Source organism: Nothobranchius furzeri, chromosome 3 (genome assembly GCF_043380555.1).
Source record: "Nothobranchius furzeri strain GRZ-AD chromosome 3, NfurGRZ-RIMD1, whole genome shotgun sequence".
NCBI lineage: Eukaryota > Metazoa > Chordata > Actinopteri > Cyprinodontiformes > Nothobranchiidae > Nothobranchius > Nothobranchius furzeri.
This window is the reverse complement of record NC_091743.1, coordinates 56946405-57018493: the sequence shown is the minus strand read 5'-3', so window position 1 is coordinate 57018493 and position 72089 is coordinate 56946405. Positions and strand designations below refer to the sequence as shown.

Here is a 72089-nt window from a genome sequence, read left to right as displayed (position 1 = left end):
CAAGTCCCAAATTGTACGAAGAATCGTGGAGAGTCTGTCAGCCCCAGCAGCGAGCATCGTTAAAGCTCTTAGTCCAAAATCCGACCCGGAAACGTACCTTGAACATCTCGATTCAGCTTACGCAGCTGTCGAAGACGGCGACGAGCTCTTTGCTCGCTTCTTAAACACAAACCAGGACAGTGGTGAAAAACCTTCCGATTACTTTCAGAGGTTATACACCTTGTTAAACCTAGTTATTCAGAGGAATGGAATTTCCTCCAGTGACGCCGACCAGCAGCTGCTCAAGCAGTTTTGCAGAGGCTGTTGGGACAGCTCGCTGATTTCAAACCTGCAACTCGAACAAAAGAAAGACAACCCGCCTCATTTTACAGCACTTCTCCTCAAACTGCGCACTGAAGAAGACAAACAGGCTACTAAAGCAGCACGCATGAAACAACACTTAGGGGCACAACGAACTAGAGTGTATTCAAATGTGCAAACAACATGCTCTCAGAGTAAAAACACTTGTGAACTGGAAATAGATGATAACTGTGATGACTTATGCAAACAAATCGCTGAGCTCAGGAGCCAAATTGCACAGCTTAAGGTTAACAACACAGATAAAAAGGCAAAGAAAACTCAAAAAGAGTCAAAACCCCGTGTGGGGACTAAAATTCCAGATGAGCCCAAACAGATTCAGCAGATAACAGCAGTGGTGCCCAGACCAAAGCCTGGATACTGTTTTAAGTGCGGAGAAGATGGGCACATAGCTTCTAGCTGTAGCAACGAGCCAAATCCAGCACTAGTTGCAACTAAAAGACTTGCTCTTAGACAGAAGCAGCGCGAGTGGGAGATGTCAAAGCCAATTGCTCAGTCTCCTCCTTTAAACCGGTAGAAGCTCCTATCGTGGGACAGATAGGTGCTAAAGTAGAACCAAGTCCCTCTAAGGAAAGGACAGAGAGACTTTTTTGCAAGCCAGTTCATGCTCATTCAGTGCCAAAACTTCCCAAAAGATTAGTGGGTGGGCGATGCACAGCTACAGTCTCAGTTAACAGTGTTGAATGTAATTGTTTACTGGATTCAGGGTCCCAGGTAACCACCATTGCCAATTCTTTTTACCAAGAACACTTACCTGACCTCTCAATTAAACCCATCAGTAATCTGTTAGAAGTCGAGGGCGCAAACGGTCAAGCAGTTCCTTATTTAGGATACATAGAGATAAGTGTCACATTTCCAAAAGAGCTCGATCAGTCTGGACTTGAGTTACCTACCCTTGCGTTAGTGGTTCCGGATATAAGCTCAAACTCTGATACACCACTACTCATTGGCACAAACACACTCGATCCTTTGTATGAGCAATTGTCTGCCAATAACTTACCTGATTCCAAGGCACTCTCTTATGGGTACCAACACGTGCTAAAAGCCTTAGCAGTCAGAAAAAAACAAAGCAAAGATGGACGAGTTGGTGTGGTGAAGCTTCGAGGGAGAACCCAAGAAGTTCTCCCTGCAAATAAAAAACTGTTACTAGAAGGGTTTATGCAACCCAGCCAAAACAAGCATGAGCCTTATGCACTCATTGAACAACCCACCAATGGTTCTCTACCAGGGGGTATAATTGTAGACTGTTGCCTCATTTCCTTACCTTCACATGGTCCATACAAAGTACCTGTTGTACTAAGAAACGAAACTAACCATGACATCACATTACCCACTAACTGTGTGATCGCTGAGTTAGTTAAAGCCGATCGTGTTATGCCATATCCAGAACCTGACAAAAGTGATCAGAAAGTACTTGCGGCGTGTAGTTCGCAGCAACAGACTTCACCTTCAAACCCTCCTCTCAGTTTTGACTTCGGTACTTCGCCCTTGTCCGAAGAATGGAAAGGGAGGATCACCAACAAACTTAACACTTACTCCGATGTGTTTTCGCACCACGATCTTGATTTTGGTCATACACAACAGATAAGACATCACATCAACTTAAAAGACGAGACCCCATTCAAACAGAAATCTCGGCCGATCCATCCACATGATTATGAAGCCGTGAGAAAACATTTGGAAGCCCTCTTGGAAACCGGTATAATAAGAGAGTCGGAGTCTCCATTTGCCTCACCAATAGTGGTAGTTCGGAAAAAGAATGGTGAGGTACGTCTATGTATAGACTATAGAAAGCTTAATCTGCAAACCATTCGCGACGCATATGCCCTGCCTAACTTGGAGGAGTCCTTTTCTGCTCTCGCTGGATCACAGTGGTTTTCTGTGATGGACCTCAAGTCAGGTTACTATCAAATAGAGATGTGTGAAAAGGATAAACCTAAAACTGCTTTTGTTTGCCCGTTTGGGTTTTATGAATTTAACCGTATGCCACAAGGAATAACAAATGCTCCAAGCACTTTCCAACGGGTTATGGAAAAGTGTATGAAGGACATTAATCTGAAGGAAGTGTTAGTTTTCCTAGACGACTTGATCGTCTTTTCCAACTCCTTGGAAGAACACGAAACCAGACTTTCTCACGTTCTTGAACGGCTTAGAGAATACGGACTCAAGCTATCACCAGATAAGTGTCGTTTTTTCCAGACATCTGTGCGTTATCTTGGACATATAGTATCTCGAGATGGCATAAAAACCGATCCAGATAAGGTGGAAGCACTCAAAACATGGCCGAAGCCTCAGACTTTGAAGGAACTCCAATCTTTCTTAGGATTTACCGGTTATTACCGACGCTTCGTTAAAGATTACTCAAATATTGTCAAGCCACTAACATCTCTCACGGCTGGTTATCCACCCAAACGGAAAAACTTTAAAACACCACCATGTAGATCAAAGTACTTGAACCCCAAAGAACCCTTTGGGAATCGTTGGAGCCAAGACTGTGAGAAGTCCTTTCAAACTATTATTGAAAAACTTACCACTTCGCCAGTTCTTGGCTACGCTGACGCAAAACTCCCATATCTAGTACACACAGATGCTAGTACGACCGGACTCGGTGCAGCGCTATACCAAGTGCAAAACGGTGTCACACAGGTAATCGCTTATGCAAGTCGCGGTTTAAGCTCTAGTGAAACTAGGTACCCTGCGCACAAGTTGGAGTTTCTAGCCTTAAAGTGGGCCATAACAGATAAGTTTCATGACTATTTGTATGGGAACACATTCACTGTCATTACTGATAATAATCCGTTAACTTACCTCTTAACAACGGCAAAACTCGATGCAACGAGCTATCGTTGGCTAGCTGCGTTGTCCACCTATAATTTTGACATCAGATACCGTGCAGGTACACAGAACGTTGACGCGGATGGCCTGTCTAGGAGGCTGCATGATAAACCTGAAGACAACTCAAAATTCACTGAGGAATGCCAACGACTAGATGAGTTCCGATCTCATCTTTTATCCTCTGTCAAAGAAGTCGAGCTTCAACTTCAAGCCGAAGCAGTGAAGGCAACATGCCAAAAGCACATGGTCTTGGATGAGACTGATTCTCCTTGTGGTTTAGTTCAGTCACTTGCCATGTCTGCAGCGGCCATTCCAGACCTATTCCAGTTGGAAGACAATAGTGACAGTTTCTTTGCTGTGCCCAAGTATAACCATGCTGACCTTGTCTCCTTGCAGAGGAAAGATCCAACCATTGGCCGAGTCATTCAGCTGCTTATGACTGACAATAAACCGCCAACTGATACTATTGCAGAACCCCCGGTGGTTCTTAACCTTTTGAGAGAGTGGAAACGGTTTGAGTTTCAAAATGATTTACTGTACCGGAGACGCCAATTAGGACCAGAGACATCATTGCAGTTAGTCTTGCCTGATTCATTACGTTCAACAGTCATGCAAAGCCTACATGATGATATGGGGCATCTTGGGGTTGAACGTACGACAGATCTCATTCGGTCCCGTTTTTACTGGCCAAGAATGGCTAGTGATATCGAAATCAAAGTTAAAACTTGCGAAAGATGTATCCGTCGGAAGGCCCTCCCTGACAAAGCTGCTCCAATGGTGAGTATTACCACCACCAGACCTATGGAGTTAGTTTGCATGGATTTTCTCTCCATAGAACCAGACAGTAAGAACACTAAAGATGTCTTAGTGATTACAGACCATTTTACAAAGTATGCAGTGTCCATCCCAACCAAAGATCAGAAAGCCACCACCGTCGCGAAGAACCTGTGGGAACATTTTTTAGTCCACTACGGGTTTCCTGAGCGTCTTCATAGTGATCAGGGACGGGATTTCGAATCACGTACAATCAAGGAACTTTGTTCTTTACTTGGTATCCGTAAAGTCAGAACGAGCCCTTATCACCCTCGTGGCAACCCCGTTGAACGGTACAATCGTACATTACTCAGCATGTTGGGAACTTTACAAGCCACTGAGAAACATCACTGGCGCGATTTTGTAAAACCACTTACTCACTCGTACAATTGTACAAAAAATGACGTGACGGGATACTCTCCCTACGAGCTAATGTTCGGTAGGCAGCCTCGGTTGCCTATAGATATTGCCTTTGGGTTACCGCATTTGAACAAGCCCTCTATAACTCATTCTCAGTATGTTAAAGAACTGAAGAGTCATCTGGAACAGAGTTATGACATTGTCATAAAAAACTCTCAAAAAACAGCGAGGAAGAACAAAGAACGGTTCGACAGAAACATTCGTGAGTCCACACTAGGTGTGGGAGATCGTGTTTTAGTCCGAAATCTTCGCTTAAGAGAAAAGCATAAATTAGCAGACAAATGGGAGCAAACAGTGTATATAGTTCTCAAACAGATGGAAAACTTGCCAGTATACACTGTAAAACCAGAGAACGGAGAAGGACCCAACAGAACACTCCACAGAGATCTTTTACTGCCTTGTGGTTTTCTCTCTTCATTAGAAAACGAAACAGAACGCGTTACGAAACCTAGCAGACCTCATACAAGACAGAGTTCAGCCTTAGAACCTGACCCAGATGAGCCACTTGACGAAGAGGTAGATGAGTTTTATTACTCTGATCTTCCACAAGTGCTAAACCGACCATCCTATCAAATAGCGGTCACCTTGCCAAATAGGGAACTCATAGCAGATTCAGGACCGGTAAATAATATTCAACAACAAAACACACTATCCTTACACACAGGGGATCGCAAGGAACCAACCTTAGCTGGTAATGAAAATGCTGAATTGTCCTTACTTGACAAAGGCATCAACACCGAAACATTCTTACCTGACAGAATGAGTGAAACTGCGACATTCTTACCTGAAAGAGTGAAAGAAGCAGCAACATACTTACCTGAAAAAACGAAAAAAAACGAAGTATACTTACCTGACGTAGAAACGGGGGATGAAACTAACACAAACCTACCTCAATTGGATGGTGTCCTAAAGTCGCAGCAATGTGATGTAAGTTTTGAACCCATCATACACGATCAGACACATACATCTGAAAAGACCAAAGTCTTAGAGAATAGCTCATCAGCTCTGTCGGAAACAGAGAGCTCACTTCGTCCTGTCTCAGTTGAGAATCAAACCGAAACGGATGAGCATGATACTGTGCAACCAGAGATGTATGTCAGGAGATCTGAACGAAGTAGTCAGCCTCCTCAAAGACTAACTTACTCTCAATTGGGCAATCCACTAGTGACCGTAGTTAGGTCCCTTTTCCAAGGACTTAATAAAGCTTTTATTGACTCTCTTACTCAAGAAGTTGTGTACCCCGTAGAAACAATGCACAGGGACGTGCATGATATTTAATGGGGGACCCAGAAGCTAGAACCTTAATGAGGTATTAACTAATTGGCTTACTAATATGATCCATCCTCAATTTAGATAAAATATAAAATATAAATTAAGGAAATTAACAATACTAATTAATAGATATCTAATTAACTAATAGATAATTTCATAATGAATTATTGGAAGGGTGAATAACTAAAATAACGAGTTTAATATTAAACATCGGTTAAAACAAGAATCTTGAACATCACTAACAGAAACAGAAGAGGAAAGCTGTATACTATTGGTCCAGGTGGGAATCTGAAATTTCATTGGCTGAGAGAAATAAGTCCCGCCTCCGCGAAATAAAACCGTGCGACGCAGCTGAGCGAGAGGAGAGACAAACGGCTGTGCAGCATGCAGATACAGAAAGCAAAGACTGAGCGGTTAGAGAGAGAGAGAGAGAAAAAAAAACAACGGTCGAGGCCGTGAAGAACCCTGATTTGGGTGCCGCATAGATAGAGGGAGAGGCGGACTTGACTCCTTCTAATAAGAGCTAGGAACTTGGAACCAACGCGGTGAGTAAAGAAAAAAGAAGAGAAAAAGCTAACGATGCAACTTAAAAAAAAAAAAGGAAACTTAAATAGCTTATCAAATTAATTCCATTCTTATAGATTTGTGTGGAGACGACAGAGTGAACCAATCCTCTGTAGGAGGGAACCGTTGGAGCGCGTTGGTGAGTGAATGAGATTAAATTCAGTAAATTATTAAATTCAAAAAGCTAATTACAGCAACCGAGGTGACAGCAGTGGGCTGCTAGACGTTAGATCCCAGGAGTTAACATCTCAAACTACCAGTTAACGGTGGTAGGGCATATAGGAGTTAACGGCTCAAACCGCCAGTTAACGGCGGTAGGGCATATGGGATTCCCAGGAGTTAACGGCTCAAACCGCCAGTTAATGGTGGTACGGCCTAGATGTACAAGGTCCTCAGGGGCGTTATAGCTAACGCCATAGAATTAGCAATGCGTCCCTTAACCAAACATTTAATAATAAAAAAAATAGATAAATAAAAATAAATAAAAGCTAACTGATTAGGGAGGAATTATTTTACAAAGGTGGACCAAAGGACCAGAATTTATATTTTGTTGAATTTTGTTATAGAACATTTTATTTATTTATTTATTTATTTATTTATTTATTTATTTATTTATTTATTTATTTATTGTGTTACAGATATACAAGGTGTCACAATGCTGTATAGAAACACAACTAAATGTATCCTTGTTGTCATGAATGTATTTCTTGTTGAATAGTGTAGAGTAATAGAATCTAACTGAGCCTATTGAGCTGAACAATTGTTGTCATATGTAATTATATTTCCAGAGCTACTGAGAATTATTTTAATAGACAATCAAATTGATGTTATGTTAGTTGAACTGTGAACCCAAACATGATTGGCTATGCCAATAGAGTGAAGCATTTGTTTAAGTCTGTAAGACTTTATGCTGTGATGTGACGAGAAGGGTCGATGCCAACTCGCTAACAGTCCTGTTGTTTACAGGCTGGGTTTTTTTTTTTCCTTGGGTTTGATCCCGACTCCTATGATCACTCACTTGGAACGAGAACTGGATTTCTTCCTGACGAGGGAGATGGCGAGCCTTAACCACTGAACAAACCAGGACATCTCAAGTAACTGAAGAGCAGACTGCTCTCTTCTGTGAACAATCTCAACGGTGCGGTAGGAAAAAATCGCACCACCGGACTCTGACTTTCACCCCAAGCGTGGGGATTTGACTTGACGCCGGCTGACTTGTGACTCATATGATCAAATCTCATACCGAGCATTTTACTATTGTCGATTGTTTTCATCTGTTTTTGTGTGTTATCTTTATGTGTTATATTTCCCATTATTATTAAAATTTAGTATATAAACCGTTTCATGCTATACCCGTGACTCCAGTCATTCTTAAACAACCTCCAATTCTCCCCGAACCTAATTATTGGCCCATTTGTTTATTTTTTCTTTTAATTATCTTATTGTATCCTGTAATCCGGTTACACCTCCAAATCTGAGACCATGGTTCTCGACCGGAAAAGGGTGGCTTGCCACCTCCGGGTCGGGGGAGAGGTCCTACCTCAAGTGGAGGAGTTTAAGTATCTCGGGGTCTTGTTCACGAGTGAGGGTAGGAGGGATCGGGAGATCGACAGGCGGATTGGTTCGGCATCTGCAGTGATGCGGACGCTGAGCCGATCTGTTGTGGGGAAGAGGGAGCTGAGCCAGAAAGCCAGGCTCTTGATTTACCGGTCGATCTACGTCCCAATCCTCACCTATGGTCATGAGCTTTGGGTAATGACCGAAAGAACGAGATCGCGGATACAAGCGGCCGAAATGAGCTTCCTCCGTAGGGTGGCCGGGCTCAGCCTTAGAGATAGGGTGAGGAGCTCGGACATTCGGGAGGGACTCGGAGTAGAACCGCTGCTCCTCCGGATCGAAAGGAGCCAGTTGAGGTGGTTTGGGCATCTGGTCAGGATGCCTCCTGGACGCATCCCCGGGGAGGTGTTTCGGGCATGTCCTGCCGGCAGAAGGCCCCCGGGTCGACCCAGGACACGTTGGAGAGGTTACATCTCCAATCTGGTCCGGGAACGCCTTGGGGTCCTGCCGGAGGAGCTGGTGGACAAGGCCGGGGAGAGGACGGCCTGGAGCTCCCTAATTGGGATGCTGCCCCCGCGACCCGGACCCGGATAAGCGGAGGAAGACGAAGACGAAGACAAAGACGAAGACCTCACCTGATTCCTGGACTCTTTCACTGAACATCAAGTACTAATAGTTGTTTACTGTCCCTTTGTGTTACTGGGTGACAAAATTTGATAACACTTTTAATAGGACAATAGGAGACACAATATGGGTGGAAGAAGGAATGATAGGGATGCACCGATATGAATTATTTAGGCCGATACCGATATCTGATATTAATATTAGTGTTATGGTCAATAACCAATATCGATTTACACTTCTGAAATCAGGAAATTTTGTATAGACTGGAATTATGCGAGGTGAATTTTTGAATGTTTAGCTTAATTTCTATAAAGTTGAATTTGCATTATGTTATATACACACACACACACATCACACACAATTACATTTCTGAGATGATTATCCTCACTGTCATAGGACTATAAAATCCCCCCCCCCCCCCCCCCCCCCCCACACACACACACACACACACACCTGAAACAGATACACAAACGGAAACAAGATGGAAAAAATATCGGCCTCTGTCAGTGCACCCCAGGGCAGCTATGGCTACACAGTAGCTCATCACCATCAGTGTGTGAATGGATGAATGATACACTGTAGTGTGAAGCGCTTTGGAGTCCTTACTCTGAGAGGCGCTATACAAGTGCAGGTCATTTATCATTATCATATCGGCACAGTTTTTCTTATCGGACCGATATCGATATTGATGCCGATATATTGTGCATCCCTGAGGAATAAGTAGAATAAAATGAAATTTTTATAGTTTATGTAGAAGAAGTGAAAGTCTTACCTTGAAATGAGCGCCACAGGTGGAATGAAAATAACAATAAAAAAAAGAAGATATTTAACTATAAATAAAAAAAATTAACCTAACAACTGGCACTTGTTTATTTTGTCTACCCATGTGGTCTACAGCAGCAGCATGTCAGTTTATTGTTCCTAACCATGGGACAAACTTTCAGCCTTTCTCAACTCTAGAAATCTAATTTTGATTTTCCAGCATAGAGCTGTTAATGTGAAATATTTTTAGAAAAGAACGTCCATATGTGGACATGTCTCCACCGGCCAAGCTCAGCAGCTGTAGAGATGCCAGCAGAAGTGATGACTTAATTCTTGTCCTGTTTCATCATGATTACGCCTAAAAGAACACACACACTCACTTCCACTGAGGCCAAGGCATTATGCTCCCCTTCGCTCCAGATTTCAGGCAGGTGCTGCTGTTGTTTGTCGGAGCTTTTGGCAGCACAGCTCTTGGACTGGAGCATCGTGCTGCATCTGAATCTGTTTGGTACTAGCAGTTACGTGCTCCTAGTGGTATGCTGCAAGGCTGACTCACAGAGCCAAACTGTTCCACTGGAAGATTTCTCAATCTGAAGATGTTTTATAACTCCTACGGAAAAGCTGCTCACACACGGCAGCACTGTATTCTGAATGCATTCAGTTTGTGGGTGTGTTGGCTTGGTTACACATCTGGATGATGTGGCTGTTGATGGGATTAAACCACAACACCTGACAATTTGGCTTTGGAGTTTGATACACTCAAATTTTAATATAAACAACTACACTAAAGAGAATAATTGAAATAAAAAGCAGACATCAGGAAAAATTGGAAATAAGCATTACAGTGGGAATGGAGAATTTAATTAATTGGTCTTGTCTGTTAAACCTGCTAACCACATAGGCATGAAAACCTAATACTGACATATATCGGCATACATGATACATCTTATTTTTTCAGCTAACAACCGAGAGTTAATGCAAAGGTTAAGTGCTGTGTTCAGACTATTGCAACACGCAAAGGCGATGTAATCTGCAACGAGGTGGTTAGATGGTGGATTTTCGTGTCTAACAAAACAATCGTATTCAAGTCGAGCTTGCTTGGACACAGCTCTTAAATGGATACAGTTCAAGAATAAAATTTCAAAATAAAAGCCTTCAGATTACAACATTTACTGCGTTAGCATTTTTGTTTTCTTCATATTCAAACCATATATCATATATCATATTCAAACCATAACCACAGGCTGGAGACGAGGTAGAAGACAGGTGAGGGTCGTGGTGGCAGGCAGAGTTCAAGGCAGGGGTCAGGCGTGAAAACGAGGCCCGGAGGCTGAGATCAGGCAAGGTGAAAGGCTGGAAGATTTACTTGCAAAGAGCGTTCAATAATCTGGCATTGGTTGGAGAGCAGGCTGGGAGTTAAATAGCAGAGGGAGCAGGTGTGTGGGATGAGCTGATGACAGGAACAGGTGAGATGAATGAAGTTGATTAGGTGCAGGCTGAGGTTGTTGTGGAAACAGGTCATGGCAGCAGAGGCAGAAGAGGGTGAAAGACAGGGTGTCATGACAACATTAAATATATTTGGGACAATATCAGCATGAGCAAGCATCTATTTCAATTAATGTCTTTTACAAAAAATTTAAAGGAGAACTAGGAAGTTTTGGCTTGCTTTTAGCACTAGCTAGTGTCCATTTGTTGAACCAAAAGCAAATCGTATCTCCTCTTTGTGCATTTGTCTTTTTAACACCTTAATCTAACCGCTGAAACATCTTCCCAGCCTTCCTTAGTGTCTACAGGAGTGAGTCATCACTAAATTAAACAAATCAGCTTTGTTCATGATCTAAAACATGTCAGCTCTATTTTTTCTAAGTCCAACAGGTGGCAGCCGCCAGTCTGAAGTTGCAAGTGGAATATTCTGGCCACAGGGGGCGATAGAGGGGTGGCCTTTTATTAACCCTGTAAAATGTTATTTTAGCACATACTGGATCAAGAAAATGATTTAAAAATATGAAAAAAGATTGAAAGTAAACATTCAAACATTTACATATAACAGGTAGTTAGGTAAAAACAACTCATTTCAGTTACTTGTTTGTAAAACAGCCCTTGTGGTTATGCTCCTTGCAAAATTGCAGATAATTGTACTTGGTATTATGAAAGTGTAGAAGTAAACGCCTGTGTGTGTGTGTGTGTGTGTGTGTGTGTGTGTGTGTGTGTGTGTGTGTGTGTGTGTGTGTGTGTGTGTGTGTGTGTGTGTGTGTGTGTGTGTGTGTGTGTGTGTGTGTGTTCTACAGTACAATGAAGTTTTGTGTTTACCGTGCTGAAAATGTTTGAAGAGTGCAGCCTCGTTCAGTCTCACAATAACCCAACAAATTGTTGATGCATTCAGGTGTCCAAACAGCGAGCCATGACAAATGACTGCACATTGTGCGAGGATGTGTGGAATAAGAGCGGCTAAGTTGGAGCTCAGGTGGATGGAGTCCCAGGTGTTAAACAGTTAAGCGCTTTAGCTGCTTCGGGGAAAAGATGTTATTGAACCAGAAAGGAGTCTCAAACAGCCTATCTCTGCAGGGCAACTCAAAGCCCAGGGGTCAGAGGTCACTGTGAGCAGCAGTGGAAGCCATTTGTTTGGTTTTCAGGGATCAACAGGTGAGCTCTGGATGTGGGGGACCTGGCTACTCAAAACATTTCACCCCTCAAGACATAAAATAAAATTAAAAGCACCACCGGCACAGACTCAGGAATGTCCACCTCACACATTCACTCACTCACCACACACATCACAACAACCTGTGTTTACTGTTATTCCAGTGGGGCTCACACTACTCTGTTTGCTTTGTAGCTCTGTAAGAAAATGCAGAATTAGAGAGAAAAATACTGGCCACCATCACGGCACAGCTCAGTGTTTGTTTTTGTTTGCATGACACGGGGTCAGGGTTTTTTTTCTTCCCTTCCCCTCTCCTTCCTGAGGTAGTCAGTGGAGCTGCACCTGTGATACAAGAGCCTCCAAACTGGGAGCTCCGGCTCATGGTTTGTTTGGGATTCAGAGTTCACTCCACAGCAGACTGAGCTTCACACACAACCTGTTGCCTCACACATTCCTCCTCGATTTGGTCTACTGAATAAACTGTGTGGTATTTTCTATAGAAGCGCTACATCGTGTTGATTCAGCCTTTGGGTGACTTCCACGTCTTCACAATAAAGCCTGATTGCTTATTGGCTGCAAGCTATTTGGAGCGCATTGGGAATTGTGTCATATTTATGGAGGAAGGCAGGAAAAAATGCTAATGTTCAATTAGTATACACATTTGGTTGTGATTGGAAAACCAAATGACACAAAGTCCCCTGACTTATGTATAAGTTTCAATTGTTAAAAAAAAAACAACCAAAAAACTAGTGAATAGTTTGGAAAAAAGATTGGTTCAAAATCCAAGCAAATCAGGTCATGGTGTTTGGTTTTGGTTGTCATGTTTGTTATTTTCTTATCAGTCTTTTCCTGCTTTTGCATTTTTTTTTTTTTACTTTTCTTACTTTGTCATTGTAACACAGTTCACTGGTTCCCCAGCAACTCGATCCATCACCTTTTATTCAGATTATTATCTCATTAAGTAATCGCCCTCCCAGAATAAATAGTCCTCAGTTTCTTCTTTCCTTTTCATCATAAAAACACTGAAAAAAGTCTCTGTGTCTTCTTATATGGTCAGAAGTGAGGGTTTGGTGCAACAATTCACATACGGTTCAGTAAAACCTTCCTTACAACATGGATGAGACATTGGACTCTTTTGAGTTTATTTCACTTTAGAAATGTCATTTTATTTCTACATGCTGCACCTTTAACTATAGGCACAAGAATGAACCCAAGCATTTTTTTTCACTTAAACTGCTAAAGAAATAATCTAAATAAATTTGCCTTTTTTGTTTATTTTCTGGAACTGTTCCATCAGACTCCCTGTTTCACCACATTTCACCAGCTGGTATGGAGAAGAAAAGACCTCGTCATTAGAGCTCGTCGACAGGGAACTCAAAGCCTGTTCTGTCTGACGGCAGATCAGTCTAACAACAAGCATGAAGTTATGGTCCAAAGCTGAACACGACAGAGCCTTAGATGAATTATCAGAGGGGGCCGTGACTGTTTCAAAGCTGTAAAAACATGGCAGTACACATGAAAACATCTGTTGTGTGTGTTTGAGGGAAAAATACAGCAATTTTAGACCAAGAAAAATACTTGGAACATCATCGTCTCAATTTTCCAGCAGTCTCTGGACTTAGCAGCACATGTGAAAATAGACACACACACACACACACACACACACACACACACACACACACACACACACAATGATGAACTTTGCTGTCCCATCTTGATGTGCTTTGCAATAGAGATAATTATGTCTAAATGCACATGTTTAAAGATAAATGAGCTACTGCGAGTAATGATGGCTTATTTGCCTTTTGCATTGCGTGAAGCTTTGTGAATGAACATCAATGTTCTGGAGATCTTAGAAAATGAGTTTCACACTCTAACACAAAGATGCACAAACACAAGCTTGTGAAGACATTGTGCATTACAAAACTCTGATCTCGACTTTAATTTCTGATATTAGCCTCATTGACCTGTAAAGCAGATAATGGGAGAAGGAAAGGTGTTTAAATGTTTGAAGGTTGATAGACACCTAATTATTGGCATGATTGGTTTTGGGTGAGTGAAAAAGCATCTGATAACACAAAAATCCTCTACACGCTTTAGAAGAAATTTTAGAGAATTCTACAAGAACTGGGGATAAAACTGGAAATAAAATCTTTGCAACATCATCTTTAGTTTCTGCCTTTTTTTCTTACTCCTCCTTGCTGTCACTTTTATGCTCCCCAAGTCTGAACGCTCACAGGTGTACACACAAGCCAAACATGTCTGGGGCATACAGGTGTGAAGGTTGTGAAAGCAACATTTTCCAGGTGCAGATGAACTGTTTCTGCTATGACAAATGCTGAATTGCACTGTCACATTCCAACGGTCATTACCCCTCTGTTTCATTCTGGCTGCACTGAGAATCAAGGCTTCAAATTGCAGGTTTATAATCGTAACTTGATTGAAATTTTACTGGATTAAAATATTTCATTTTTTTAAAGATGTTTTGCTCAAGTGAGAGTGATCTCACGTGTGACTGGCAGCTCTTCCTCTCACATCACAGTCCAAGCATGAACAAGGTGGGTATACTGACCTATTGTACTGACCTATTGTCGTCTGACATTGGCATCAAAATGTAAGGTCAGAAATTATCGGGATCTGATTTTAAGCTTTTGATGATGAAACTTGTATAAAATATCTGAGATACAATTTTTGAGGCATTTTTCTTCGTTTGTCACTACTTTGGCCTAACTTGAATGGAGGTTATTTGCAATAATGTTACAAGTTCAGGTATGCATGATAGGAGGTATGACGTTAGTTACCTAACTATATATATATATATATATATATATATATATATATATTAACATAGGAGTAAACAAAATGTTGCTTAACAGAAGTCGCCAGGTCCACACGTCTTTTGTTGTCCGTGACTTCGAATGGTGTTTTTCTTTTTGCGACTCTGTTAGTTTGTCCTGAAGTAGAAGTGGTAGCTGCCAGCTGTTACTCCTTCTTCGATGTAATTGAGCTGAGAACCTGTTACACCAGTGGTGTTCTGTTTCTGAATACACAAGTGTGTAATGAATGCAGGACACAGAGAAGTGCAGCGGTTCGGCGTGACCGACTAGCCGGATGGTCCAATCATTGCTTTCAGTCCAAAACGTATTGATGGTTGAGCTTTTTAGACAAATGAGAGAACCGCTATATTATTTTTTTTTAATCTCCAAAAGTTTGGACACACCTTCTTATTCAATGTGTTTTCTTTATTTTCATGACCGTAACCGTTTACAAAGGGACCAACAAGTGCTAAAGACCTCTGGGAACTCCTTCAAGACTGTTGGACAACCATTTCAGGTGACTTCTTCTTAAAGCTCATCAAGAGAATGCCAAGAGTGTGCAAAGCAGTAATCAGAGCAAAGGGATGCTATTTTGAAGGAAACAAAACATAAAACATGTTTTTAGTTATTTCACCTTTTTTGGTTAACAACTCCACATGGGTTCATTCATAGTTTTGACGCCTTCAGTGAGAATCTGTCATGAAAATAAAGAAAACACATTGAATGAGACAGGTGTGTCATAACGTTTGGTCTGTACTGTATTTATAGCTATACTATGTTAGATTGTTGTTAGGAGGCATGAAAAAAAATTCTGTTTTAAGCTCAGGCAGCCCAGGGAGCCCTCTCCTTGGGCTGGCACCTTACCGGGGTGGAGGGGTTTGAGTGTCTCAATGGTCCTAGGAGCTAAGTTGTCTGAGGCTTTCTGCCTCTGGTAGGGTCACCCATGGCAAACAGGTCCTAGGTGAGGGATCAGACAAAGAGTAGCCCGAAGACCTCTTATGATGAATTATATAAATGGAAACCGTGTTCCCTCGCCCGGATGTGGGTCACCGGGGCCCCCCTCTGGAGCCAGGCCTGGAGGCGGGGCACATTGGCGAGCGCCTGATGGCAGGGCTTTCACCCATGGAGCCCGGCCGGGCACAGCCCGAAGAGGAAACGTGGGTCCCCCTTCCCATGGGCTCACCACTCGTGGGAGGGGCCAAAGGGGTCGGGTGCAGTGTGTGACGGGTGGTAGTCGAGGGGACGGTGTGCTGCTGACCTCTACTCAGGACGTTGTGGATCAGTGGGCAGAATACTTCGAAGACCTCCTCAATCCCACTGACACATCTTCCAGTGAGGAAGCAGAGTCTGGGGACTTTGGGTTGGCCTCTCAAATCTCTGGTGCTGAGGTCACTGAGGTGGTTAAAAAGCTCCTCTGTGGCAAGGCTCCAGGGGTGGATGAGATCCGCCCGGAGTTCCTTAAGGCTCTGGATGTTGTGGGGCTGTGTTGGCTGATGCAGCTCTGCAATATAACGTGGACATCGGGGGCAGTCCCACTGGACTGGCAGACTGGGGTGGTGGTCCCCTTATTTAAAAAGGGGGACTGCAGGGTGTGTTCCAACTACAGGGGGATCACACTCCTGAGCCTTCCTGTAAGGACTATTCAGGGGTTCTGGAGAGGAGGGTCCGTTGGATTGTTGAACCTCAGATTCAGGAGGAGCAATGTGGTTTTCGTCCTGGCAGTGGAACACTGGACCAGCTCTATACCCTTAGGGGGATCCTGGAGGGTGCGTGGGAATTTGCCCAACCAGTCTACATGTGTTTTGTGGATTTGGAGAAGGTGTTTGACCGCGTCCCTTGGGGGGCCCTGTGGGGGGTACTCCGGGAGTATGGGTACCAGGCCCTCTGATACGGGCTGTCAAGTCCCTGTATGACCAGTGTCAGAGCTTGGTCCTCATTGCCAGCAGTAAGTCGGGCTCGTTCCCAGTGAGCGTGGGACTCCGCCAAGGCTGCCCTTTGCCACCGATACTGTTCATAACCTTTATGGACAGGATTTCTAGGCGCAGCCAAGGTGTGGAGGGCATCCGTTTTGGTGGCCTGAGGATCAGGTATCTGCTTTTTGCAGATGATGTGGTCCTGTTGGCTTCATCAGAACGTGATCTTCAGCTTTAGCTGGAGCAGTTCGCAGCCGAGTGTGAAGCAGCTGGGATGAGAATCAGCTCCTCTAAATCTGAGACCATGGCCTTGATTCGGAAAAGGGTAGAATGCCTTCTCCGGGTCAGAGATGAGGTCCTGCCCCAAGTGGAGGAGTTTAAGTATCTCGGGGTCTTGTTCACGAGTGAGGGAAAGCTGGAGGGTGAGATCGATAGGCGGATTGGTGCTGCATCTGATGCGGGCGTTGTACTGGTCTGTCGTGGTGAAGAGAGAGCTGAGTCAGAGGGCGACGCTCTCGATTTACCGGTCGACCTACGCTCCCACCCTCACCTATGGTCATGAGCTTTGGGTAGTGACCGAAAGAAAGAGATTGCGGATACAAGCGGCCGAAATGAGTTTTCTCCGAAAAGTGGCTGGGCTCTCCCTTAGAGATAGGGTGAGAAATTCGGTCATTCAGGAGGGGCTCAGAGTAGACCCGCTGCTCCTCCACATCGAGAGGAGCCAGTTGAGGTGGCTCGGGCATCTGGTCAGGATGCCTCCTGGACGCCTCCCTGGTGAGGCTTTCCGGGCACGTCCAACCGGGAGGAGACCTAAAGGTAGACCCAGGACACGGTGGAGGGACTATGTCTCTCACCTGGCCAGGGAACGCCTTGGGATTCCCCTGGAGGAGCTGGCCCAAGTGGCTAGGGAGAGGAAAGTCTGGGCCTCTCGCCTTAGGCTACTGCCCCCGCGACCCAACTCCGGATAAGCGGATGAAAATGGATGGACAAATGATAAATGACCAGCACTTGTATAGCACCTTTCAGAGTAAGGACTCCAAAGCGCTTTACACTGCAGTGTATCATTCATCCATTCACACACTGATGGTGATGAGCTACAATGTAGCCACAGCTGCCCTTGGGCGCACTGACGGAGGCGAGGCTGCCGAGCACAGGCGTCACTGGTCCCTCCGACCACCACCAGCAGGCAAGGTGGGTTAAGTGTCTTGCCCAAGGACACAACAGCAGAATTCTCTGTCCAGAGCCGGGATCGAACCTGCAACCTTCCGATTACTGGACAGCCAATTTCTGCTGCCCCCAAATGGTGGATGGATGGCTCATTTGTTTTCCAAATTTGACAGCTTTAAATAACTTCCAAGGTGAAATCATTGGGGTTTTTTTTTCTGAGCTCTTAAAAATGCAAAAACATGACTTCAACCTCCAAAGTCTAAAAGGAACTGAAACCTGAGAACTTGTGTTTTATTTTCAGCTACTATTTTCATCCTGACCAGTGTCGTCAAATGTACACAGAGAGTCAGTAAAACAGAAATATTGTGAGGTTTTAAATGGAAAAACTCAACGTCAACACTTGAGTAAATGTCTAAAAATGTTTTAAAAGTAATTCATTAGAGTTTAGACCATCTAGAAAGCGGCCAGATTGTGTGGAAGAATATTTAAAATTTTAAATTTGTTATTGTCACAGGTTTCTGACATATTTTTTTTAGTAATTCCTTCTGTTTGCTAAAAAAAAGTAAAGATAAAAATATCTGTGTGAAAACTCTGCTGATGGCCTTTTACTTGTCTTCAGGCACGCACATGCGCATTATCACACCTACAAACGGTCAGTAACACGAAGATGAAATGTTCTTTCGCATGCCTGCATGTAGACGTTCATGCAAGCTGACACATACACATGCATAACAGGCAGAGTGTGTGGAGAAACATAATACAGCAAACATGCAAGTTTATAAAAACCTGAGCAACCCCAGACAAGAATGTACTGTACGATGTCGGGGATACTCTCTTAACAGTACGCTGATAATGAAGTACTTTGTGCACAAAGATGAATTACATTTTTCAAGTGTTTTTTAATGTTTAACCATAAAGAAACAGCAGAGTCGGTGTGAAATGAACAAAGAGACAGAGAGAAATGGCGTGTGTCTGGTTGGCGTTAGACATGCGGGAGCTGCTGAGCGCCTCGTCACGCTTTCAAACGCATGCTAAATAAGCACAACAAATTCAGGAAGGGGGGAAGTATGTGCAGGTGTGCATGTAGGAAGAGAAAAGGGGAGCATCCGGCCCCTTTGACACACGGGAGTAGAAACAGATCAGCTCATCATGTCTGGAGTGCAAAGGTTCAGATTGATCAGCGGGAGTGCAGATGCATGAAAAAAGGGAAAAGGTCCAGAGAAGTGGCAATCCATCGCTGTCAGAGGCTGCAATGAACTAACGGGGATTAAAGGGAACTTCCTGCATGAGCTCAGCGGTGAAATAAAACGGTGTTTACAGCAGATGTCCACATTTCATTACTAAAGAGAATTTAATGACTCAACTCCTTTCCTGACATCTGCAGAGAGTTTGTATTCACAGTGCTCGTTCAGCAACCCACAAATGTATAATCCTGTAGGTGGTGGATAATTTCATTTAAAAAATACTGAAAAGATCCTGTGTGTAAAAGGTGTTAAATTATCAGATTTGATCTGAAAAATAGGTTTTCAAACGTTTTTTTTTTATACCAAGGTGTTGATTTGCACTTGGATGTTTCTTATTTGAAGGCAGTTTCATAATTTACAGCACTGGATTTGCCAGTGGAATTTCAGATATTTGGTGAGCTGCATTCAGTGTCTGGGTGTGTCAGTGCATGTTGGGATGATAGTGTGCTCATTCACCCATATGTGAGTTCAGGCTGCTGAACCTTTGCATTGTTCCAGCAGTGTAGGTGTAAGAGTTCAAAGGGTGAAAATTTGCATGTACGGGGAAAACTATTTGCATTGATATTTAATTTAACCAAATGAATGCAGAAACTTTTTCCTTTGACTTTGGTAACACATTACTATAAGAATCCCTTTAATAATGTCACTTATTCTAATATTAAGCATTATTGAACAGAGGGTCCCTTTATTAACATTACCATTATTGTGTTCTTAAGGCTAGGACAAAGGGCCATGGGGCATAGTACTACATTACATAATATGGTTAAGCTGTCGGTAATACTTTATTTAATTTGTTTATTTATTCAAATTCAAATTCAAAGATACTTTATTAATCCCAGAGGGAAATTAGTACACTCAATTCTGAGATCAGACATACATACATAGACACGTGACAAGAATTGGTGACTGTGGTCATTCACAACCCGAGTTGTGCTACCTTAATAGAGATCAGAGGGTTTACATGAGGATTGGGTCAGGTGGAGGAAATAAAAAGGCACTTCAGAGTTACCCTCCAGAGGGAGGGCAGCTTTGCTATGCAAAAAACACCTCAGACAGAAATGCAACAGACTTCAGGCATCACACAACATAAGTGTCCACTAGGTGGGAAGGTAGGGTTGGGGAATCTCCTCACATTAGTGCATGCAGCTGCAATTGAATTCAAGTTTATTTATATAACGCCAAATCATGACAAGAGTCATCTCAAGGCACTTCAAATGGTAAACACAGTGTTACTATGTAGCCTAGAAATCTAGACAGACTGTAGTAGCAAAAGGTTTAGCTCTGAAGGTCTGGCTAGCTACGCTCCATTGTAGCGGCCTGATCTTTTGTTAGGGCTTTCACACCTGGGCCAGTACGGACCGTTTCAGGAAGCAAATTCAATTTCACTTCTGGGTCATATGTGTGTTTTCCATTCTGAGGTGATTTGTTTTTTAGACCTCTTCCTCGGAGGTCTGGCTGGGACCGAGGTGACACTATGGACTGATTGGCTGGCTGAAATTCACGCCTACTGCCTCTAATTGGAGAGAAGAAGGAGCCAGAGGGGCCTTCCCGCATGTTCATTTTCATTCTGGTTGCTGTCGAGTAAACAGCTCTGTCTGTATAGCATGGAGCTCCTGCTCCAGCGCGGTGGCAGACAGACATCAGCTTCAGGGAGACGAACAGATAAACGCTGGAAAAAAAAAACATAACCTTCTCAGCCAGCACACATAGGTGGGTCCCATATGGATTATTTATGGGCAGTCCATATGGGTCCCACCAGCGTATGTCCACGGTTTCCACGGTGGCTCCACAGGGGTTTGCCCACATACATTTTTGCCCACATAGATTTTAACAAGGATTTCCTGAGGCTTTGACTCAAACACCGGCCCATTAAAATCTTTTTGGGAAACCCCTGTGGGGTCACCGTGGAAACCAGGGATATACCCTGGTGGGACCCATACGGCTTGCTCATATGGGCCCACCTATGTGCTGGCTTCATGAAACATCAGAAAGCATTCCATCATATTAAGAAATTAGTTTATCTCATGATCTTCTTCTTCAGGGACTGTGGAGGCAGCTTCATGCAATATTATGATTAGGACTTCCCAAAGGAAATAATTGACAATTTGACGTATTTCTCTTTTGTCTTTGTATTTTATGTATCGAAGATAATACAAGACTTTCAGGTTTTGAAACAGTCAGCACAAAGCTTGGATGCCTGCAGGACAATCCAAAATCCCTCCCTCCATCCATCCATCATCCATCCATCCATCCATCCATCCATCCATTCATCCAACCATCCATCCATCCATCCATCATTTATTTATAAAGCATATTTAAAACACAGTGTTTCAGCTGCATGCCCAAAGTGCTGTACAGGAGGTTCAAGGGCCAAAACACAGCGGTGGGCCACTCTACAAAATAGACAAGCGAGGTGGAAGTGTATGACAAGTTGGAAATAAAAAGGGCCCAATTTGTACAAATCACAAAAAAGAGAAAACTGTAACATAACAATAGCTAATACATCTAAAGCAAAAACTGTAGACATATTAACAAAACAGTATAAAATTTTCATTCAAATTCTAATTCTAATTCAAAGCAGAGGGTGCTTGAGACCCTGCCCCTTTTGTCCCATGTGCCCAAAGTGCCCTTTTTGAGGTTTAATGATTTATATATATATATATATATATATATATATATATATATATATATATATATATATATAAAATAATTTTCTGTTTGTGCCCCCTCAACCATAACAAAAATAATAATTACTAAAATTTCTGTTTAATAAAGTTATATAGCTGGTGTGAGTCATGTGACCATACAGTCTCTTCCTCACGCCAGAGTGCACAGCCGGTTACACCAAGCTGCGAGCACCCACATTTTCTTCATGGCCGAGCGAGCGGTGCAGAGCTTTTAGGACATACATATTGATTGGGAGAAACGGACTAACATGGGTAAGTAGGATGCACACTACTATACACAGTTATTAGATAATTTTGTACATTATTACCGTAAATCCTCTAATACAGGCCCGGGCCTGTATTTGACTCAAGCTCATCAAGCTCCAGGCCTTTATTGGAAGGAGGGCCAGTATTAGAGGCAGGCCTCTATTTCTATTTGAGCAAAATGAACTAATGGTTCGCTGGAGTTTTTGACAATTAAAATTGCGCCCACATTTTCAAAGTTAAACACATTTCTTTTAACAACGGTAGTTTCTGCTTCAGCCATCTCCCCCCTCCCCCTGCGCAGCCGCCGCAAACTCACTGATGCGCCTGCAGCCTCTCGGAGTTCCTGCTGCTCTAAACATTAAAATAATTATTTCATTTTCTGTTCCTCACTTCTGATTACCTTCAGTCTGGGACGTAATTTTGGGGGGGGGACGGGTGGGACATGTCCCCCCCACTTTTTCAAAAGGCAGTTTCGGTCCCCTTCACTTTTTTCCGTCCAAAAACAATGTTACGCTCCATTAAATGGATTTGATTGAGCACTAGGACCGAAACGGAAACCGGTTTCCTATTAGACCCACCCAAAAGCTAATCTATTGGCTCTGCTGATACTTGCTAACGTATTATTGGCTGTTGCTGCTGTCACTCCAAGTAGTAAACAGAACGTGCTCACGTTGTTTTGCTAGTTTGGAGCCGCTAGGGAACACCGGTACTGAGTCACATCGTCAACTAGACGCTGTGTAATATCAGAGCTCAGCTCAGCTTCCATTATATAACATTTGAATAAGTGTTCATTTGTGAGTGTTTGGTAGTTATGCACAGCCAGGCGGCAGCATGTCAAGAAACGAAAGTGGATATAAGAGACTTCTTTCAAAGTCAAAACGTAAGTTGGAACATGTGACACCCCTGCATTAAGCTCAGACTCACCTCCTCCTTCACAAACATACTCAAAACTAACTTTTACAAACTAATCTCCTCCACATAACTGACTCCTCAGACACAATTTATTCGTATTATTATAATTATTATGTTTTTATTATTACTATTATCATCATAATTATTATTACTAGTAGTAGTAGTAGTAGAAGTGTAACTTCAAAACTTTTATCATTTAACTTTATTGTAAACTTATCTATTGCAATGCATATTTTCACATTAAAAAGCTCTGAAAAATGAACAGTATCATCATCGTCAACAGATTTTTTTAAGCTTAATGTCAAAGATGTACACTTTTCATTAGATTTATCTTATTTTTTCCATTTATTTTTTGTGTGTTGAAATGCAACAACTGTTTAAACACTTTTAAGGGAAAAAACATATTTAATATGTTTTTATACACTCAAATTGGTAATGAATAATTTACACATTATATTAATAATAATTGTGAATCATACTAGAACCATCCTGTAAATATTTCTGTTTGTTCCATTCCAAAATCTCCCACTGTTTATAGTTCATGCATCTTTTTTTCAGGTGACTGACAGAGATGCAGGAGGAGAGACCGGTGAAGGTACAGCAGGAGAGGCTGTAGGAGATGGAGGACGAGAGCCTGGAGGAGATGGAGCAGAGGCTGGAGGCTCACAGGTGAGGTTGAAATAATGAAGATACGATAGACATAAAATTGATCATTTTGACAAATGTTAGGGTGATGATCATGTGTAAAACATTAGTTCAGCATGTCCTCTAACACAGCAAATGAAATAACGGCCAGATCTCAGGAGGGACCGTTTATGTATAAATACTTTTTATACTTTTGACTAGGCCTGGGAAAGTAACAAATTTTGCTGGATGATATTTTGTCCAAAAAAATTGTTGATGATAAACAATATCATTGTCAACATTATCTAGACCAAAATAACCACTAATATAATGTTAATATGTCATAATAATGCAAGTACACCCTTTAAAATGCAACAAATAAACCTTCATTTAACATTGAAATGTCCAGAACCAGAACTTCTAAATGAATAAAAATAACAAACAAAAATTAAATAAAAAAAAGAATCTCACTCCCTGTTAGAAAATGTTGCACCAAAAACAATAAAAAAAGACCCAAAACAATAAATACAATGGCCTATCCATTGTCAACAGCCAAAACTGCACTTCAATAATGATAATAAATATTAATGATAATAGAGTTGTACATTTTTTAACTTTGATATATATATATATATATATATATATATATATATATATATATATATATATATATATATTGAGGATGGAAAAATTATTGAGATGGGCATGTGACGTGTCAAAGGGTCTTTACATAACACCCCCACCCCAAATCCGCACAAGCCTGGTGTGTCCCCCCCACTTCTGAAATCAAAATTTCGTCCCTGCCTTCAGTGGTGTCTGTTTGTTGCAACCACCAGGTACAAAAACTAACTTGTTTTTATTTGACTATTTTTCTGTCCTGCCTGTTTATTATCTTCCTGCATCTCCTCTCAATCCTAAAGAAAAACTGCTACCTGGGTTCATATATATTCACCTTATGAGTTACCTTTGAACTGCAGTTCTAAAAGATCTGCCGACCGCAAAAACAGCAGAGTGCTCGCTGCTTGCCGGCCACATCAGTGATCGGTGCGTCACCGGATGGCAAGGTGATGCGCCCCGCTCCACAGTGAAACACATCAGGCGCAAATAAAAGACAGAAAACATTAAAGGAAATGAACCAACATGAACGATCGCGTGTTAAATTAGTTTTTGAGGTGGCGACACCTGATTTGATAATGTTACTGTAGCCGTGCTCAGGACGCAGATCTACCGACCGCAAAAACAGCAGAGTGCTCGCTACTTGGCGGCCGCATCAGTGATCGGTGCGTCACCGGATGGCAAGGTGATGCGCCCCGCTCCACAGCGAAACGCATCAGGCGCAAATAAAAGACAGAAAACATTAAAGGAAATGAACCGACATGAACGATCGCGTGTCAGTACCGACGCTTTGGCACAGAGCATTGCCCCCCAGAGCGCAGGAGCTTGTCACCTGCTGATAGCAGGCTGCTGTCTTTTCCGAGGGCTGCATCTTGCCGGTAATTATCACGTGACAGCGACTAGTCGATGACAGGCATAAAAAGTCACTATAGTGAAGTCGACTAGTTCATACAACCCCTGCTATTGCTCCCCAGTGTTCTGCAGTGCACGTTCTGTTTGAACTTGGTATCAAATTTTCGTCTCCTCTTCGTCTCCGCACGGTTAAAGTTACCCTCGCGGTCTATCACTCGCAAATCAAAAGTGAGACGATGACACAACCGCCCCCCGTACTTGCTTGTTACCACATTCCACCCGGCCACAATAAGAGACCGGCCATTATTCACCTCCGCCGACTCCGACACCGGCCAAAATATGAGACCCGGCCATTATTTGAATACAGGCCTGTATTAGAGGATTTACGGTATCTTACATTAATTTTGTAATTGACTAACATTTCTCCTCTGTTCATTTTACCACCCACAGTCTGAGATCAACACAGCCTTGCCCTCCAGCATCATCAGCAGCAGCAAGAGGAGCAACCCTGCAACAGCTACATTGTACCCCTTCATCAGGTAAAATAGGACAGCAATAGATCAGGAGGTGGAGCATGTTGTCCAGTAATCGGAAGGTTGCAGGTTTGATCCTGACTTTAATCAGAGATTGATGCTGTTGTGTCCTTGGACAGGACACTTAACCTGCTTTGCCTGCTGGTGGTGGTCGGAGGGACTGGTGGCGCCTGTGTTCAGCAGCTTCACCTCTGTCAGTGTGCTCCAGAGCAGCTATGGCTACATCATAGCTCATCACTATCAGTGTGTTAATGTGTGTGTGTGTGTGTGAATGACTGACTGTGTTGTAATGTGCCTTGGGGGGTTGTAGAACCCTAAGAAGGCATTATACAAATACAGACCAAAACAAGTTACTTTTGCTTTACATTGTCCTTATGTGGTAAGGGTGTATATAATGATTTGCTTCCATTTTGAATTTCTAATAAATATGATTTGTTATTCAGCCGGGAATACTGTGGTTATGTCATGGTGTTTGAAAATATTATTCTGTGTGCCCCTTTTTAAATTTGAGCACCCGCCTCTTCAAAGGTCTCTGCACAGCCCTGGTAGCGAGTGATGTGGAGAGCAGTGGCGTGTCCAGATCTTTTAAAATGGGGTGGCCCAGGTGAGGCACAACTTTGTGCATGGGTGGCACCAATGGTTATGCTTTTTTTGTTTTACCCCCAAGCCTTTTGTGGACAATGAAAAGCCTATTTGAAGGTAAATTAGTGTGTTGGCACCTGGGGTGGCCAATCAGATTCCAAGGGTGGCATGTGCTACCCCAGGCCACTCCCTGGACATACCCCTGGTGGAGAGTTTGTTTCAGGGTCATGCACAGAAAGCTTTGTTGAAGTAAAAATTTTTCAAGTGTGAGCTGGTCAACCAGCGACTCGACAGCTCTAATGTGAGGTGGTAAGGGGGTAAAAGACCTGTTCACCACGTGATTTGTACAATGTTTTTAGAACGACCAGGACCTTTTGGGCAGCGGAACGTAGGGGCCGCGGCAGAGTGTATTGAGTCAACAGATCACGGATGTATGATGGCTCTGAACTGCTGAGTGCATTAAAGGTTAATGTTAAGATCTTGAACGTAATACGAAAGTGTACAGGGATCCAGTGTAGCCAGGCCAGAATAGGAGTGAAATGATTAAACCCAGTTAGAAAACCCTATTAAAAACGAGATGAACATTAAAACCAGCACACGTCTGTTAGGGAAGTTAAAGGTGCTTTCAAAACGTCTAAATTTCAAGAAAAACTCAAAAGAGCCTTTTGCTGCTGTCTGCACAGTTTTCGAAAACACACCAAGAATAAAAAGGAGCTTTTCCCAATGATTGATAAATTATTCTCTAATTCAAATTTACTATCTAAAACCTAAAAGTCTGATTTTCTAAACTTTTCTTCTGAGGAGAATCTCTTCAAATGACTTTCCTCTGCAATGCTTCGGAAGTTATTTTACATATTTTTAAACACAGGCAGCTTTCCCCAGGGCCCGACAGGGAACACACACATATTCACACAACTCACACAGAGCCCTCAGCGCTGCTCTGTGGGTTTTAAGTGTGCATAACACGGCAGTCATTATCCTATTAGTGGCAGCATAGGCCTGAGGTAAAGCAAAGGGGGAAAGAAGTGAAAAACTGAAGGAACTGGAGTTACAATCAACTAAAGCAACAGCCTACTGGTAGAGAGCTGTTTCAACTTGATTTGAATAGGAAAAGATTGAAATATACAACCAGAACAGTGTTGAAAATCTCCACCCAACCTGGATGAAAGCGTGGGGGTCATGTTGAGTGAAGCCCTGCTGTACCAAACTTGCATTTGAAAGGCCTTTTAGGCACCTTTTCTCCCTCTTTCAGCTCCACCAGAGGTCTTGCTAAGCTTGATTTGACCAGCATCTGCATACCTCCGCTCCAAAGCCAACCTTCCTTTTGAACTACTCAAATAATGGACTTCTCCCACCGCTTCAATTCAACATGCTAATTGTGATTATGACGGATTAATCTGAGGTGCTCTTCGTCTAAGACTTGGAGCTCAGTGGGGAACGATCTCCCAACTCCCTCTTCCAATTACTCTCCCACCCCCTCACTCACCTAAGTTTCTCCCTCCCATCTCTCCCCAACTTCCATTCCTCACTCTCTTTCACCGTATTCAGCCATATCCAAGCTCCTTTCATAATGTCTCCATTGAACTCCAGGGTAAAAAGGCTCAGCAGCAGCAGCTGGCCACTCTTTTCTCCCGGGCAGGTATAGAGGGGCCGGGAGCTCTCTGCATGAGTGACCCCCGCTCCTCCAGCTCCATTCAGTCCTGCTTCGTTCTCTGCTATTCACCGGGGCTCTACTTTGTCAGGAGCACGGAAGCACGGAGGAAGAAAAAGGAGGGATCAGCCTTTTCTCCCTTTGTACTTCACATAGCCATACAGGCATTCCTAAAGCCCTCGCTAATGACTTGGCCTCGGTGCTGTGAATGGAGAGAGGAGCAGGTTGATAAAAGGAGAAAAAGGTTTGATTTATATGGGTGCAATCTCTTCATCCATGGAATGCTGTTCTCGTGCTCATTAGCCTACTGGGTGGCTTTGCTTTCTACGAACATTTGTATTGTATACACCTGCCTTATAATGTGTAGATGGAAAGCTCAGCAAATAAAACTGCGGTTCAACTAAAATGCTAATTTGTGTGGCTCGGAGGTTGTTTTTACTGTTTCCTTCTTTTCCACTTGCTGGTAAACACACACACACACACACGCACGCACGCACGCACACACACACACACACACACACACACACACAGTGGCATCAGTAAAGGCTTTACCTAATTGCCATTTCTCCACAGCTAATGATACACTTAAGCTAAAGTAATGGTGAATGAATTGCTCGTAAACTTATACAACACACACCAAATGGGGGTAGGGGGGTGGGATGGATCACCAGTAAATTTGTATCCAGTTACCTCAAATAAATTCAATTTTCCACCTCTGGCTTGTAGTTTCATTGTGTGTTTGGAAATCTAATTGAATTTAGACTGGTGGACCAGTCTGATTTAGCCAATCTGTGGATGCTGCAACACTGGGCCTAAGTGCAATCAGTCGGAAAATGTGACCAGTCAAGGGTAGGTTTACTGATTTAAAATTTAATGGGTTAGAAAATGGAAGGTTTTAAAAAAGTTAAGGGGGGGAAAGGAGGTGGGGATTTTTTTCTCTAAATTTTAACAAAAGCAGGGATTGTTGAATTATGTAAAAATAAATAAAAAACTGATGTAGCACGGTGCACCTACACCTACTTCTTTTAGTCCAAACTGAGGCCAAAGTATCCCATTTACAAGGGCTGGCATGTGTTTTTGGAACCAGTCTGCCCATGGTGTCGTTGTGGTCTAAACCATCCAGACATAGAAGAAAGTTTATGTTTGAGACCATTATAACAATACATTTTTTTAATTAGAAAATGCATTTACCTGCAAACATGCACACAGAACATTTGCAGTTAAATTTGTGGGAAAGACATGAGTGACTCTCATCAATAGAGGGCATTTTTTGTTAGTTTGCCAAATAAAGAAAAAGTAGCTAATGGAGTCACAGCCTTGCATCACTTCAAGTGACAATGTGTATTTTCATGGCGAAAGGTGCGCAGTACATACCTAAATCATTGCAGGCAAGTGGTATTTTTATGTTCGAGTAAGACCTTACCAACCGATGGCCATTAGGGTCAAAAATCCCTGGGAGCGCTACCTCCGGTAAACTGACAAGCACATCAGACTCCCTTTAATCACTGGCGTCACCCAGAGACTTAAACCCGCTCCCGAGTATTTTAGACACAATTTTATGGTTATATGTTTCGACTAAGCCACTAACATTTTTCAACAACTGGGCATCATTTTATGTTTTTTAACAACATTTTGATGGATATTTCCAGAGATTAATGGTAAAATCTACACATTGTCTTTTTATATGTCTTTCACATTCTTAAAAAAACAAAGAAAGTGTGTTGCTCTTCAAACAGAAACCAATCAAGGCTGTTGCTTTCTCCCCCCAACATATTATATTGCTATGGCATATGCAAACGAACCACAGGCAAACACACAAGGGTCCCCTTTCTCCACCCTGCCTGTCAAAAAAAGGTGAAGCGTAACAAGCTGTGACTTCATTCTGTCCCAGCAGGGTAAGGTTGTGAGCGATGTAGACACAAGTAAACACCTGTTGAAAAGACGTGGAAACTAACCACCATGTTGGCCCTGTGTTCAACAATGCATACCTTCATTTCTGCTGACACAGTGGCTTGAAGAATAAGCACAAACAGATACAGAGAAGTCCTCTGGCCGTGCCTACACCTCGTGATGGAACAAGTTAGGGAGGTGGTGTGGGTTGTCTCTCAGCGCTTGCTGTTGGGCCGACAAGCAGCCAGTCTTTCCTGCTGACAGAAAGTTGGCACGGCGCAGCCTGACTCACTCTTCGTGCTCAACAAACACTGATGAGAACTGTAAATGTTAGCACTCTTTCAGTAAAGATAGAAATAAAAACAGAGGGAAGATTTGCAGGAGCTGTGGTGTTTAGACACCTGCAGATCAGGAGAACACAAACAACCACACTGGAACTGTTTAGGCATCTTTATTAGAACAATTTCTCAAATGTTGGTTATCTCTCTTTTACCTCTTAAATTCTGCAACCCAGTTAAATCAAATGTGTTCACTTCAGCACTAAATAGATATTTTTCTGCAAAACCCAAAACTATCATTGAATTAAATCCATGAAAATTGTAAAATCAATTACTTATTTTTTTACTTTGTTACTGCAGCCTTAATTTAAATGTTGGCTCAACATCAAGACTTTACATGAAGAATTCTATGTCATGACTAAACATGTTAACACCTCAAACAAAGTCTGATCGCCGTTTAAAAAAATAAGGTTATTCAACAGCAGATAACCGTTGCAAAGCAAACACATGGCAGGCTTCACAAAATTCTTTGTGACAGATGACCCAGTGCTTTTATTTTGAATAATAACTACCCCTAACCGACTTTTTTTTTTTTTTACTGAAAACACCTGCTAACACTAAGCTGATGTCCTGAGAATTATACTCAAGCATCTTTATCGACCCATAAATCATACCAAGGAGTTTTAATTTGCTCAAAAGATGGAATTCAAAAGCCAGGAATGATGCCACACCCAAGCTGATTGCATTCTAGTAGTAAGTCGACAAACCAGTGGGATTGACTTGTTGACCAGACTGGAGCTATTATTAGCAATATACATTAAGAGCAACACATTGTGCTGTACTTTGTATGCATACAAAATATACTATTGCCAGTGAAAGTGTCAGAACATTTCTGTGTGTGACAGATTTTTTAACACAAACTCTTAAAAAGTGCCATAAAACAAATTATTACTGCAGATATCACCACTGTTTTAATGGACAAGGCAGCCATGTTGGATGTTGAGGTTCTTTAAGGCCTGATTCACACGGCAGGAAAATTGTGCCGATTTTTGACCCAGTTCACCCCTTGCAAAGATTTTAAAGACACGCCTGATTACCGTAATAGCTCTAATTATTAGATTTTCCTGCTATGTGTGGTCTGTTAAGAGTGATTTGACCTCCTGAATGTCAGGAGCGCTCCAGTCGTAAATCCAGGTTTTCAAACATTTTGGATTGTCTCCGTTTGATTTTCTAGGACAAGTTTCTGCCTGTTGACTGTTTAGCCGGTCAGAAAATAAGAAGAAAGGAATGTACTGCACACTCCTCCTCCGCCATTTTACTCCACAGTCACATTTGATATTAAAAGATTACCCATCTGACAAAGGACCATAAAGTCTAATTAATACTTCTCCGTCTGCGTTGGGACAGAGACCTGCAATGCCATTGTGCGTCAATGCAACAGCCCTCCATCTGGCTCACAGAGGCTGACAGAGACATGCCCCAATTTTTAAGTATCCGCCAACAGAGACAGAGACCGCAAGTTTGTGATTGGTCAGGACGCTGCTTCCTGTAAATGTGCCAACAGCATCGTCTTTGTTGCTTCAAAAAATAACAAGATATTTAGCAGCAGACATGGAACAGATTGAAGAATGCATCGCGGGAAAAGTATGAAAATATGAATGTTTATTCACCCGTGACTGAAGGTGTACAGAAATATGCAGCAAGTGTTTTATTCGTGGGCAAAAAAGACATGAGTTTAGAGGAGCCGATCGCATGAAGAGTTGGAAGGGAATGAGGGACAAAATTGTCCATGGTAAAAAGTCTCAGAAATGCATTAAGATAATGAAAACACATTAAATACACTATCGTGAACTGGACTGTAGTGGTGGCAGGATACCTCAGAATAGCACTCTATCCTGGCGGGGAATTGTTTTGCAACACTCCCCAGCTGACGGAGAAGTCTGAAAGCAAAACATCTCCGTCAGTGCATGTGCGTCTCTCCCTCACAGAGCTAACGGAGAAGTATAAATTAGGCTTTAGTGTGTGAAATCTGTTTCTGTGTACTTTTTGCCATGTGGCCACACACCACACACTGTAAGACCAAAACTGGAACGGGGAGCCTAAGTCTCCTCCCTTTCCAGTCATCAGATGGGTTCCCTGAATGAAAACAATGAATGTAAGTGGATGGATTTTTTTGTTCCGCTTTGCCTTACGCGTAGCCAGGCAAGCTATCCGATATATGTGTATATTTAGTCTGGGCACAATGCATAGGGAGAGCTCAGTTCCCATACTCATGTGATGTACTCACCGCTATGGTTATCAGTCAACAGGGCACTTTTCCATACACTGTTGAAGATGACGCAAATACATCCTTTTTCTAAATATCCATCCATCCATTTTCTTCCGCTTATCCAGAGTCGGGTCACGGGGGCAGCAGCCTACGTCAAGAGGCCCATACTTCCCTCTCCCCAGCCACTTGGGCCAGCTCTTCCAGGGGAATCCTAAGGCGTTCCCTGTCCAGGTGCGAGAAATAGTCCCTCCAACGTGTCCTGGGTCTCCTTTTAGGCCTCCTCCCGGTTGGACATGCCTGGAAAACCTCACCAAGGAGGCATCCAGGAGGCATCCTGACCAGATGCCCGAGCCACCTCAACTGGCTACTCTTGATGTGGAGGAGCAACGGCTCTACTCCGAGCCCCTCCCGGATGACCAAGCTTCTCACACTATCTTTAAGGGAAAGTTCAGCCACTCTGTGGAGAAAACTCATTTTGGCTGCTTGTATCCGCAATCTTGTTCTTTCGGTCACTACCCAAAGCTCATGACCATAGGTGAGGGTAGGAACATAGATTGTCTGGTAAATCAAGAGCTTCGCCTTTTGGCTCAGCTCTCTCTTCACCACAACAGACCGGTACAAAGCCTGCATCACTGCAGACACAGCACCAATCCGCTGATCAATATCGCGCTCCAACTGTCCCTGACTCGTGAACAAGACCCCTTTTTCTAAATAATGGACTTAAATACCTTTATCTGCTCTTGGCTCAAAGAAAAGCACAAGTCTAAATAGTCCAATGTTGATGCCAGAGCTGTTTCAAACGAGCTGTCGCTGTCTTAGTTGTTCCACTTCATTACTTTATCCCGCCCACCAAACCAATAGAGCGCTGTGATTGACATAACACAACACTGCTCAGGCCAAGGGTAGACCTGCTGAGACTCCTATGGAGTGTAACTACAGGTGCTGGCCAGTAAATTAGAATATCATCAAAAGGTTGAAAATATTTCAGTAATTCCATTCAAAACGTGAAACTTGTACATTATATTCATGCAATGCACACAGACCAATGTATTTCCGATGTTTATTACGTTTAATTTTGATATTTATAGGTGACAACCAATGAAAACATCAAATCTGGTATCTCAGACAATTAGAATATTCTAAAGGCCAATGAAAAAATGTTTGTTTCTCTAATGTTGGCCAACTGAAAAGAATGAACATGAAAAGAATGTGCATGTATAGCACTCAATACTTAGTCGGGGCTCCTTTTGCCTCAATAACTGCAGTAATGCGGCGTGGCATGGACTCGATCAGTCTGTGGCACTGCTCAGGTGTTATGAGAGCCCAGGTTGCTCTGATAGTTGTCTTCAGCTCCTCTGCATTGTTGGGTCTAGCGTATTGCATCCTCCGCTTCACAATACCCCATAGATTTTCTATGGGGTTAAGGTCAGGCGAGTTTGCTGGCCAATCAAGGACAGGGATACCATGGTCCTTGAACCAGGTGCTGGTGGTTTTGGCACTGTGTGCAGGTGCCAAGTCCTGTTGAAAGGTGAAGTCTGCATCCCCATAAAGTTGGTCAGCAGCAGGAAGCATGAAGTGCTCTAAAACTTCCTGGTAGACGGCTGCATTGACCCTGGACCTCAGGAAACAGAGTGGGCCAACACCGGCAGATGACATGGCACCCCACACCATCACTGACGGTGGAAACTTTACACTGGACCTCATGCAACGTGGATTCTGTGCTTCTCCGCTCTTCCTCCAGACTCTGGGTCCTTGATTTCCAAAGGAAATGCAGAACTTGCTTTCATCAGAAAACATAACTTTGGACCACTCAGCATCAGTCCAGTCCTTTTTGTCCTTGGCCCAGGCGAGACGCTTCTTGCGCTGTTTCTTGTTCAAGAGTGGCTTGACACACGGAATGCGACACCTGAATCCCATGTCTTTCATGAGTCTCCTCGTGGTGGTTCTTGAAGCGCTGACTCCAGCTGCAGTCCACTCTTTGTGGATCTCCCCCACATTTTTGAATGGGTTTGTCGTCACAATTCTCTGCAGGGTGCGGTTATCCCTAGAGCTTGTATACTTTTTTCTACCACATTTTTTCCGTCCCTTCGCCTGTCTGTTAATGTGCTTGGACACAGAGTTCTGCGAACAGCCAGCTTCTTTAGCAATCACCTTTTGTGTCTTGCCCTCCTTGTGCAAGGTGTCAATGATTGTCTTTTGGACAGCTGTTAAGTCAGAAGTCTTCCCCATGATTGTGGTGCCTTCAAAACAAGACTGAGGGACCTTTTAAAGACCTTTGCAGGTGTTTTGAGTAAATCAGCTGATTAGAGTGGCAGCAGGTGTCTTCTATATTCAGCCTTTTCAGAATATTCTAATTTTTTGAGATACCAAATTTGGAGTTTTCATTAGTTGTCACTTATGAATATCAAATTTAAATGTAATGAACATTGGAAATACATTGGTCTGTGTGCATTGCATGAATATAATGTACAAGTTTCACGTTTTGAATGGAATTACTGAAATATTTTCAACCTTTTGATGATATTCTAATTTACTGGCCAGCACCTGTATATCGACATGTAGAGCAAAATTATTTTGCTTTGGCAACTGTATGTCTAGATTTTTAGGCTACCTTATGCTCTGAACCCAAGGGGTGGCCAGGGGTGGCAATGGCCACCCCTAGAAAATTGCTGCCCCCCCCCCCCCCGGAAAAGCCAGTGTTAACACATCATATTAATGTTCAGTCAAACCATAAATTAATCTTGTTTATTCAAGACATAATTGTAAAACTAAATAAAAATATTACAATTAATGAGTAAAGAAATAATCAGAATAAAAAAACATACATGTGTTTCTGCTGCTCACCATTTTAAAAAATGTTTTATCTCCATAGTTTTTTTCTATGTGTGAACACAGCAACACAGCTGAATAAACCTAAAAAAATTTTTTTTAAATAAATTTGGGGTAACATTTGAAAAACCTGAAATGCATTTTTCTAAAACGTTAGCGTTTGTAAAATTTAAGTTAAATGTTTTGAATACTGTTATTTTAATAAAAATGAATAAGGTGCAATGCAGTACATCGCCACAAGCTATACTCTCCCAGAGTTACCACAAGAACCAATTTGGTGTGCCACCCCAAAAATTTCTTTGGCCCCATCTGGCCACCCCATCAAAATTTTCTGGAGGTGCCCCTGTCTGAACCACATGTTGTACTTTGATTTAAATGAAAAACAATTGTCCTGGAAGAATGATGCAAATCTTGCTAAACTCACAGCCTCTTTTCTTCTCTGTTTACTTTGTCAAGTTTGATGATGTAAATTTGATGAGACGAACAGTTTTAGCTCACAACGCGCTTTCATACAAAACCTAAGGTAAATTTGCTGCCTATCGAAAACATGTGCTTTTTTGGTATCAAAATGTGCATTTAAAATTCACGGATATCATTTGTTGAATCCATGGCACACATCAAACAGAATCTGAAAATTTCTTTTTAAACTTTTTAATCAGACCATTTCATTTATTACTATTATTTTTTTTTGTCAGTTACTTGACTGACTGAGGCTCGCTATATCTTGGATTTTTTTATCGCCTTGTGTGGAATTACTCATGTAATATGGTTATCAAGTAATATGGTTACCGTATTATTTGTAACTTTTATACTTAAAAATGGACAAAATATCCCATTAACCAGCAGAACAGTGATAACTTGTCTGGACAGAAACTAAAGCTGGAGATTTATGTGGGTGCAAAGCAAACATATAATAACCTAGCTGAAAACAAGTGCCAAAGGCCACTGACAAGGTTAATTTGTATATTCAAACATCTCAAGACAGTTAAATGAAGCAGAGCTTTACAGTTCAATGTCTGACTTTAAGACATGAAGGGACGTGAAAGATGAAGCAACATTTTTGCCAAAAAATGACTTGGAAAAAAGTCTTCCCAACAGGAACACTCATGTTGTTCTTCTATGTTTTCTTTCTAAACATCTGCTCTCCACCTTGAAGGCCACATATCATACATCTTAGCTGGGCAGCCTATATTGACAGAAATGCCCAAACCATCTCTGCTTCTTATTAGCAAGGCATTTCCACACTCCTGAAACACCCGTTCACCATCCAGCCCCAGTATGGTGAGTTGGCCGAGCTTCACGCCTCTCTGTTTTATACATGATGGATGGCTGCAGCAGATGGTTTGTTATCTTTGAAGATTCCAGTAAGATGAGCGTGATGAATTGCTTCAAGCCTTTAACCCCCCTCTTTTACCACCAGCACCAGCACTTCCAAGCCTTAAGAAAGTGAGATGTGACCAATATGTGGTTGGCTCCTCTCACACCCCTACAGGAAGTTCAAACTTTTTTGAAACCAGGTCTAAAATATTTAGATATGTTTTAATGAATACTTGAAATCTATCTGACAATGCATATAGGGACGAATGGTGGCGCAGTACTGTTGCTTCTCAGCAAAACGGTGGAAGGTTCAAAACCCATCACCATAAACATCTAAAATGTACAAAAGAATAAAACGTGGGTTTGGGCTCATCTGGTTCAGTCATTAGCCTTTTTACAATGCACCCTCATGGCAGACATGACTCTTCCCACAGCAGCATGAGGGTGAGAAATAGGTTGTGTTACCCAGGAATCTGTTATTAAATTTCTGATATTTAGTAGCAAACAGAATCTACTTTATTATACACAGTATATATCAAAATGCTCACTAGATTATTTAACTTAAACACTTGACCCATTTATAAAATTATTATAAAAACAGAAATACAAACATTTTGTGATCTTGGTTTGTTTGCTTCATGCATTTTTTCCTCCATCAAGGTAAAAGGCACCACATAGATAAGACTGTAGCATTTTTTTTAACCTTTGGCTAGCCTAGAAATGTAGACCATCAGTTCCCGAAGCAAAATGATTTAGCTCTGCATGTCGGTCTAGCCACGCTCCATTGGAACCGCCACAGCCCTGGTTACTCTGGTGCATGGCCAATCTATCTGTTTGGTGGGCCAATCACAGAGCTCTATCGGTTTGGTGAGTAAGATGTTAACTGTCACTGAGCGAAACTAAGATAGCGACACCCCATTTGAAACAACTTTGGCATCAACTTTGAGTCCTGAGCAGATTAAAGTTACTTAAGTTTATTTAGAAAAACCATGCATCTTCTCCTTATTCGACAGTGTGTGGTGGACTGTCCCATTGACTGACATTCGTAGGTGAGTAATCCATGTTGTTTGTTGTCCAATAGCATGCAGAGACAGTTTGAAAGGCAACCATAGATCCAGGGGTGGACTGTGATGGCAATTTTGCCCGGGCATTTCTCCATCAGAGCGGAGGTGGGGGTGTTAGCAAAAAGTACTCTGGCTGCTGGCTGTCAGAGCTCAGAGTCAGGGGAGCTGGGGTCAGTTGGACTGGCCCAGACTGAGTAAGTGGTCCACCAAGGCAAACGCCCCCCCCCCCCCCCCCCACACACACACACACAAACATCCCACGAGTGGGAGCCATCAATGGGTTGTAGCCAGAATATATATTTGCATATATATATGGCTTGCCAGGCTAACATTTGGCTCTCTTTCTCTGTGGTATTATACAAAAATTACTAGTCTGAACTTCATGAAACTTGGTGAAACTTTGGCAATCACTCAAAGTTGAACCCTGGGTATTCTTTTAATCAAAACCTTGGGAGCCGACCTTGGCAGAGGACTGTCCTCACTGAGAATCCTTCTGCTATTTGTGACCCAGGTCATTTCTAGCAAGTCATCCACCAAATAAATCATGTTAAAAGACATGTCAGCAGTCCTCCTGAAATAGACTCCCAAAGTACCTGTGTCCACATTCCGTGTCTGTTGAAGGAGCACCAAAATTTAAGGTGAACATACTACAAATAACTGCAATGGTGAACCACCTCCCATTATTGTTGAAGATGTGTGCAGACCACAGATAGCTTAAAATTCATTTCTACACCCTTTTTGAGTTGCATAGGGTGAGAGGTGGAGCATAACTGGACAGGTCAACAAACCATTACAGGCCTACACAACTAGCATCACAAATACATACGTGCATGTGAAATGGGAAATCACAGTGCACCATGCTGAATATCCCATATACAGGGTCCAAAATTAAATTTTTTACTCACCGGCCAAGTTGGCTGGTAGATGATGAAAATCTACCGGCCAAGCATATTTTTTACCGGCCAAAATTCTAAATGATTTAGATCTACCTAAAGCATGTTATTCTATATTATGTTGATTCCAAACAGAGTGACAAAATAATTAAAACATCAATTAATAAGAAAAACAACTCTTTTGTCATTTTTACTATTTCTTTCTTTCTTTATTTTTAGAAATGTTTTTATGAACTCTTTCATTGAAATCTAGTCAGACTCCTTGTTTTCTCTATCCATGAAGTCTGGCCTCCTGCTTCTGACACCGTCTTTGTGCCAAAGCATTACAGCCTCATTTGGGTCATAGTCCTTGATCTCTGGAGAACACAGCTGCACCATGAGAATATCTGAAAGTGTGTCAGGGCTAGGGTTGTCACGGTAACCGGTGTAGCGGTAAATCCCAGTAAAAAAGTTGACAATAATAATAACCGTCTTGTTTTTAAAAAAATATATTATCTCGGTGGATTACCGTGACTGCGGTGTAGGCGCGGTGACCCTTACCAGCCACCGTATCATCTGCTGAAGTTGCTGGCGGCACATGCACACTTTAGCACTCGGGACATTTATTATCCCTCAAAGAAGGAAGTATGGGCATTTTTGGGATATTTGAAGATTGCCGAGGGACAGTTGTCTGTGAAAGGCAGCAACGCTACGTGGCCATCATAATGTAGCCATTGTCTCACGACTCCGCCATCTCCAGTTCGCCACTTTTCACAAAATCTTCTGGTTGCCACTGGTCCTGGTGGTTTTTCTTCCAGTTCGACGAGTTTTCTTTTGGAAGGCTGGCTGATTCCAGTTAAAAACCGCCACATTTCACCGCTAGTTTTAACACGAAGCTAACTGCTAACTTGATAAACTGATTGAATGGGATAGGTGGAAATGACGTTGGATGCGGCGCTCACGTTTCGCGTACGTTTGTGTACGATGCATGCGGGCGGGAGGAGTATCAGAAATCCATGGAAGATGACTGATAAACATAACTAATTTGGTGCAAACATTTACTCGCCATGTGGCAGGTAGAGCTCAAACATTTACTCGCCAAATGGAGCAATTTGCTCGCATTTGGCGAGTGGCGAGTGTTAATTTCGGACCCTGCCCATATACTTTGGAGTAATTTGAACTCAATAAATATACAGCACAACAAAAAAGCAAAATAACAGAAAAATCTACATGAAACTAACATTATATATAAATTTAAAATGTAATGACATAGAGGTTTGTTAAAAGGCTAAAAGTGACACAAATGCAGGTTGCATGCTAAGCAACAACTAGTAACAAACTAAACTAAAATTAAAAGAAATATCAATTTGAACATGCAATAAAAAGAATCCAATATAAATCAATTGACCACCTGGAGAAAACTATCTGAGGTGTATTTTATTGTGTTTTTGAGTCAGAACAATTTACAGTTTACATGGAGGAGACGGGATTCAAAACGTCTACTGCAGCCAGCCACAAGGGGCGCCTGTTTCAGTTCGGCATTGCTATTCTGTTTAGTTGCCGATGACAGAAATATTTTTGCATCAGAACAAATCAGCAGTTAGAACATTTATAATGAAACATGTCAAATCAAATCAATTGGTCAGGTAAAGTTTTTGTATGAGTATTATCCTGTCTTTGTGTTTTATAGTTAAAAATACCCAGGTGCTAAAATAGTAGAAAACTGTTTGGAGTGGTACAAATGTTTGGAATCGCCTGTTTTAGTCAGTTTTACTGTATGTCATCGGTGAAGTCATGTTTAAACATGGTTTCATTTCTCTGTTGCTTACCTTCACTAGCTGGAGGTCTCACCTGCAGACATCACAAAGCAACGTGAAACCTTTCTCTGTTGACTGAAGAAGGAACAAGGAACTGTGCCACTAAACTGCCTGCAGTCCTGCAGGTGTGGATTTTTGCGCCCTTTGCTATTGTGATTAATGGCAATGAAATCTGGGCCTTGTCCCAACGCCAAGAGATCACAATAGCTCTGACAAAATCGGTCAAAAGGATCTGTCAGTGCCAAGAAAAAATGTGATGAGAAAAAAGTGTCCACGGGGCCAGAAGGCTGGCAGCCATGCTGATTTATCACAGATGTGCATCTCTGAGACCAATGGCAAACAGGACTCCAGCATTTGGGAAGAATTTAGTGCTATCATGTGGCCATTACAGGGCAAACTCAAACGTCGGAAAGATCAATCTGATTGGGTGAAAACGCACGGATATGCACGCATGTGCTTAGACACACCTGCTTGAAATTTATTTGCAGCCTTCTGCAGAGCACTTAAACGCTGAAGCGGCACGTTAGAAGTCCAAAATGCCAAATTTTTGTTGAGTAACATAATCTTTGGTCAAATCTGCCAAATTTTGCAAAGCATCTCTTTTGTTTTGTAAAATTGCTTGCAAACTGCAGCTTAGTTCTGACATCCTGATGGCTTGAAATGTTGATGTAATTTTATATTTGTGCTGCACTAAATTGTGGAGCAACAGAGAGGGGTTTAAATCCCAACATTTATTTGACAGTTTTATTTACTGGGTCCAGAAAGAGAGGCTTACTTCTGAAAAACAATAATGTGTCAGTGTGTTTTCATATTTTAAGATAGACAAAGTGGTTTGTTTATAGTTGATTAAACAGTGAAAATGTACAAGAAAACTTTGAATTTTATTTTAAAAACGCGTTTTACTTATATTGTAATTATAGACACAAAAGAAAAGAGGATAAAAGGAAACTGGAGTTTTTGGTTTTTACATCAGAGATTGACCAAACACGAACTAAGCAAATATAAACTAGTAACAGAAGTTATTTAGTCTTAGTTTTAGTGAGGGTAACCTGTTGATGGAAATGCACAAGCCACCATGTTAAAATAATAAAGTAAAAGTATGCAGTTGGTTGTCTTTTCCTTTAAGTCTCCTGCGGCATAACACAATTAAACCACGGTTTATTACTTTCTTTTAAATGCAAATGATGATGTCATATTGGTCTTATTAGGGCATTCAAACCAATTATGTTATTTTGGCTTGTTATAATGCGATTACAGCGCTTGATCTGGGTGATTGAAGCAGTGAGAGTTGAGGGGGGGCGGTGCGGTTTCACACCCTGGAGTGGGAAACATGGGCGGGACCAGCAGCCGCTCAAAGGCTCACCGAGTCCGCGATGCGGGGAGAACCCAAACAAACCAATCAGGTTAGACCACTCAACCCCGTTAGCCAATGAGCGTCATGTGTGGGCGGATCCTGGAATTGCTGTTGTGCTTACAACGTGGGACTGCGGAGCGAAAGGGAAAAGTAACTCAGGAGAGGAGAAAACTTCATACTAGAGAGACGCGCTCGGAAGGCGGGGGAAACCTATTTAGCTACTAATCGATCCGCTGAGATGTGACCACAGACGGCACCTGATAAGCTGCTGGTTGGGTTTATTCGGATGGGACCGAGTGCGTGTTTCAAAGTTGGATTAATGCGGTGAGCCGCATTTGGACTGGATGAAGAAGGAGCGCTGGAGTTCTCACCGCTGTGACTAACTTATTTACAACTCGCTGAACTTTTCGGGACCAGTTTCCATCACCGTCAGACGTCTGTCTGCTGTTTTAATCTGGGACAACCACTATTCTTTAAAAACAACTTCGGCGCTGCGTCGTTTAACAATTAGACGCACGTTATCGAGGGGGACTGTGAGAACGCGATTTTAGATCCTTTTATGGACACGACCGTGCAGTATAACCACTCATTCACGAGGACAGTGGGTGATACGTGTTCGTTTGTGAATTACCTTTGATTTGTAATACCTCGAGGAAAACTTGAGAGCGGAGTGGAGACTTGTCAGAAATGAGTTCTGCTGGAGCGGACAGCCGCTCACCGCAGCAGGGTTGTTGGTGCCGCTAGCCTAGCTCGGTGTCCCGACGAGACAATTCATGTGCCACCAGAAGCTTTTACTTTACTCGGAGCTGTATTAATATTCCACCCGGAGAGCTCGGCGGCCGCGCTATCAGACTGGATACAAAATGGCGGCGTCCCGGGCACGGTTTGGATGTGTGTCTCGGTGTGTTTTTTATTTAATGTTGTCGCTCGAGCTGCTCAACGGTTACGGAGTGAGTTTGGATTCGCCGTGTCCTCGGGGCTGTGTCTGCAGCGGGGGCTCGGTGGACTGTGGCGGGCTGGAGCTGACAGCGACGCCTCTGGACCTTCCCGTCCGGACCGTCTCCTTGTAAGTAAAGCGCTAACCTATTTATTAACCAACCCATAACGGGGAACCTTTGTGGTGGTGGGCACACTAGCTAACAATTTAAAGCCTTAAACTTTCTGTTGTGTGTGAGTGAGAAATTAGCCTAATATGAATTAAATACTTTCTTATTTGTTTGTTAATAATGTGCAGAACTTTGAGTGTTTTCGTGATTCGGACTTGAGTTGTCTATCAACTGTAAAGGCTAAAGGCGGCTGTCACCGTAGCCATGACTGTGATAGCTAGCTACAACTTTTTCCTTCATGAACAAACGTGTCAAACTTCTTTTCTTCTTGTTAACATCCTGCTCGGACACGCAAATGTTGATATAGTCAACTGTTTATAACAGTGCCGTGTTTTACATTAATTTGTATTAGTTTAAATAAGTACATAACCTTTTGACTCAGGAAACATGACTTAGGTTCAGGTTTATTCATCAGGTGTTTTGAACAAAATTGTTTTACACGAACACTTTTGCCCAAAAATTGGATGTTTATTAGAGATGCACTTGTTTTGATTTTGTGGGCTCATAGTAGTTTTTGATTTTTGTGCAGATTTGAACTCTAAATTATTTCTAAGAGCTAAAGTGAACAGAAGGATTTATATTTTATTGTTGATTAACTTGTACATGTCTAATTCTTGAAGGATGTGCAACTCCTAGCATTTCTGTTTGGCACTGGTGCGTTCACGGACCTGGACGAAACAAAAATGCTTTGTTTTTTAGGGGGTCACTGATCAAACTGAATGTTGGTGTATTCCAATCACCTGCATTTTTTAAAAACGTTTTATTGTGATTTACACTTTAATGACCCATAATTTCTCTGAAATGTGTTGTCCAGCTGGTCACATTTACTTTCAGTCTGGTTTGTCCTTGTATATTTTCAGCTCATGGATGCAGGCATTCTAATGTAGACTTCTTTCCTCTGGATGAGTCAAACAAATGTGTTCTAACACATAAAGCTGTTCATCATTCACCCAGGTCCCTGACAAGTATTATCTATGTTCCCCCTTCTGTGTTGTAAGCCATAACTCACTAATTCTTAACTATAAATGAATCGATTTCCCAGTGGAAGTTAGACTGACAACAGTTGATTCCCTGTCTGCCAGCTCATTAAGGAAATGAGCCAATTTTGAACATTTTTTTCCTAAAACTTTCTCCAGTGTTCACTTACTTCAGCATTTATCATGCTGAATGACACCATTTTCTCACAGACAACCACTCTCTATCCTCCCAAACCATGTTTGTGCTCCCCACAGCACACTTAAACTACTTTGTCCACTTGTGGTCGATAGTCATCAGTGACAATTAAGCATCTTGTCCCAGATTTTTCAGCTTTGGTTTTAGTGTGCGTTGCTGGCAAATTGAGGTTAAACACCTAAAGCCCGAATACCGCTCAGGTTCCTGTGTGCAGCAGTTTATCTTTTCTCTGTGAAGTCGAGAATTCAACTCTAAAAAGTTGTCTAGAAACATGAATAATGGCTCTTTTCTCACGTTGCCCTAAAGCACCACTCAGCCGAGATCAAGTGCAGTTTATCATATGTGTACACCAACACACACTCTACCCCCCACCCCCGTCTCTTTGGATGGTGCTTTTCTACAATTGGACAAATGTCCTGTTTGAGGCAGCTGCTGTAAGCCCCTGCGCCGCTCTGAGACTTCTTCTCTGTTATCTCCTCCAAACCTTATCGGTGAAGATTTAAGCACCTGCAATCTGGATGTTTTCAAAGGGAATGGCTTTATGACTTTGAGTTATCTTTTAAAACACCTACGGTTGCATTTTTCCATACAAACTGAGATAGCAACTTTATGTTGGCAGGTAACTCAAAGGAACCAGATGTATGAGGTCTAAATCAAGATGGATCACTAACATATTCAGATTCAAAGATTCTTCGTTCAGTTTGGTTCAGATGAAGGCTTCTTTTTATTTAGTTTTGACTAATAAAAGTTCTTAATAGGTTCTTTTGTTTTACCATACCATATTTATTTATAAAGCACCATTTTAAAATAGCATGGCAGCTAATCAAAGTGCTGTGCATAAAAAGCCAAATGCTTGACCAAGAAACACAATAAGAACAGGCAAAATACATAAGAACAAAGCATAAATAGTCGGAGATAAAAATTCCTACTAAAAACAATAAAATAGAACTGTTAACAGCACTATAAAATAAAATAATGTGACGAATGATAAAAACATTTGAAATGGCACAAATAAAACGAAATAAAATACCAGATGGTGTGAGGTGCCAAAAGTGAGCAACTAAATCATAAAAATGGAATGAAAAACTCAAATCCGGTGCTAGATTGTCATGAAAAGTGTCACGGAGGGAATGCAATGCTAAAGAAGTGCGTTTTAAGGGCCGACTTGAAACTGCTAACAGAGGGAGCCAGACGCACACGGACCTTGAAGTTAATCCTAAATTTGACTGGGAGCCAGTGTAAATCTGCGAGGATGGGTGTGATGTGCATGCGTCTGTCGGTGTTGGTTAAAAATCTGGCCGTGGCATTTTGAACTTTCTGCAGTTTGCTTAAGGCTGAAGCATTAATCCCAATCAGGACAGAATTTGCGTAATCCAGACGTGAAGTAATAAAAGCATGAATGACTGACTCAATATCCGGGCGTTTGAGGATTGACTTAAGACGAGTGATGCGGCGGAGTTGGAAAAAATAGGACTTGACAGTAGCGTTGACTTGTGAAGACATTGAAAGATCAGAGTCCAGTTTCACACCTAGGCTAGTGGCACATGATTTGAGATTTAGTGGGAGAGTTGAGACATCTAAAGCACCATTCATGTTAGTGGGGCTAAAGAGTATGGCATCTGATTTGCTGTCATTTAACTGTAGGTAGTTTTGAGAAAGCCAGGATCTAACCTGGGAGAGGCATTCTGACATTATAGAAAATGAGTGCTGTTGGTTGATTTGAAGGTAGATCTGGCAATCATCTGCATAAAAGTGGTAGTTAAACCCGAGACTTGCTAAAATCTTACCAAGTGGTAGAATGTAAATTGAAAAGAGGAGAGGACCCAGGATGGAGCCCTGTGGTACTCCCCATGGAAGTGGGACATTGGGAACACTAAAACACCGACCATTAAGGTACGACTTAAACCATTCGAGGGCAGTACCGGTCACACCCACCCAAAATTCGAGTCTGTGAAGTAGGATGGTGAGGTCTACAGTGTTGAATGCTGCAGTCAGTTCGAGTAAGAGTAACAGCACATGGGAGCCAGAGTCAGTCAGAATCAAGATGTCACTGAGTACTGTGTGTGTGTGTGTAAAGCACACACTTCTTATTCCTATGTTGTACTGGATTATTTTCTTCAAATATGGCTTTTTCCACTGAAAACACATTCTAGCTTCAACTTCACAACAGTGTTACAACTATCAAGGTGTTGCAACTTTAAGCTCGTTTTATAGTTAATTGGTTTTGTGATTGTGCAATTTCTCATGATTAAATGTATTGGAACCTAATTACTAAATATATATTAATGTAAAACAAATGATTAGTGCTGTGTTCCTTAAACGTGATCTACAGTTTGTCTGATTCAAACAAAAATATTAAATGTAGTTTTGAAGGCGTTTTGTAAAGGGCAGCTAGGTGGCCAGAGGGCAGGTTTTCGGCCCGTAGCCCATTCATCAAAAAGAGCCTGAAGTCCTCTGTGATACAAGGCGCTTAACTCTTGAGTAGATGGAGAGAAAAAAATCCAAATGCGTTCCAGTTGTCTAAATATTCACCCTTCAAGACCCTGACGGTCCTCCGAGAAAAGAGCCTTGATGAGGAAAAAAACATGTTGGCACAACCATGACAGGGCAAGCTGAGCCAACAGGAAACTAAATGAACTAGTGTTATAAAACCAACATGTCAAACTCTTACAAAGACCATTTACTCGGGTAGATTCACTGGTAATTTAGGTGACTTTATTGCAATAACTGATGTCATTAAAATGCTTCGTCAGGTTTTTGTCTCAACTCTGTCTTCAATCATAATTTTTTTTACAATGAATGCTTAAAAATGATGGCGCTAAAGCTTCTTTAAAGTAGCTGTTTTACATGTTATCAACCATTAGTTTTCCTGTTTTTCTGTCATAGCTCTTTAATATTTAACACACTAACCATTAGTCTCAGATGTTTGCCTACTCTTTATGATTGATGAATAGCTTAACAACATTCGTGCTCACATTTCCCCCTCGGGAGTGGTGTTTTATCTTATTTGCAGCCACAGTAATGTGTATAAAAAGCATTTCTACCCACAGTGCCACTGGCCTAATGGGGTTTTGTGAGTAAATAAAAGCTTGGGCATTACTAATTTTGGCTGTGATTGCTGCATTGGATAGAGATGAAGCAGATAGCAGTGTGTCTGCTTGCTGGAGTGTCTCAGTTTTTTCTCGTATGAGGTTGTAAAATCCCTTCTGTCAGAGCTACAGAGTTTTCATGGACTCCGTATTTTCATTTGCTTGTATAAAGTCAGTACAGGCTGTGATTTACCCTGGTCTTCTGCTCTAATTTGGCATTTCCAGTGAGGTTTGTAAACGTGTTTGCCATAATGACTGGTGTTTACCAAGCACTGCTCCAAGTTAACCCCAAGCCATAGCCTTAAACCTCACAGTTGAAGCCTCATTGGTGAGGGCCACCCCCAACAGCTGGTTTTGGCTTCTACCCTCAGGAAATGGGTTTGTGTCGGTGGTTTCATGACAGGCACTGGGAGCTTAAGCCGCTGGTTGGTTGTGGACTACTTGGCAGGAGGAGTGGCTTCAAATCACCTGGCCTAAGAGAATATGGGGGGAGAGGGGTATGTGTTTGAGACGGGGGGGGGGGGGGGGGGGGGGGGGGGGGATTTCCAACCACTGCAATGAAGTGTTTTGTTAATGTTATGGTCTGCTGCTGCTGCTGCCTTCAGGCTGGTTCTGCATGTTGGTACGTTATGTCAGTGGTCAGAAACCTTAGCCAACATCACACTCGGGGAAACTGGAGGTAATGAAACATTACGGGGAAATCTGGTTTAATGTCACATGTTTTCAGACACATTTATTTTCTTTTAACTTTATTATAATCCCCTTATGAGAAAAAAAATCCTTCAGCGTGAGGTAAAACTTGCTCTTTGGTTCAGCTACGTGTCGCAACCATTTTTTACTGTTAAGGTCGAACATGACATAATGACTGATTCATGTACAGTTTGTCTACCACGCTGCAGAAATATGTCATCTTCCTAAACTCATGAAGATTTCAGCGGTTGGTGCAGAAATGCAGCCACAGCAGCAGCACTCAGCGAGGCTGAGCCCTCTGTGGTTTCTGGGGCATTTCTCCTTCCACAACCTTGTAATTTTGTGGTTTGGGGGGAGGGGGTGATTATTTCCAGTTTGTTTATTGTCATAGTTTTGCTAGCCTTATGACTCGTATGTCCTCTGGTGGATATTTTAAAGTCCCAACTTGGGGTTTGGAAGGGTTTATTATTATTGGCACTGATTGTTATCAGCTGCTCTTCACTCCTTGCTCCCATATCTGGCTGTTGGTAAAGGCAGCAGGAGTTTAAAGGGGCCGTCTTCTACCGAGTTTAGATTATTTATGCAATATTTATTAGCTGTGAGCAAATTAGGACAAAGTAGATGAGGTTGACCCCTACTCTAATAACAGTAGATCAGTTCTGACAATAACAGGAAGATATGAAATGAGCTCACAGCCTCGTTTTGGCTTTAATGTTAATCAAACAGCTGCTGCCACTAGTCATTCATCAGGAATTCAGTTCAGAGAATAGATGGCATTTTAGTGAAGATGTTTCAGAGTGCCAAGTCCTTGTTTTCTCCCCCTCTCCCTCAAAGTCAGTGTCTACAAAATGGGTTTGATCAATGAATCATCTGTGAACTCTCTGCATCTGGTAAGAGTTTAGAAATCTGGAGAAGATTAAAAAAAAAAAAGAACGTGACTTGGATGGAGCGTAAGAGGTGCTACATAAGTAAGGCAGCTTCTGCCCAGAAAACACACATGGCTTCAAAGTTTGAGGGAAGACTTGGACAAAACACATTTTTGGACCACTTCTATTCACCTTTTTGTTTCCTCTTTCATCCAAAAAGCAATAAAATGCTAGTGTCTAGACATCTTCTCATGAAAGTATTATTATCATAGATAATTAGTGCTTTGGAAATTAAATAAAAATCAGTAAGAGGGAAAAAATTGGACAGAATCTTCATTTTCCACACTTTGAAGATAAAACTCATGTGTTTGGTGGTGCTGTAACAAAAGCCCCACTAGAGAGCCAGATTTTGTTTGTGTTATTCTTTCTCATTAATTGGGGACACTCATTTCCTTTTGCTCATAGTGTCTGGCGCCATTTATAACAAATTACGTTGTCATCACAACACATCCCAGCGTGAAGTGATGTGCATCTGGCCCAACATGCATACAGTGTGAAGCGTTGGACTCCTGAGCGTCCGAGCCAGGGTTTGGTAGACCTGGTGTGGGTTCACACGTAGCGCCTCATGCTGGTGCACCCCCTCCAGCCTGTTTCTTTGGAGTGCTCAAATCAGCACAGAGAACGGTTCTGCAGGTGGCCCCAAGATGTGAGCTGTCTTCAGAAATGGAGCCAAAACTTCTAGCCTGACTAATTTCAAAGGCTGCCGTCGCTTCTTTGTTATTTGTTTGTTGGGGGGATCTGTTATGCAAATGGTGAAATGTGGTCTCTGTTTGCTCTTCAAAGGCCTTATTTTAAATTTGTGGGGTATTGTTTCCCTCCAAACTTAACAAATCAGATGTATCATTACAGTAAATCTTGTTGGCTGGCTTATGCTTTTAACCTTGTCAAAGCTGATAAGATATTGTCTCCTTTTCCTTTTTACTTCCTCCTCCCTGTGTGTAAATGAGTGCCTGGAACTGTTGTTAGCTTTGTGCACACTCTCACTACAGCTGATGAGCTATAAACTGGCCCTTAATGACAGGAAGAGCAGCGCGTATGTGTGTGTATGGCCAGGTTATTCTTTGAACTGGTTTATAACGCCCTGAAATGGACCACATTAACGGGCTTTTGTCTCACAGCTGGACCCTAGACGGCTCTTCACTGACATCACTTCACACTTTCTACTGCAGAGTTCACTCTCTGCTTATCTGCTGAAGAAACATGGAAGATAATGATGATGTATCTCTGTGTGTGCACGACCCCCCCCCCCCCCCCCCCCACACACACACACACACACACACACACACACACTTTGTCATTTGCTATGACCTCACCCTGGGACTCCAGGCTTTCCTCTCCTACCACTACACCCGTAATAACACAGCTATGTTTTAAAGCCTTTTTAATGAGTTTTCTCTGTGACATCAGCTACATGGTTTAACACTGATATTTTACCGTGGCTGAGCTCTGCTTTTCCTCCAAAAGACCGTTACTCAGCGAGACATGATTTAGATGGATAAAGATCCCCTGAGAGAAATTGTTTCATCCTCAGCAGACATTCAGTATTACAGATTATTAATGTTTTGCTGCTTTTTAGGGCTGCACGATATTAGGAAAACATACGATATTTGATAACAGTGCTTAATATTGCGATATCGATATTACTCACGATAAATGAACAAATACTAAAGTATGCAGTGTTGATGTCATCTGGCGTGTGACGTCTGCTCTGGGTTTAAAGCAAACAAAAACTAATGCATGAATTCCATTACAACATAACATTTTTATTGCAAAAATATGCAGCTGCACCTGCTACTGTATTAGCAGCAAATTAACAAACTGCATGCGTGCAGTTTCTCAGTGACTTTAAAACATCACCTCCACCATAAAACTTTTTCTGATGCTCCAAATACAGAAAAACATCCCTTACCAGGGTTTTTGAATAAATAAAAATATCAGAAAATTACTTTAAATGTTAAATAATAGTTAACATCACTTAAATGCAACAGCAAATTCTCTCATTGCTACTGAACATTTTCTCCACTTATGTGGTTATGATATAAGGCTGTTGCTGTAATTGGGAAGTGAACTGTGCTGGGCCAAACTAGGAGAAAATTAACATTTTCTGAGGGAAAGAGAAAAACAATTGTCTACCTTTCAGAAGAGGAACTGGCAAAAAAAAAAACTACATGGAAAATATGTGAAAACGTTTGTTTTTAACCCCAAATTGAACAAGTTTACCTAGATCTTAAAAAGCAGCTCAGATGATGAAACTCCAACTATGATTCTGATAACAAGCTAACAAATTGAACTAGCTCCTCTTAAAAAAACCGGCTAGCAGAGCTTCTGACTGAGTTTATGTGCAGCAGCAAATCAACTATCCTGATTAACAAGGTTATAAAAGCTCATAAACAAAAAATCACTTTGATGTGTGGGGGAACTTTTCCAGGCCCTCTTTAGCACGGTGGGACTGGGAGGAGAGTGCTGCTGTAGCCTTTTAGCTGGAAGCTAACCGGAGCCAGAAACCTCAGCACAAAGTGCGTTCGTTAATCTGAGATCTGAGCCAGCATGACAAACAAGGGAAGCGAGCGGAAAGCGGAGCGGAGATAGTGGAATTTTGGGGATACAGTCTGTGCTGGAGTGGGTGAACCAGGCGGCGGTACGGCGGCCCAAAGTAAGCGCAGCCCGGGAAGCTCCGCTCGGCAGCACAGTCTCCAACGCTCCGGTGTCGGCGCGCAGAGGAAGTGGTGGTGCCGAAAACAAGAGCGGTTATGTAAGGCTGGCAAACATCTCAACCTTCGGATGGAGACAGCCGAGCAGCGCGGGGCAGCTTGTAGGGGGCGGGCGTATTACGTGAACGGACCCATCTGATTGGCTGCATATCAGAAGGGCTACATTTGATTGGTCAAATAATACTTCCGTGTAAAAAACAGAGCTGGTTTACAAAAAGTTGATGTATGACACGGATGGAAATGTTTGAACCAAACATTTATCGCCGTTTTGGACGTGCTTTGCGATGGGCCTATCGCACGTCCTGTTATCGCGATGACGATAATTTTTCGATATATTGTGCAGCCCTACTGCTTTTTCACTTGAATGCTGGAGATTAGGGCTGCATGGTGAAGCAGTTGGCAGCAAGATGGTTGCAGGTAGCTGGAGCTTTTCTGCGTGGAGTTACCATGTTCTACCGATGCCTGCAAAGGTTCTCCTGGTGCTCCGGTTTGCCACTACAAACCAAAAACATGCATGTTCAGGTTAACTGATTACTCTAAATTGTCCCTAAGTTTGAGTGTGTGTGTGACCTGTCCAGGGTGTCCCCCCGTCTCTTGGTGACTGTTGGACACCAGCTCCCCTGTGACCCTACTGAGGAATAAGTGGTTAGAAAAACAAGTTGGTGCCTCAGATTTACAAATGTTAGTGTCACACAAGAAAAAAGGAATGAAATATGTAATCGTTGTTAAATAAGAGCATTTCTTAGGGGGAATGGGGTGGGAAACTGTGCGAGTTTTACTCCAGAATGTCTGAGGTTCCACTTTTTTCTCAAAAGGCTGCAGGCCTCAGTCTTGGAGGAGTCACCAATGTGGCCCTTGGTGGACATTTTGACATAGAAAGTCTCCCATGGTGTCATATGTGCCCCCATGTCTCATTGATATTATGTAAGTATGACCTCCACAATTAACCCTAACCAAGGGCCTATGGTGCTTTGGATGTTGTTCTAGATCATTCTTTAGAATGGGGCATTATGAGCTCTTTAGCCTACTATGTGTAGTTGGACAGGTTCTATTCAAATCATTTTTTAATTAAGCAGGTGTGGTAATCAGGCCAGGTTTGTTTGGGGGAACTGAACAGAATTTTCAAAGTAAAGTGGTAAACACTAAAATCTTGATTCTACAAGAGGGTTAGTTACTTTAGATCTGGGTTTGCTTGGATAGCCTTTTCCCTTAATAAATCAAATGATTATAAAACAGCAGGTTATCTTTAGCTGATCCTAAAACTAGCTTACTGATCTGAAACATTTAAGTGACAAAAAGGCAAAAACAGAATACATTTGTAACGGGGCAGATCGTCTTTTACAGCCCTGTGAAATAATGGTATGATGGGAAGATGTTTGTATTGCATCTTACTTTAGAAGGCATAGATTTATTAGCTGGTAATTACAAACATGCAGTACTCTTTGTAGACACTAAGGTGGAACTGGGGGAAAAAAAACATGAATCATGTTTTTTTCCCCAGAGAAACTTCGTTTTGCTCAAGTGTTTCTTCTATAGTGGTCTTCACCAAGTCTGCTCAGCGATTAGCAACATTTTCATAAAAATATGGAAAATTGAGTTTTAATTGTGGGTTCTATAAAAATGCCTAGCTTGCTAAAGTCCTTCGGTCAGAACAGATTTTCAGTGTCAGCATTTGTCTTTGGTTCAACAATGCAGATTGAACAAGTCCATACTTTGTTATTTTTGGTTGTGTTCCTGGAACTGTGGTTGAATTTCATCCAGGTGACTGTCAAACTATTTATTCTCTTAGGAACACACACCAATACACACCATACCACAACAGAACCTGGAGTTTAATTAAATAGGAATATTTATTTTGTCACGATTGCCACAAATCTAGCTATACACACCTAACTGCTCAGCTTTTTTAAAGATGGGATATGAAATGTCTGACGGGACATTTTAGGTGGGTTTTTTCTTTTGGCGTTTCGACATCGCCACCCTTCTGATGCAGTGACTCATTCTATAACTCTGATTCTGTCACTGCAAATTCTCAGAGGTGGTATGAGTGCAAGACCACTTTCAGATGGGATTAAACCACCCTCTCACACACACACACACACACACACACAGTTGTCGTCGTCGTCCCCCCACCCCAGTCTTTCTTTCAAGAAGACATGAGGAGAATGGGTCTTATCACATCTTCTGCAGTAGGTGTTAAAGGGCTGTGAACCTTATCTGATCTGGTCTGATAGCTAAGAGAATAAATCAGTCTGGATCATGTGGAGTTGTGTAAACAGTGCAGGTGACTCAGGAGAGAAGGCATACCTGCTTGCGTGTAAAAGACCAGTTTTGTTTGTTGCCTTGGCCTTTAGCACCAGTACAGCAGGTTTAGCTCCCAGATGCAGCTTTCTTTTTCTTATTTAGGTCATGACTGCTTTGGTTTTGGGCTCCTGTCTTTATTTAATGCCTTGTATCACAGGTGATTTCATTTTTTGTTGGTAGAAAAAATTCTGTTGAATTTTAAAGCTGCCTGTTAAAATCCAACTTCATCGTCGTGCCATTTTATTGATTGCTCTTCAAACGGAATCATTCTACTGAGTTAATCTCATTAGCGCTGTGTGTGTGTGTGTGTGTGTGTGTGTGTGTGTGTGTGTGTGTGTGTGTGTGTGTGTGTGTGTGTGTGTGTGTGTGTGTGTGTGTGTGTGTGTGTGTGTGTGTGTGTGTGTGTGTGTGTGTGTGTGTGTGTGTGTGTGTGTGTGTGTGTGTGTGTGTGTGTGTGTGTGTGTGTGTGTGTGTGTGTGTGTGTGTGTGTGTGTGTGTGTGCGTGCGTGCGTGCGTGCGTGCGTGCGTGCGTGTCTTCCTTCGGGCACTTCTATAAGGCAGTAATTTCCTCCTGTTGCAGGGCACAACAGTTCAGCCAGCTAAACCACAGCGAGAGGTGCCCCATCATCACCACATAGACACTGAAACACACCTCCTCGTTAGGCTTGTGCCTGGAGGGCAGACACATGCTCTGCTATTATCTTGTCACACACACACACACACGCGCACACACACACGTCAACAGAAAAAAACAGAGGAAAGAGGCTGTCATTATCTGCAATTGAGCTTAGAAGACTAGAAAGCGAAATCTGACAAGTCAGACTGCGAATAAGATTGATTGTTTAAAGAAACACTTCACACACCGTGTTATTATCCCACCCTCTGCACATTAGCTGTCTTAATATGTTCCTGCTTTGTCTAATTTGTAAGACATAAAGTAAATGCTGTCCTTTGCTGCTCTTACACACGGTGACACAAGTGGAGGAGGAATGTGTTGCATCAGGTAAATGTGTCCCCAGACTCAGAGAACAAGCATTCGTCCCTCGGCAGGCCTGTTAAACATTCCTTGCCTGTCTCTCACGTTTGGACAGAGCGACGTGAGAGCGGCTCCGCTGTAGGCTGCCTTTCACCCCGGCTAACTCCACCACACAAACACAAACAGCAGTGTCACTGCAGGCTCCCCTCTGCCAACATGCAGGCTGCATGCCAGCTACGCAGAAGGCCTGTGTGACCGAGGTGTCGTTTGTTTATGTTCATGTGGTGGAGATGGGTGGGTGGGGGGTGTCTCAATCTTAAATGGTTGTTAAGGGTTCCCCCACCGGACCCCCACCTTTTCACTTGTTGTTTGTCAGCGGTATCGCTACATCCCCAGACAAATCGCTCTGTAATCAGCCTCCGTACAAGTCAAGTGCCAGCTATTAAATACACCGTTAGCCTAAAGTGCAAATTGAGTGCTGCAGATGAACGGCTCGTGGGTTCTGTTTGGAAAGCGAGCCGGGAGAGAGGCTCTCAGTATTGACAGTATTGATCCTGGCCTAGCTTAAAGGCTGGCTGGATTTATGCACTGCAGCCTTTTCAGATGTGTGGATGCTGTTTGTCAAACTGGAGATCTAATCGTTGCCATTGATCAGAATCATTTTTACACTGGGGAGGGGGTTTGTTTATTTAAAAGGTTTGGAGTTTTTAAACATGCTAATGGGTGGTTTCCTTTTGATACTAACATATTTGTTTCTTTCATTTGTTTCAGAAATCTGGGCCACAATAAGCTGACGTCCATCAGCATGGAGGCTTTTGCCAGTCTTCGTAACCTGAGTGAATTGTAAGTAGCTTCAGAGAAAATGGCTCAAACAGTTTTTTTTTATTTTTATTTTAGTCCATTTTTGTCAAGTGTGAGAGGTTTGAGTCCAGAGCAGTATCTCCTCTGCTCTGTGTTGCCTTGAACTACATCCAATTAAGAATTAAGTGGTGGTTTTCTATATTAAGCCTTTCCTCCACCACCCGATACTGTGGCCAACGCTGGCCTTGTAAATATTTTATATGGTGAGGAGAGGGCCTGGCCTTGTGTCACTCAGCACTGGCATACAGGACACACACACATACAGGCAGAGGCTAACTGATAATACACACACTGGTGACATCTTTGACAGGCCAGCCCACCAGTCATACGCTCCTGGACATCTGTTTTACTCCTATGTTATTTTTGGTTTTTACAAGGATGACTTGCCACTTGCTCTGCGGCAGACGTGACAAGTTGTATTTGAAATCCTTTGATTTATGCACAGATTGAATTCAGCTTCATGTGTTTGTGATAAGAAGAACAAGGTTCCTTTAAATTTTTTAGAACCTTTCAGATATCAGGTCACCATTCCTCCAAACACCACCTAACACTTCCGTGTGTTTCTCTTGTTCTCTGACCTGCTGTTTGTCACTTGCAGGCGTCTGGATCACAATGAGCTGACCTCCATACCAGATTTAGGGCAAGCTGCTTCCAAAGTGGTGTCCCTCTACTTGTGAGTATTTCTTAGCCTCTTTCAGAGATTCTGTTACTGTGTTAATGGACTTCTGTCCTGGCTAACGGTGGCGTTAGCTGGTTATGCATCTACAGCAAGTGATGCTGCCTGTGTGGAGCTGGGTTGTTCCCAGTTGTGAAACGGTGCCTGTGGGGACTGCCTGCACCAACATCTCAGTGGAGATTTACAGCCGTATTTGGGAAGGGCGTGTGCTTGTGTGTGTCACAAATGTGAGCTTAGCAATCCATCAGCACTCCAGCTTATTTTTTATTGTAATAAAAAAAGTTGAAACGGTGAAGTTACTTCAATTTATGCAGGTTAACTTTGGAGGAGCGTTTGAATCCTAAGATGTGCTGAAATATTTCTGCTATGGCTTAAGATGTCTTAAATAATCCAGACCAGCTGTGTCTCATCATCTTCAGGCATATAGACGTTTAGGCCGTATGAAAACATTTATCTAAACGAAAGGGGTAAAAAAGTAGCACTCATAAATGTTCTTCAGTGTATTTCTCATCCAGTGCTACACGTTAGCTTTACTGTATATTTAGTTTCACACCTTGCCTGCCTGTGTGATAGTAAAGTGTACAGCTGCTGCTGCGTGTCATGTTTGGTCATCATCGTATCGTTTTCAGCGGTGAGCTTTGTGGTAGTCACACTCCAGCCTCTCCCTGGTGTGTCATCTGCCTGCTTCTCAGAACTCATGGTGATGCACTAATGTGGTCAGAATATTTCTGTATGCTGTAGACGGCAAAAATGCAAGGGTTGATGGTTGATCATGCAATTCGTGCAATCCTAATTTGGTTTTGCTTTTATTGTGTGATTTGATATTTCTGTCCATCTAAATCAGTATAATTTAAGTTTCTGCTGCTCAAAAACCAACAGGGAGCAAGTTCACCTTTACTCTCCCACAGACTGTGGAAAGTGGACGACCCTCCAACAGATCAGGCTGTCTTTTTTTGGCCTGACTTGAAGCCTGTTGCTAGGGAGGAAAGCCTGCTGTCCTGATGGGAGTGGAGGCTGGAGGGAGGGTCGGATTTTTACAAAGCTACGCAGCTGAAGTGACAGCCCGCTGAAGCACTTGCAGCTGCAGCTGTCAGTCACATGGCTTACAGTAAAACTGGTAACAGCGAGTAAGGGAGGAAGGATGAGAAAACGGGGAGGGAGTCATGCATAAAAGATCTGAACGGGGTCAGATCAGGATGACATCACTGGTTGTGGAAGGAGGTACGATTAAGGGAGCGTTGTAGGAAGTAGCGCGGTAAGGATGGTACCGAGAGCTGGAGTGAAGAAGGAGTTAAAAGTAGATCCATCACAGTTGCCAACCAGTAAGCCTGCTGGAGTGTTTCTGTATGCACTGGCAGAGGCAACACTGTCCCAGTGCCACTGGTTAGAGATCGTCTGGAATGTCGTCTGACAGCAAGTTTGTGTGAGACAGTGGCTAACACACACACACACACACACACACACACACACACACACACACACACACACACACACACACACACACACACACACACACACACACACACACACACACACAAATGAACAGAGATTTCCATCTTCTGGCGCTCATCAAACAGTAAATTTTTTCTAACAAATTTTTCTATGTGGCTGCTACTGTCTGAGAGTCGGGCTGCACCTGAGTGTGTGTGATAGGTAGTCTGTGTTTACATGAGCTGATTAACCAGCTCTATCGGTCATTTCCACCGGACGACCACACTGTCTCTGCACGAATATCAAACTGTCTCTCTGACATATCAAAATGGATGAAATCCCACCATCTCCAACTCAACCTCTCTAAAACTGATCTACTTGTCATCCCAGCAAAACCATCCATACAGCACAATATCTCAATCCAAAATGACTTCCTATCTCTGGCTCCTTCAAAGGCAGTTTGAAATCTGGGTGTTGTGATTGATGAACACCTGACCTTTAAAGATCATGTTGCCTCTGTTGCTCGTTCATGCCGCTTTGCGCTGTATAACATACAAAAGATCAGACCATACCTAACACAACATGCCACCCAGCTCCTGGTGCAATCTACTGTCATCTCCCGCCTCGATTACTGCAATGCCCTTCTAACTGGTCTTCCAGCCTGTACTGTGAGACCTCTTCAAATGGTCCAGAACGCAGCGGCGCGTCTGGTCTTCAATCACACACACACACCCTAACCCTAACCCTAACCCCTCTGTTCATTGAGCTCAACCCTAACCCCTCTGTTCATTGAGCTCCACTGGCTACCGCTAGCAGCACGCATCAAATTCAAATTGCTAACACTAGCATACAAAGTCCGAATGGTACGGCTCCCATCTACCTGAATCCTCTTGCAAAGGCTTACGTCTCGGCCCGGCCGCTCCGGTCATCACAGGATTGTCGGCTAGCAGTGCCTACACCACGCTCAGGACAATCCAGACTCTTCTCATGCATCATTCCACAAATGTGGAATGACCTACCACGCACTACCAGAGCAGCGGCTTCTTTTTCGACTTTCAAGAAACTCCTGAAGACCCTGCTCTTCAGGGAGCATCTTCTAAACTAGCACCCTCCCTGCACCCATCCCCTTCTCTACTGTCCACTCCTTGTTCCCTCCTCTCCATGATTCATCATGCTGCCTCACTGCCACCTACGACTGACTGGAAATTGTTTGTTGTTGTTGTTATAGTTGTTGTTAGCCTCAAGGGCAACATGCCGATTATCACTTGTAAGTCGCTTTGGACAAAAGCGTCTGCTAAATACATAAACATAACCAGGGATTTTAGTTGGGCTCCTTTCAAATGTACAGGAGCAATGGAAGGATGGGAGTTTGTACCAGCTTTCAAAAGCTGTTGAAGTAGCTGAATCACACGTTCCCACCCTCCTAAGAGGTCAGGCCATTTATTAGTAACTGTCCTTATTTTTCCTTAGAAAGGACTACTGAAGAAATCAACTCCATTAGAGTAAACGGCTCAACAGTTTGTTTAAGCGACGAGGAGCCATCCAAACACCATATGCCCAGCTCCCACAGTCGCACAATGTCACTGGCAGACCTGCGGAGGTCCTGCGGGCTCCCAGAATGCCACAGCAGGATGGCACAAAAGAAAGAAACAACAAAACGTTCTAAAAACACGGTGTCAGGGTGACAGCAGAGCAGCACAAATTTTCCCATTGTACTCGTCTGCCGCCCGGTCAGCATCAAAGGGGTCTTTTTAAAACAGCTCTGGATAAAACTCAAACGGCCCAATGGATGATCTGGTTTTCTTTTATTCTCCTTTTGTCCTGGTCGCCAGCATCAAACAGAAAGAGACGTTGGGGACATTCCACCTTAAGGATGACATTGGAAACGGGGGAATGACCTTGCTAGTGTAAACACCCCCCTGGTGCACTTTCCATACATCAAAAGAAGTGTCAAAATGAGCCAGGCTAATCGGATGGTCAGTGGGGCAGGGTAATGAGATTTAGAATTAAGTGGAATCAAGCCGAATGAGGCCCCCGCACATCAAAGACAACAAGAGCCAACCAAGCTCGTCTCTACCGAGTGTGTCATCGGCCGGCCGCATGATAATCACTGTTTATAAACGCTGAGATTGTGTATGTGGACTTCAAACGCGTTCAGCGCTGAGGTTTTTTATCCGTCTGTAGCACGCCACTGGGATCTGGCTGTGAGGGGGCATGTGGTTAATGTGGAGAAAGAGTTAGCAGCGAATTGCTTCTCCCACAAGTTTGAGTCCGATCTGTTTTTCCCACCAAAAGGTCACCAGCTGTTGACCCCACCTCACCCCTTAATCCCACCCCATCCTTCTTTTTTCTCCTCCCTCCCTCCCTCCCTCCCTCTCTCCCCTTCTTCCTTTGCTCCTTTTGCTCACTGTAGCTGCTGCCTGTTGCTCTGTCGTGTGTGTGTGTGTGTGTGTGTGTGTGTGTGTGTGTGTGTGTGTGTGTGTGTGTGCGCGCGCGCGCACTCATCCTCAACCATTTCTACCACTGTTTATTCAGGTGGGCCACTGTGGTGTAACCCCTCCCCCTGTCAGACACCCGTGTGTGTGTGTGTGTCTCAGATGGCTTAAAGCCAAAACGGAAGTGGGGACTGACCTTTTTTCATGAGTTTGGCCAGTGGAACACCTGCTCTTCCTCTTCTCTTTTTATCACACACACACACACACACACACACACACACACACGCCCTGTGAAGAGTTACATTTTCAGATCTGTCTCACTCTGAGTAGTTTGACTCTCACCGTCGCTGTTCACATTTTGGTCGGACACCAGTTGAATTTATTAAGACCTTCCAGCACAAGTGTTTTATTTTATCAGCACTGGAAGATTTCCTGTTTCCTAAATACATTTGTTTCAAAAGGAAATGGCAAACTGATCCTAACAAGATAGAATGTCTAAAGTGAACATGTGTACTTTGAGGGCAGAAAACAAATATAATTTTTTATTTATTAATTTTTTTCATCCTGCCTTTAGCTTTTTCGCGGTACTTTTTATTTCAGCATAAGAGACAAGAGGTTGATGACACTGGCTGGGTCCAGGAAAAGGTCGTTCAGATCCGAGCATGGAACTTTCTTCTCTGACTAGTTGTAGGCTGTAAAAGAAGCCATCGTCTTATTTTAGTCATTTGGATTTTTGGGGGTTTTCAAAGCAAATTTTATTTATTGTAATAATCCCACTTCATTTGACAATCAACACTAAATTGGCCCAACACGGCTCACCTCGCCTCGCCTGACAAAACAAAGTCCAGACAGAAACGTTACTGGTGTCTAAAGCCTGTTTTTCAGATCAGCTTGACAGGAAGTGATTTTTTTCCCTCTGTTTTCACATCAGTTGCATCTTTTCTAGATGTTTTACATTTGTTTTTGTAGTTTGTTCTTGTAGTTGTTGATAAAGGACGGTGCTTTTTAGAAACACGCAGCTGTCAGTCCGTTCCGTCACAAATTCAGCCTTAATCCTTGGAGTTGTTTACAGAAAGCCAGCTTCTGTTTGGAAACTCTCAAAGGATGCAGCGTGTGGCGGATGGAGACCACTTTGTTCTGTGTACTCTGCTCTCTCTGCGCCTGAGTGGGCTTAGAGAACCCAGGAGGATTCATCTGCCCCCCCCCCCTACTTTGATTTATGCAGCACACAAACACCTACCAGGGTAGGAGCTGATCACACCTAATGTTGTGTGTGTGATCTTTGTTTTCCAGACATCATAATAAGATCCGGAGTATAGATGGCCAGCGGACGAGGGAGCTGGTCTCTTTGGAAACCCTGGACCTAAGTAATAATGACATCACTGAGCTACGAGGACACTGTTTTCCTGCGGGGCTTCGAATCCGAGACCTGTAAGTATCTAAGGAGGTTTGGAAACGGAAGTGTTTTTCATCAACGTGTTTGAGGTTTTGATGTGACTCTGTGTGTTCAGGTATCTTAGCAACAACAAGATCCGTATGCTGGATGTGGGAGCTCTGGATCATCTGGCCTCAACCCTACAGATCCTGAGACTGAGCCGAAACCGCATCAGCCAGATCCCCATTCGGGCCTTCCAGCTTCCAAGGCTCACCCAGCTGTGAGTTCCTCCGTGTGTCTGCAGAGTTTATCTATGACATTTATGTTTGGGTTGAAAAGTCCTCTGTCCTTTGGAGGTCTAGACGCGTTAAAAGATTTCAGAGTTTTTAGGTGCTATTGCGCTGTGTGTGTGTTTAACATTTTGAACGCTGTTAGTGTGAGCTCTACCTCCAGGGGTGGATAAGATCTGACAAGGTAAACACCAGAGTCATATTATTAGTGATTTATTGCCATCTTCCATCTCCCCAAAGTGGTTTGTTCTATCCCCACATCATGCTCCATTATCTTCGTCAAACTTCCCTCCAGCACAAAAGTGAGGCCATTTGTAGATCAACACCTCCGCCTGGTATGGCAAAGCCATTCGAGTAATGGAAGCCCCCCCCTCCCAGCGCTTTTGTTGAGCAGGTGGTTCTGGTGACACTGTATCTTCACAGGATAGCGGGGATGCACGTTGGGCACAAATAACCTGTATGGATGTTTATCTTTGTGAGCCATGGGGGGGGGGGGGGGGTGGATTTACAACCTTTAAACACACACGCACACACACTCCCTCTCAGCACCTGTACAGCTCATTGTTGGATATGTAGCCGAGTGGTTCAACTTACGATTTCAGAACAAAGACAGGACCTCCTAGAGGAACACGAGGTCCCAGCTGCTCTGCTTCTGCTCTGTGATCTCCATCCATGTTGTGGGCCTTAGATTCTGTGTTTGACTCCACAGCGAGCTGAGCCGGAACCGAATCCATCAGATTGAGGGTCTGACCTTTCAGGGTTTGTCCAGTTTGGAGGTGCTGAAACTGCAGAGGAACAGCATCAGCAAACTGACGGATGGAGCCTTCTGGGACCTCTCCAAGATGAAAGTCCTGTATGTAAAAGCACGAGCTCCTGAGTTAGCGCTATAAGTCAAATGTGTGTGGGCACTTCTGCTCACAATCTCATAGTATTTTTGCAGTAATGGTCACAAAAGGCATTCAGAAGTATGCCGTGTGTGTTTTACCTGAAACTGTTGCTGAACCACCTTCCTGTCCTGCAGACACCTGGAGTACAACAACCTGACGGAGGTGAACAGTGGCTCCCTGTATGGCCTGAGCTCTCTTATGCAGCTGTTCCTCAGTAACAACTCAATATCCCACATCAACCCTGATGGATGGAAGTTCTGCCAGAAGCTAAAGGAACTGTGAGTACCAGCATGTAAATGAGCCCCAGCAGCAAATCTGTCACCAGAGTGGTTTAAGTTACTTAAACTTAGGAGTTTGAGTTTAACTTTCAAGGATCCTGCCGTTTCCTTCCCGTCCTGTGTGAGAACCCAGCAGCCTTCCTCAGGGTTAAGTGACATTTTGCTTTAACGCTCCGTGAGCTTTGGTTTTCCCAGGATAAGCCTGTTTATCCCATAATTAGAGCCAGGCTCAATGGCACACAAGCCCTCCAACAAGAGTTTTTGTGCTGGGTTCTGAAGCGAGGGGTTTTGGCTAACCGGCGTATAATCCTCTCTTGTTTGTGTTGTGATAATTACACTCCAGGATCACCTTCACCGCTTTTGTCTACCAAGTTATTATCTGAAAGTCTCTCCGGTGCTGTTGGCGTGAGTGTTGTAATGCTGCTTTAAAGTGCTTCACTCAGCTCAGGCGTCGCTTATGCAGATGCAGCGCGGCTCTTTGTGGCGCCTGTGCTTGTTTACGTGCAACAATCTGACGGGATTAAGTGCTGGATGGTGTACACTCGAGTTTGCTCTGTGTATCTCAGCGCTGCTTCCTGTGTGCACATCTTATGAATGGCAGATTGCTCCCTGCACCGCCCCGGTTACTGGGTTTTTATTATCTGGTTATGATGACCCACACGGCTGATAGAAGTGAGTGGTCTTTATGAGGAGCCTGTTATTGCATTCCCAATGTGCCTGGCTGAGCTGGTCATGGGGGGGGGTGGGGGGGATCTCTGCACACCCACGACCGCTCAAGCAGACCTGAAGGCCGTCCACAGAGTCAGAGGGGGCAATAAAATACATAATACTGATCATTATTCAGGAGTCATTGTGTAAAAGCACTAAGTAAAAGTTCTTGTCGGCTCTTGTTTGTATGTGTCGTGTTGGTTTTACATCCCATCTGTGTAACTGAGGTTTACCACAGGCCAAAGTAGGTTAATAAAGAGGAGATAACAGACATGTAGAATCCCAACCCAGAATATTTATTCCCTGGTCAGTAATCAAGATTGGTGGTGCTGAGAGGTCTGCTAAAACAGTTATGTTAACATCTTGTAATGGGGAATAGGACACAGTGGAAAAAGACATCATGGAGTCGCAGGATGATTCTGAATCAACCGTGAAATCTGAGTTTAACGATGTTTCAAGCTGTCGTCTTCATCCAGACCTCACAGCAAACCTGTCTCTGTCTGTGTGTCCGTTTCTCTCCAGGAATCTGTCACACAACAACTTGACTCGTCTGGATGAGGGAAGCCTGGCTGTCCTGGGGGATCTCCACATTCTCCGGCTGGGACACAACTCCATCAGCCACATCAACGAGGGAGCTTTCAGGGGCCTCAAGGCCCTGCGCGTCCTGTAAGTACACCACCTCAAGCACCATTACCAAGCCCTGAAACGACCCCTGACCAGCCGCTTATTAAAGTTTTGGTCCCGCTCTGGGGAGCAGTGAAAGCTGAGCTGTTTCATATTGGTGTTGCCTGTGTGATATCTGATCTTTCAGCTCAGGTATCCACTCCAGTTGACTTTACAAAGTGGGGCTTATTTACACTTCAGCATCTTACTTGCATCCATTACTTTTACTTGGTGATTTTAATGTGTGTTTTAAACTTTGAGCCTTTAGTTTAATTTTGCATCCGGACCAGCTTGGACCTGAAAGCCTTTCGTGTTGCCTGGATTTCTGAAATGATCCCCCTTTAAAAGCCGAAGAAAGACAGAGAATTCTTTTCCTTCCATCTTTTGCACAAAAGACAAAAGTAAAGAAAAGGAAAGAAGCAAAGAAGAAAAGTCTTTGGCTAAATCTATCAGGTGGACTTGGGGGTCTTGGCTCCTCTACGTCCCAGAGCTCCTTTCAGCTGCACACAGGTCTACTGTTCCTCAGCAGGAAGACCGGGTGCTAGTCTTGGAAAATGTGTCACGTTTGCCTCACCGTTGCAGTTCTTTGAAATGTTTTTTCTTTTCTTGTTAAACTTCCACCTTCTGTCTTTCAACGCAGGCCTAATCTAATCAGTGGAGGGGAGGCTGGGTGTAGGCAGGGCCCTGAAAAGAAGCTGGGGGAGCTTTAATTGGGCCTACGCTGCTAGTTGTGCTGGCATGGGGCTGGAGTCTGCATCAGGGTGTGAAGGCTCCAAACAAGTCAGCCTGCCCTCTAATTCGGCCACGGGGGTCGTTGGCTCATCGGGGCCCCTTTTTGCCAGGCTCTCTGCTCCATGGCCCCCACCCCTGGCTTTGCTTTAACAAGGCAACAGCCATTCACATCCAGCCAGCCAGAAAGAGTAGGAAATTGGCAGCCCCAGTCGAGTCCAACTAAGACAGCAGCCAGAGGAGACTGAAAAGAACCAGGAGATAAAAGATGTTGGGGGGGGGGGGGGGGTATATAGCTGCCCATCAACCTCAAAGCCCTTCTTCAAGTTTGGAAAACAAGTCTTTCAGTGGTTCAGAGCTGTTTTCTAGCTGTCTGATGGCTGATTTCTCTGCTGCTGGCTGGAGAAGCTTCTCTTTCCTTTTCTCCACTGATTCTATTCTCTCTCCGTCCAGCCAGAGCTAAGCTTCGGCCCCTAACCCCATTAGGAGTCTTGGACGTATCATACCTGCCTCAGTCATTCCCGACTGTTTGGTCTCTCACAAGGCATTGTCCTCTGGCCTGTCCCTCCATGCTGTCATGAATTAAACATGTTCCCCCGCTCTGCCTCGACACACACGCTCTCATCCTCACATGATCACTCATCTCTGAGGAAGGACTGCGCTTGGTTGGCAGAGCAGAGCAGCAAAAGGGTCTCCTAAGGCCTGGTGCAGAGAGAAGGGGGAGGATGGCGGTGGCGGAGACTTCCAGAACAACCTCAGTGATAACAGACTGCTCATCTCCTTTGGCCCGCCGTCGTTCTCATCCCCCTCTTTTCTCTCCTTCTCTACAGGGAGCTGGACCGTAACGACATCTCAGGGACAATAGAAGACACCAATGGGGCCTTCTCTGGATTGGACAAACTCAACAAGCTGTAAGTTTCCTCCTCCTCTTTCCCTCCATTGTCCCCTCCTTTTCATTCCTTTGTCACAACCCTCCTCTGATTCTGGGATTCTCTCAGCTCTTCAAAAATGTGAAGTTTTCACAAATGTCTGGGAAAGTTTCCATTCAAGTCCAGATTCACTCTCTGTTGCCAATAAAGCCTTCCGGATGAACAGTTCAGATCCGTTCAGAGCTGGAAAGCGTTCGCTCGTCATCATTTAGCCAGCCTCGTTTTGTTAGACTTTTCAGCAAGTTATGTTTCATGAACTTTTTGTGACAACTTGAGCTGTCCAGACACTTTTAACACACTAATCAGAGGAAGTTAGCGAGTTGCGAAATTGCAGCGGGCGTGAAGTTTCTGGCAACAAGCGGCAAATCGTCAACCTGCAGGACGAAAAGATGATGTCCAGCCAAGATGGTTCCCAGTGTGAGCAGTGCTGAGAGAATGAGCCAGAGAATGAGAGGGAGAGGAGGCTTTTCTTCTCGCTGGCAGGGGTTCACTCCCCAATAGGCTTATTTCTATTCCTGCTCCTTTCTAGTTCCCTCGTTCCCACTGTCCGTTGTAAGGAACTGAGAGAGGGTGAAATTGAGGGCTGTATTCAGTCATCAAACATCAAACGCCTCTCTTGCCCCGCCCTCTGACCCTTCCCTCTTTTGTCATGGCGCTGGCGGAAGCAGCCCACTATCCCAAAGCTGTCGAAGTTGAGCCATGGGAAAAGAAATTTAGGAAAGCAAAAAAACCCGAGAGGACATCAAAGTGTCCGCCTCGTTTTTAATATATAAGCAGCTTATCAATGCAGCCATGAAGGACGGAGGAGCAGATTTTATTCAGTTGTTTAATTAAATTCCTTCAAAACGGCAGTCCCAGAGCAGCTGGCTCGTCAGGACCGGTTATTTTATCTGTGGGTGAGTCTGAACACCGGGGTTCTGATCAGGAGCCTCCCAGCTGTAGCTCCTCTTCCTGTGATGTGGTGAAAGCTTCAACAGCAACAAGGAGCGGGCGGAGGAAGGGATTAGAGCCCCCGATCAGACGGAAAAACAGCTCACTTCTTCACCTGACACACACACGCACGCACGCACGCACACACGCACGCACGCACGCACACACACACACACACACACACACACTCATGCCTGGTCATTGCTATTAAACTCTAATAAAGATAAAAGTGGTCTTTGAAGACCCCAGGTGCCCCTCCACCCCTCCTGCCTACCCCCTCGTTTCCCCCCTGGCTAATCGCCACACAGTTCAGATTTCCAATACTCCAATCCTGCACCTCTTATCAGATTCAGCCTCTCTAATTGTGCTCCTCTCCCTGTGTTGCTCTCCTCTCACCCCTCATGTTCTGGAACGGCAGGACTCTGTTTGGAAACAAGATCAAATCGGTCGCCAAGAAAGCCTTCACTGGCCTGGAGACCCTCGAACACCTGTGAGTATCCCACAAGAGACAGACGGGGGGGGGGTAAAAGGGAAAAGGGAGGAGGTGAGATTGCCAAAAGTAACTGGCAGAGGGGAGGCTGCTAGCAATTTAATAGTGTCGTTGTAAAAGGAGAAGAGGCTTTTGCACCGAGCGCCCAGCTGCCTCTCACTCGTTAGCCTAGCACCGTCTCAAATACGACCTTTTCTTCTTTTCCCTCTTCCTGCCTCGGAACAGGAAAGTTATTGAACATGTGGTGAGTTTGGTTTGAGAAACACAATTCCTCTAAGCTGTTTCACAGATCGTCAGTTAGACGAGCCCAGAAACGGAGCTGCTGCTGCAGAATCGTGTGTGTGTGTGTGTGTGTGTGTGTGTGTGTGTGTGTGTGTGTGTGTGTGTGTGTGTGTGTGTGTGTGTGTGTGTGTGTGTGTGTGTGTGTGTGTGTGTGTGTGTGTGTGTGTGTGTGTGTGTGTGTGTGTGTGTGTGTGTGTGTGTGTGTGTGTGTGTGTGTGTGTGTGTGTGTGTGTGTGTGTGTGTGTGTGTGTGTGTGTTTCGTGCAGTTAATGAGTTGATTTCTGTTGGCCAACAGGAATTTGGGGGAGAATGCCATCCGTTCCATCCAGCCCGATACCTTCGGTAGGATGAGGCACCTGAGAAGCCTGTGAGTACTCCTGATGGATCCAAACTGAGTTCATGTGTCAAAAGTTAAACGTTTGGGTTTGATGAACACCAAAAAGATTATTTCTGCTCCTTCCATCGCTCAGTGATCACAATTTCGTACGGTTTCTTGTGCGTGTTCATTTAGCACAAAATCCCTTGAAGCACAGATTTGAATAAAAATTTCAGGAAGTAACCATTTGGATGTCGTTGGGATTCACCCAATTAAAGATGGTGTCACAGCTAATCAACTGTAGCTAACACAAGAATCAGATTTTGAGATTAAAATGAGAGTATTTGAGATTTGACACCAGATTTTTAGGCCTTTTTAATGCAGCTTTTGGTTATGTTCAGATATTGAGTTAGCTGCAGTTAGAAGTGACTCCGTGTCCTCTCCTCAGTCTCCTTCAGAGCAGCAGTTTCCTGTGTGACTGCCAGCTCCAGTGGCTGCCCAGCTGGCTGGTGTCACGGGGTCTGCAGGGCGGTGTGAACGCCACCTGTGCCCACCCTGTGAGCCTACAGGGAACCAGCATCTTTGACGCTCCAGCCAGCAGCTTCCTGTGTGGTGAGTTGTTTTCCTAAATTGTGTAGAAATTTTCCCGCCTTTTGTTCCCACTAACGTCTCCGTTTCTCCCCCTCCACCCACCCAGATGACCTCCCCAAGCCCCAGATCATTGTTCAGCCCGAGAACACAGCCACCATCCTCGGTAGTGACATGCGTCTCACCTGCACGGCCGCGAGCAGCAGCTCCTCCCCCATGACTTTTGCCTGGCGTAAAGACCAGGAGCTGCTTCGTCAGGCTGAGATGGAAAACTACGCCCATATGCACGCGCACCACCAAAGTGCTACATCTGATGCGCCTGCAGCTGGAGGAAGAGGCAGAGTGACGGAGTACACAACAATCCTGCACCTGCGGCGTGTCACCTTTGACCACGAGGGACGATACCAGTGCATCATCAGCAACCACTTTGGCTCCACCTACTCCAATAAGGCCCACGTCATTGTTAACGGTGTGTTGTTGTGTACGCAGCAGAACAAATGTCAGATAGAAAAGAACACTTAGTTCCTCCCAGAAACCTGACTCAGATCTGAACAGAGTTATTGAGTAAATATCTGTTCAGATGTTTCCAGCTGAATCTGAGCTGAGGGAGAACGAAACGAGCAGCCCTGTAATCCCCAACATCTGTTGTTGAGGAAAAACATGAGAACATTTTTGTAAAGATGATGCTCCGCATGTTAAAGATGTCTGCTCACATGTCCACAGAGATGCCGTTCTTCATGAAGACTCCCAGGGACAGCACCATCCGAATGGGCCACACCGCCAAGTTGGAGTGTGCTGCCAAAGGCCATCCCGCCCCTCAGATCGCCTGGCAGAAGGACGGCGGCACAGACTTCCCCGCTGCCCGCGATCGCCGAATGCACGTCATGCCCGATGACGACGTGTTCTTCATCATGGACGTCAAGCCGGAGGACATGGGGGTGTACAGCTGCACCGCCAAGAACACGGCGGGCATCGTCTCCGCCAACGCCACCCTCACCGTGCTGGGTAAGAGCTGGGAATTTAGTTCTGCATGACGCTGATGGTATTCCCACAGCCGGATTCTAAATAGCCGAGCACTCAGTTGGGAATTGGTCAGCCTGGAGCTGCAGAATGAGAAGCTTTATATTTTTATTTTCTCTGCAGCTGCGGCCATGCTGCAGGTCAGGGGTCAGAGGTCACATCAGGGGTCAATGAGGGGATGGTGGGGGAGAAAGGGAGACGCACAGAGGGGTGTTTGTTAGGCATTCCCACCCTTCCTTCTCTGCTCTTGGTGGGAGGGACAGTGATGGCCGCTTTGCTCCAGGCCACAGTGCTCCCAGTTTATTAGTCGTTTTACACAGTTAAGTCAAACCAGCTCACATCACCATCTGTAACCGCACACGCACACGCACGCACACACACACACACACACACACACACACACACACACACACGGAAAGCTGCTGAAGGAAACACTGACAACATTGTTCCAAAGACGATTCTGTCCCGCGGGAAATCTTGTTAGTGTGTTGTGATAAAAAGTTAACTGATGTCAGAGTTTATCAGCATTCCAGATGTGACATCAGATAGACGAGTGTTCTTGCGACACACACATCTTACTGGTTTTGACATAAATCTGTCCTGGGAGTGTAAGGCTGAAACTTGGGATTGGTTATCAGGACAGTAAATGAAGGTTTTTCTCATGAAATGATCTGATGTCACCATAGAAACGCCACACCTGGCCCAGGATCTGAAGGACCACAGCGTGGTGGTGGGAGACACTGTGGCCCTTCAGTGTAAAGCCCTCGGCAGCCCACCTCCTCGCATTACCTGGTTACAAAACGACCAGCCGCTGCGTCCGTCTGACAGGCATCACTTCACCCCGGGGAACCAGCTGCTGGTCATTGGCTCCGCCTCCTTGGAGGACGCAGGCCGCTACACCTGCCTGATGTCTAACACCCTGGGCACGAAGCGTGCCCACAGCCAGCTGATTGTGACCCAACACAGGAGCAGCTGTGCATCTCCAGCAGGTCTGAGCACGTTCATCATAGGCATCATCGTCATCGCCGTGGTTACGAGCATCGTGGCGACTTCTCTGGTGTGGGTGTGCATCATCTACCAGACCAGGAAGAAGAGCGAGGAGGGCAGTGTTACCAACACAGGTGAGCTTAGACCCACTCCACACCTAAAGGTTAGCGTCACCGTCTGTACGTGATCTGATTCTAGCGTGTCTGTCCCAGATGAGACCATCATCCCTCCAGATGTCCCCAGCTACCTGTCCTCGCAGGGGACGCTGTCTGAGCGACAGGATGCGTGTATACGTGTGGACGCTGGAGGTGGACCTCACCCTAATGGACATGTTGCTGACACCACAGGTATCTGCTGCTCTCTACGTGGTTTTCAGAAACGCCCAAACCCCGCCCCTGATTAACGGCGTGATTTCCTCCCCCTCCAGGTTTTCATGAGGCGGTGGTGTGCACAGACTGCATGGAGGGCAGCAACATTTACCCCAAACAGCCCGACTACCTGGCCCACGGGCTCAGTCCTGTTGTAGTGGCGGACTACCAGCAGCAGCTTGCCCCCCCACCTTACTCCCACTGTCACCCAGAAGAGCTGCACGAAGCACCCCCCCACTGCAACGGATCTCCACACGGAATCCGGAAGGACAGCCACGGATCCACGTTCCCCAAAACCCACATCTCAGTCCAGCTGAGCCAAGACGACAGAACAGGTAGGATGATTTGTGAAACGGGCTTTTATGAGTTGGGAGGAAGTCAGCAGTGCTCGGGTCCTGAGCAAATGCTTACAGGCTTCAGCCATAAATCCAGAACACTTCTTAAAGCCTGGCGCTCCCGCAGGACTGTCACCGGGATCAGGTGCTTCCATAAGAAATGAAGAGCAGTTTAGAAGTCCTTGTCAAAGCAGCGTGGCGGCTGATGATCATTGTTGCACGCCCAGAGCCCTTCAGGATATCTCTAAACCCGCGGAGACGCAGCCGTCTCTCTGCTGCCAAACTCCTGCAGAAACACGTCCAGGCCCGCTCCAGGATTTAGTTTCTCTGGCGTCTGAATAGCAACTCTCACCTCCACATGTCAACACAAATCCACACGCACATTCCGCTGCCTCGCTTTCCCAAAACTGGATGCATATTTGTCAATATCCTTGTCACATGGTTATGTCTGCCTTTTTGACCCCTCCCCCCTTGTCTTTGTTCACCAGGGAGCAGAGTGGGACACACGCAGGACTCCTTCCATAAACCGGTGAAGCTGACGAGCCCCAGACGTGTGGACGAGGACTGTGAACCTGAGCTCAGACAGACTCTGCTGTCCAATGGACACGCCCTCAGGGCCTCTCAGACTGAGAGCGCCCCTCTGAGGAGAGCCAGCGACTAGCAAATCCAGCTCAACACGTGAACTTTTCTAAAGATTTTCTTTGCACTGGTAAATGAACTGCTACCTCATATCGAGGGGAATGGTCTCGGGCTTCCTGGATACGGACTGACGGGGAGCGCCGAGCAGAAAGGGGAGAATGCGGCAGGAGCGTCCGGAGTTTGAAGGCGGAGCTTTTGTGGGTGGCGTCCCATCTGAGCGTATCAGTTGTATATAGTTTAAAACCTTCCTTTGGGAGGTGACCAGTAAAAATTCTAGCTCCATAAAATGTGACTTGCATTTGAAGCGTGTAAATGTGGGGAGTTTGTATAGCCGGTGTGCAGCGGGGGGATGTGTGACTGTACATAAGAGTTTTCTTATATATTATATAACAAGAGTGTTTGAATATTTGTGCATGAAAAATAAACGGAGTGATATTTTTATTTTTCTTAGAAAAAAAACTGCCATTTTCAGCTTTGACCAACATTCAGCTGCAGTGCCTTATTGCATGATCAAAGCCAA

General features: G+C 43.8%; 1 protein-coding gene across 1 annotated transcript; it reads left to right on the top strand.

Moving 5' to 3' along the window:
- The first annotated feature begins 42011 nt into the window (after positions 1 to 42011).
- Positions 42012 to 71820, top strand: lrig1 (leucine-rich repeats and immunoglobulin-like domains 1). Its single transcript, XM_015959298.3, has 18 exons — positions 42012 to 42443; positions 55124 to 55195; positions 55812 to 55886; positions 61049 to 61186; positions 61267 to 61410; positions 62130 to 62273; positions 62442 to 62585; positions 63816 to 63959; positions 65516 to 65596; positions 66963 to 67034; positions 67612 to 67683; positions 68081 to 68244; positions 68330 to 68689; positions 68944 to 69225; positions 69927 to 70361; positions 70440 to 70574; positions 70655 to 70930; positions 71419 to 71820. Exons 1-18 carry the CDS (start codon positions 42241 to 42243, stop codon positions 71589 to 71591), a joined length of 3114 nt encoding a protein of 1037 aa, XP_015814784.1. The 5' UTR covers positions 42012 to 42240; the 3' UTR covers positions 71592 to 71820.
- The last annotated feature ends 269 nt before the right edge of the window (positions 71821 to 72089 follow it).

Coding starts and splice junctions, on each gene's coding strand:
- lrig1 (XM_015959298.3), top strand. CDS start 42,241: ATGGCGGCGTCCCGGGCACGGTTTGGATGTGTGTCTCGGTGTGTTTTT. Junction 62,586..63,815: donor TGCCAGAAGCTAAAGGAACT/GTGAGTACCAGC, acceptor GTTTCTCTCCAG/GAATCTGTCACACAACAACT. Junction 70,362..70,439: donor GGGCAGTGTTACCAACACAG/GTGAGCTTAGAC, acceptor TGTCTGTCCCAG/ATGAGACCATCATCCCTCCA.